The sequence below is a fragment of the Megalobrama amblycephala genome, linkage group LG15 (genome assembly GCF_018812025.1).
Source record: "Megalobrama amblycephala isolate DHTTF-2021 linkage group LG15, ASM1881202v1, whole genome shotgun sequence".
Classification (NCBI taxonomy): Eukaryota; Metazoa; Chordata; class Actinopteri; order Cypriniformes; family Xenocyprididae; genus Megalobrama; species Megalobrama amblycephala.
Window position 1 is genome coordinate 26,682,251 of NC_063058.1, and position 71,764 is coordinate 26,754,014.

The window sequence follows — 71,764 nt, forward strand, 5'->3', positions numbered from 1 at the left end:
CCCAGCTTACAAGCTGTAATTACGAGCTCTACGAGGACGTGAGCGCTTTTTTACAAGCTAGAATGTCGTAACTACAGGAATTACGAGGCCGCGTGAACGCACCTAAATATGATCTCTGCGTGAACAGCTCCGAATATAACGTCACGTGTTGTCATCTCAAGATACCGGTAAATACGAGGTGCCGTGAACGCAGCATAATTCCACAAACCCGGAAGACCTTCAGAACGTATACAAGCAATAGACACAGACTGCAAGCAAGCATGTGCAAATAAAGTGCTCACACAGCCGCGTTTGATTTCATTTTCCGGGTTGCGTCCGTTGCTGGAGCGGCTGAGAAGAGTGCGCTGTCATTATACAGTACAAGAGCGAAATAAAAACTATCACTGATGCCTTGTATAGTTTGTTTTGACACGTGACATGAGGCTGCGCACTACACAGAACGGGACACTTCAAAAACGGATTTTCTCAACACATAGACATAGACACATAGAAAACATAGACAACAAAACGGTGTGTTATACAGTGTACACTACAGTACATGTTTTCATATCATTATAAAGTAATTAGTTTGTTGAGTAGATGCTGCATTAGTGGAAAACAGTAGTATATTTGCCGTAGAGGCTGAGAGGATGCTAACATTAGTAATACCTCAAGCGGCTAAACATTGTGACAAAAACACCAAATGTTTAATGTCACGATTGTTACCATTCATTTGCATTAGTTTATATCCATTTATTCACTGTTATGCATTCGTTATCCATTGAAGTTACATATTTAAACTGTAGGCTATCCTCATCATGCAGCGACAGAAACATAAATCAGAAATGTAGTCAATTTCAGTTCTTTTTTTTTATTGGCACTGTAACATTTTCATTAGATAATCATCAAGTTTTCTAAAATGGCAAATAATATAAGTATTGTTCATTGCTCATTTCAACATTTACATTTTAAAATTTTAAATAATGCATTACGAATTAACATGAATGCACCAGCACCTTTACAAGGCATTGAATCCACAGATGACTTCAGGACAAAAATGCCCAACAAAGCGCAGTTAAAGTCCATTTTATTGATAGTGCCATAAAGATTTATATCTGATAAAGATATATCTGATAAAGATATATCTGATCAGATTAGAGTATACAATAAGGAATTTATTGATACACTGAAAAAAATAATTATGGCCCTGATTAAATTAAACATTTACATTTTACTTGTTTAAATCATTTAAATTTAGTTTTTGATTTTAATGAAAAAAATATTTAATTGGTTTTATGGGAATTACATGTGTTTTGAACCAAGCTGTGTAAATTAATTAAAGTCAGTTAAAAAAAAAAAAAAGTTGGTTCTCTGCGCATGCGCAGTTGCGCATACAGTTGCTTTGGTGCCTTTCCGGTCAGCTTCACGCAGTGAGTTGAAGGGTTTCGATCCAGGGCTGGACTGGGGCTAAAATTCGGCCCTGGACAAACCCATCCCATGCAGCCCACGAGTTCCCCTGTGAATGTTTTTGCTGGGGTTAGGGCCTTAAATTGGAGTAAGTAAATGAATAAATAAAACAATGACAGCGACAAATAATGGTGGATATTATTGAATTTACTACAAATGGCGTTAACAAATTTAATATTGCACTTGTGTCATATAGAAATACACTTTGTCAGTAAAGCACTGATTTTCATGCCGTTAAGTAAATTTAATGCTATTAAATCCTGTCATCACTTACTCACTCTCATGTCGTTCCAAACCAGTATGACTTTATCTCTTCTGTAAAACACAAAAGAAGATATTCTGAAGAATGTTGTCAACCAAACCATTTTGGTTAGGCTACCCTTGAGTCCAGTTATTTTATTTTTTTATGTTACATAGAAAGAAAGTAATTCATGTTTGTAATGACATTGAGTAAATTATGACATTTTGGGTTGAATGTATTTTGGGTTAAAATGTATTTTAAAATAAATTAAAACTACTAATAAATTAAGTCCATTATTTGACACATTTTATAGTGTATTAAACATAAGTCATATCAAAAAACCATATGTCTATTAAGGTTAAAGTCCACCCGAAACAAACAAACCGTATATTATGTTGGGTGGGGTGACAGGGATGTGTTTTAGAGAAGCTCAAACATCTGTTTAAATACAAATTGAATTATTGTGGATCAAACTTTCAAAGTCAACATAATTTTATGGGCTCATCTCTTTTCCATATTTATGATTAACATTGGGTTACTAGCTATTCCTACTGTTGTAAATGAAACTGTACTTTACACATGTCTTAGTATGCAAATAAAGCAGCAATATTCACACGCAAATGGACTTGGGGTCATTGCCAGTGATACAGTACTCACAGTACCAATTCAAACAACTGATATTATTATTAGGCTATTTTTTCTGCCCTAAAAATGTCTGTCCAGCCAAGCCTAAACTGTAAAAACCACTCAAATTTATTCAATGAAACATTTCACTCAAATATTACTGAACGCTCATTACACTTAAGGCAAGACACTACAGGCAAAAATAAAAATAAAATAAACGTTTTCACGCATTGGTCAAGTTTGAGGATTTGGGTTATAAGGGTTATATACTGCACTTTATCAATTTGTGTCTTGTAGATTTCAATTACAATGGCTTCAACACTTGACTATCAAACCTCAAGAACATGGCAATCAACAAATGTAAAAAGATGAGCTCTTCCCATCACATCACAACAAATAACTAACAATAATGACATTTTTTTTTTTAAATGATGTCAGAAAATAGTAAAACAATAATCCTATAACAGTAAACACATAATTTATTCAAGCTGCAATGCATGCTGGGAACTCACGAACTCTTAACATTTCAGCAATATGAGTTGGGACAACATTTGGAGAAATTCTGTTGGGGAAAATTGCATTTCTTAGTTTTTGAGACTCAAAAGGTTTGGTAAACGTGAAAACATGTAGTTGTTTTTTAAAAGCCATTTTCTCAAAATTAGTTTTTTTCTTCACTGAGTCATAAATCTCCACTTCAGCAGCACTTACAAAGCAGCACATACACCAAACTTGTATACAGTTTTGTTCCAAAATATTTCCTCTGATATATCAACAAAATTGGCTTTATCCAATATTCAGATTTCTGTTCTGGAAATTTATGCAAATAATTAGTGCAAATGAATGTCTCATATGCACATTTAAACATAACATTTCAGAAAACGTATATATATATATATATATATATATATATATATATATATATATATATATATATATATATATTGCAAAATGAAGAAAAAAAGGCGACTTAAATAGCTCTATTTGAAAAGAATTATTCATAGGTGAGTGGATACACATAGAAAATAATGAACAAATTACTGTCACGGCTTGCTCCAAGGAACACGGAAACATCAGATAAAAGTAGGACAACAGAGTTTTAATCTCAAAAAGGTAGAACAGGAAACAGCAAACACGACAGGCAGGCAGGAACTTAAATACACAATATACAAATGACAAACAGCTGGGAAGGTAATCAGTGTCCATGGTGGGCGATGAGTGGCGGAAACAGGGAAGCACATGGCAAACAAGGTGGTGACTGTGACAATTACAAGCATAGACAAATATAAATTAATAGTGCTTTATATTTTTCAGTTAAGTCCAACAGTATTCAGGTCAGTAATTGAATAATCAAATGTAAAATAACACTGCATAGTCTTCACTGCATAAATGAATATTATCTGTGTTATAACTACAAAAGGGATTTTTCTTTTTGTATTTTGTTATTTGATAACATTCATGACACAGAATCAGCAAAAATATTAGGCTGCTGTCACTTTAAGACCGAATGTGCGGATCCAAAATACTGTAACACATCGGGTTTTTTTCTCAGTTGTGTAGTTCGCCTATAGCCATAAGTATTGTATGACGGTCAAACTTTGCAATTAATCCGAGAATCACATACGTTTTGAATGTGATGAATGAATCTCAACAACGGTGACAAGCAACATATTCTGATAAACGGATCAACTCTGAACACTATAAAACAAGCTACTAAAAAATCACATAAAAGTAGCAAAAAATAAAATAGTGAGAATAAAGGAAATTACTAAGACAATTAAGATCATAATTCGTTCATGCAGCAATGCATGATGGGAGCCATGGATGAATTTTGATTGGTGGCACCCAGAATGCACTGCAACATGCTTTATTATTCTCACCACTGTTGAGATTCACAGGATGATTCTTCATGTCTGTGTCTAAATTAAAGACTTTTTTTTAAATTCAGAACAACTGTTGAGAAATCCTTTGGATTATATTGATAAAGCTGATCTTCTGCTGTAGAATCACAGTGCTGCTGTAATCACTAAAGTAAATCTAACTCAGAGATTGGGCTCTAAATGAGTTCAATGATTCAGATCAAATAATGATTACGTGAAAATATAACCAACACCACCTGATCATCTTTTCTCTTTGCTTGTCTGACTGTTATAACTCAGTTATAACAGCCCAAACAAAATCTAATATTAAAGAGTCAAGAGCTCAACTAAATCAAACCCTGATCTCAATGATGGTGACTTAAATTGTGATTTTCTCCTTTGGTGATTCTGCTTGTTAGCATCAGGTGTCTTCAATAATGCTCAATCATCACTCAATTAATCACTTAATTATCTCATTAACTTTTACACTGCTTCAGCGGGTGGAATAAAAATATGGCAGGACTTTTACTTTCTGACCCCTGGACTTTCCATCTCTGCGTAAAGCAGGAGACAAATTATTATAAAATTGAGTAGAGTTTATTGAATAAGCTTAGTTGCGCATGTTTTAATGCTCAGACTTTGTCTTGCTATTTTTAATAACCTTTTGGCTTTCAGTAGGTCACCTAAATAGTGGTGTAATAAATTAGTTATTAAAGGTACAAATAAATAATGTGGAAAATGAATGAAGTCATAAAACCTGCATGTCTGATAATTTTTTTTTTTAAACTGGTGTTTGAATGTTTGAAATTTCATGTCAGCTGCTTACATTCTCATATATAAACATTTATTTAGGTAATGTACACAACATGTGTGTACACAAAAATTGGGACAGAACTAAAAAGTTATTAAAGTTATGGCCCAGTTTGATATCTATAACCTACAGGAGTCTTTAAAGGGATAGTTCACACAAAAATTAAAATTCTGTCATCATTTACTCCCCCTCAGGTTGTTCCAAACCTGTATTAATTTATTTGTTCTGTTGAGCAAAAATGAAGATATTTTGAAGAATGTGAGAAACTGAACAGTTTTGAGGTACCATTGACTGCCATAGTATTTTTTCCCTACTATGGAAGTCAATGTTGCCCCAAAGCAGCCTGGTTACAAACTTTCATCAAAGTATCTTCCTTTATACTGAGCAGAACAAAGAAATTTATACAGGTTTGGAACAACTTGTGGGTGGGTAAGTGATGACAGAATTTTCATTTTTGGGTGAACTATCTCTTTAATATCCCTGAAATAATAGCTTGTTGAAAATAGCAAAAATATACTGTACATAAAATAACTTATATATTTATAACATTTTTATTAATTATAAAAAGATCAGAAAGTTTGATAAACACAATTTATTTGAAATAGATTTTTTTGCATCAATTTATTGCATCCTTGCTGAAAGTATCAGTTTCTTTAAAACAAATCTTAATGACCCCAAACTTTTGAAAAGTAGGATATACATGCACACATGCATAAACTGAATCACACCTTAAACATTACAGATTAATTTTAGCTGTGTCCTTCCTGATGTCCTCGGACTAGCAAAAATGTAACAGATAGTTAATGGAAAACTCCTGTTGCACAACACTTTCCTTGATGACATTGAAATGAGGACATTTCCCTTTCATACAGAAGAAGATTAAACAAACCATAAAATGAGTAAATGAGTATTGCATAGGAATAAATGGTAAATAAACAGAGAGAGAGAGAGATCAATTGAAGACATAAACTGGAACACAGTTGTGTTTTTGTTAACAGACACGCACAGGTGTTTTATTGAAATTAGATCTGATGTCATGTTATCACAGCGACACAAACTGACTGTTTAAAACAGAAACGTTCTAAAAATGAGCCCTGTCAATGCGATTCTGGTGCACCTGTGACGTGCTCTTTTTCTCCAGTGTCAGAATGTACTCGGCAAACTCCCGAATGGCTCCGTGGCCACCGGGTCTCTGGCAGATGTATTTAGCTGCAATGAGATCAGCCACAGGTGCGTCACATGGGACGCCGTTCAGCCCCACCTGAGACAGGACATCTACATCTTCAGCTTCTGAACCTGTGAGGGAAAACATCTCAGACTGCTCAATAAACCTTTGATTATTTTGCATGTGGTTCCAGGTTTATTTATACCATTCGTTTGGACCTTTGCATCTCTCATATCAACATGACACTCTTACCCATGAAGGCCACCTCGTCCCACCGCAGATTTTTCTCTCTCATCAGCCGCTCCACCTCAAGCCCTTTCTGCTGCTCTCCAATCCTGAGGCCACATCTGGCCTGCTGGGCCACTTTCTCCAGGAGACCCCTGGACAGTGGCTCATTCACGCTGGATATGAGGATCACCTAATGAAAGTTATGAAACATGGAAATCAATTTAACTTAATACATGTTCTTCTGATCTTAATGTTGCATGCTACTGAAAATAATAGATGTATGAATAAATAAAATGGATTGTGAATGTGTGTTCATAGGTGTTCCTACACAATAGAAAAAGTGAAATTAACTGCAGCTGTGGTTACCAGAACTTGACTTTATGGGACTTAAAGGCACAATATATAATTTTTCGCCGCTAGAGGTCATTATTTAAAACAAAGGTGTAGCTTGATGACGTGGAGATTGAGCGCTGAATCATGGGAGAATTTTCCCACGGAATTGGGCTATTTTAACACTGTTGCTGCAGGTTGTTTTTCATGTCCGCAAGTAGAAGTGACCCCAAATAATATGATATTTAGCCCTTGGAATGTGAATTTTACCAGGGGAATCCCGCCAAAAACGCAGATTTTACCCCCAGAACACGATTTTTACTGGGGGACCCTTCCGTGAAACGTGATTGGGCTAGTTTTGAGTAGCAATTGGGTGGGTTTTGTTGTGGAAACCTGGTACTGGTATGACGTCACTAGGCGATGCACGGACATGGTCCCTGTCTTGGTTCAAATGGCTTATTTTCTCTGGATTTCTCCGAAGCAGTGGTTAGGAGCTTCGTTATGTGATAAGTGTTTCAAAATTTCAATGGTTCACCACTGGGGGGCGTGACTTTGGCAGTTTGATACACGCTCCGAACCACTGATTCAAAACAAAAGCTTCGTAAAGCAGTGTTTTGAAATCGCCCATCACTAGATATTGTATTCAAAAAGTATTCTTGTCGCTTCATAACATTAAGGTTGAACCACTGTAGTCACATGATCTGTTTTAAATATGTCTTTAGTAGCTTTCTGGGCAATGAAAGTGTTAATTGTCTTGCTGGCTATGGAGGCCTCACTGAGCCATCGGATTTTATTTATCATCTTAATTTGTGTTCCGAAGATGAACGAAGGTGTGGAACGACGTGAGGGTGAGTAATTAATGACAGCATTTTCATTTTTGGGTGTAACTAACCCTTTAAACATTCTTGGAAACATCTGAGATAATGTAACTACACAAGTCAACAAAATGTTTAACACTGTTCTAGTGGTTTCTGGATATTTTAATCCAAAAATCTTACATATTGTGCCATTAAATGTTACCGTTAAAATTAGCATTTTTTAAATTTATTTTTTATTACAGAGTATAGGTACTATGCCCCATTATTTGTGCCAGCCTACATGACTGCACCTCTATATCTTCTCTCTGCAGCATCTGTATGCCTGCCACGTCTCGAGCATTGATGGCCACAAGGTCCTCTCCAGAAACCGATGTGTAAATCTGACAATTCGTCAAACAGCCAGACACATTACACAGAAACAGCCTGATCGCCGCTTTCTCCTCTTGGCCGAAGTAGCCAAACCTGCAGAAAAGAGCTGCATTTATTTCTTCATTATTGTGTTTTGTCCAGCAGCCACAGAGTTTGTTGAAATATCCCACCTCAGAACCCTCTGCTCAGCGACAGGCCAGTCGATGTCCACGTCGATATCAACGCTGTGCTCAGGCAGCATCTCATAGTAAGCGATCCTTGTCCAACTAAAACAAACAGAACAGATCAAAATATCTGAAGCAGAGCATTTGAGGTCATGAGCTCTCATGGGTCATGTTGATTTCTTAGTTTACAAAATGCTTTTTGTCCCAATTAAAAGCTGATGGGAAGTATTTGTGAGCATCTTGACATTTGACTTTTGTACTTTATTTTAGTTTGTTTCAAACACAAAGGACTAGTCGTGATATCGATTATTAAATCTTTTTTTAAGATGGTGTCAAAATCATCTCAGTAAACTATCAAATCAATAAATTATAATGTCTAATAATTTTTTTCAAAGAAAATGTTTCATGTGAAAATTTCAACGTAACGTAACACAATAAATATATTAAACGCAAAATTTTCCGGTGCCTCTTCTTACTCTGCACATTTACCTCAGAAGTAATTTTCCATGAATTTTTGTATTTTCAAAATTTATGAAATTTTTCCACTTTTTTTGTACTTTCTGCAAAAAAATGTCTAACTTTTTGTTAGAAAAAACAAGCATTCTTTTCAAAGTGTTTATATTATTCATGAATTATTTTCATTTATTTATTTATTTATTTATTTTCATTTTCATTTTGGATTCATGCTTAGCCTCAGAAAGAAGGCAATCAAAATTAAAGAAATAAGTAACTGTAAATGTCATATAATTGGTGTACAGGAAAGGGGCTTTTCAGGCACTTGAAAAATAATTTAAAAATGTAAATGTGTATTATAAAATAGTGTAAAATGTTAAATAAAATTTACATTATGCCTTTAGGTGGTGTTTCTAGGCTAATTTAAATTTGATTATATTAAATTATTCTAATTTCCATGACTGAGAAGTGAAGGAACAGGTTTGTCACCATAGTTTGATAATGACTCACCTGTTCAAGGCCGTTTTCCAGGGCTTTTCTCGTATAAAAATAGAAAGAGCCATTTTCATAGAGTTCCCCACACCAGTCTTGGCGTCGAGGTCTGTGCGCCACATCGATGTTCAGAGGAGTCGGATTCTTACTCCCTAATTACAGTGAAAAACGTTCGGATGTAGTTCCTGCTATTATCATAGCCACAGGGTTAGGTGCCACAGATCCAAGATATGAGATCAAAGCATATTAATGTGACCTACTTTTGTTTTTTACAATATGATTTTAAGTGAGTGTCATAAACATCAATTGAAAAGTCCTTAGATGACAAATTTATACAAAGCAAAAATCTGCAGTTGTTTTCTTTATGGGGTTTGTGAGATGTTTGTACCTTTCTCGTTCACCTCCTCCCACCGAAACTGGTGTCTGCGCACCACTGAAAACACGTAGTCACAACCCTGTTCGGTGATCATCTGCAGGGCTTCTCTGATGTGATGAGGGTGCAGGCATGGAGACGTAGCCTGAATATGACAGACGATGTCCACCTCTGAAACACAGAGAAAATAAATGATAAACACAATAAAGCTGCAGGCCTTTCTGGGTCTTAAATGGTTTTTAATAAAGGCTTAAATATTTGACTTCTTTTAATTGTTTGTAATTGCTCTATATTCCAGTTCTCCCTCTTTAATTAACACAAATTCATACTGCTTACTGATAAAAACATCTCAACATTTCGACAATATGTTAAATATAATTTTCTCTTATAATTAATAATTTTTGCTTCCTAAAAAATTTAAAGTTACATATATTTACATAGAAAATTACATTCAAAAAATTAATTTCATTGTTAAATATACTATACAAGTTAACAGGTTTTTAAGCACTGTAATATTCTTTTTCTGTTTAAATTATAAAAAATATATAGTTTCCATGTCAATTCATATATATATATATATACACACACATATATCCTATATCCTACACATGCAGAAAAATTCTAGCATCACATGAAAACATACTATAGTAATTTATAGTAAATATAGAGTTTTTGAACCATACTGAAGAACTTTAATTATTTTTTTATTCTATAGTTGTGGTAATATAACTATAGTAATATAAACAAATTACTTTACCCAATACTGTACTAAGTTTTCACCAACTATAGGGCATATTATACTACAATATACACTACAGTTTATTGCAGTAAAAACTAAAGTAGCCTATACTATTTATTACAGTTGATCAGTTCACTATAGTTAATACTATGCTGTAGCATTCATTACCAAAGTGTTGTAAATACTTCAATATATACAATTTACTATATTTTACTAGTAAATAGTATTTTTAATTGAAATACAAAATCTCATCTACACTGTTAAAAATAAATATAAATTTACAGGTAGGCCTAATGGTCTGTATTTATTTTAATTTTTTACAGATTTTTCCTGTTTTGTTATTATACACTGAAATGCCTGTTGTTTTACTGATATTTATGGTAATTTAATTTCCACTATAAAATTTACAGGGAATTGCATGTATTTTAGTATTACATTAAATTTCTATTTTTTTTAAAGACATTTTCTGTATTTTTACAGAATAATGTGTAATTTTACATAAAATGTTGATAGATATTTTACAGATTTTTTTCTGTATTTTGAATATTCTGTAAAATCACAGAAATATAATGTACATTTACATATCCGCTGTAAAATAATGTGGAATTACGGGATTTTTTTTTTTTTTTTTTTTTTTTTTTTTTTTTTACAGTGTAAGCTATAGTATAGGCCTAAGTCAGATCTTTTTGTTTTGTTTTGTTTTGTTTGCGAAGCATAAATGATGAAGGTCTGTCTCACCGGGTCTCAGTCGGATGAACTCCTGGATAGTCTCCAGAGAGCTGGAAGAATCTTTGGAAACTTCAGGACTGCGGCGATGAACTTTCGCGCCCCAGACTTTTGCGACCCGCTCAATTTCATCGTGATCCGTGGAAACCCACACGCTGCCACACATAACACCAGTCATTAAAGACAAGAATTAAGACTAAAAGGCTATTTTAATCTTAGCTAGAAGATGGAAGCTCGCCGCGGAATAAAAAACATAAAAATGCATCCTATTTGCGACATTGAAAAAATGTGCTTTTTTCCCCCGACTTAGGCTACAAGTAAAAATGTAACTGTGAGAAATAAACTTGCAATTGCTGGTGGAAGTAGTTAGAATTTTGAGATTTAAAAAAAAAAAAAAAAAAAAAATCTCTATTAGCCTTTTATATTGTTTATTCCGTGGAGGAAACAAGCTTCCATATTAAAAAGAATAAATTCAGGAACAAGCATAAAATTCTGTCCTTGGAAAAAACAGCCTATATGTAGGCTATAGCTTTAAATATGACCACAAACTTATATCCACCACAAACATTTCAGTTCCCAGTTTAAGTTTGTTTCATACACATATATTGAACAACAAAAAACATATTAAAGTCATATTAAACAATTAAGAAAATATAAAGCGTAGTTGCCTGTCAGCGACTCCTGAATCCAAAGCAGCTCTCAGGACCCATCCGATGAGAGGAACACCGGCCAGATTCTTGATGTTCTTCAAAGGGATTCCTTTACTGCCACCCCGGGCCAGAATCAGAGCCGCCCGGTGAGGGTGTCCAGAGGACGAACAACACGAACTCACCTGTGAGCACCTGTTGCTCTCCATCGCCGCAGTGAGGGAACAGAGAAGAGGAAGCGGATTGGACACACCTTTATGAGAATAATTTAATTTATTCCTTATATTATTAGTTTGATATAGATTTAAAAGCATATGTCTAACGATCAGAGGCGTTTTACGGGGATTCCTCTATAACAAATAGAAAGTCCTTATCTGTCAGATAATCATCATGAGCCGAGTACTACTTTTAAGTCTCTCGTATCACTCCGCGATCTCTGGCTCCTTTAGGTTATATCAGAGACGTACGTAAGTGTTTCTTCTGTTTTAAAACACTCACAGACAGTGAGCATAAAAATCTTGATAGTAGGCTATAAAAGCTGAAGAGTAGCATATCAAGTTATAATTAAATAAAAAACATATCGAGGAAGAACAACAAACCTGCAAGTGACACAAAATGAGAGCGAACTTAAAATAGAAGATAAGTAACTTGAATTGTTGTATAATCATTATGGTTTAGTTCATTAATAATAATATATATCGTATAATCTAATATTGTAATTGCAGCCGTGTTCATTTTAATTTATAGTAAGCTACGTTGTAATGGACTATTTTTCTTAGCGGAATCTTTAAGATATTTTTGTTAAACATCATCATCATTTATATTTCACTCACTCACCACATGAGAGCAGTAGTATGTCACAGGTTTTGCTTAATCATTATGTGCTTTATGTAAAATTAATAAATTAACTTTGCTTTTGCTCTATTATTTTACTGTATTTCTTTAAGTTTTGTGTAACATCACAATTTTGACTTTTCCATGAAACACCTGCAGTTTTCGGTGGGTTATTATAGGGTTAGATTAAGACTTGCATGCAATGCGTTTTTGCTTTGCATGTTCAAAATGTTTACAAAGTCCCCTAATAGATGCATGCTCAAATAACATACAAATGTTTAATTATGAATCTCATCAAACATATTTTGAACAATTGTGTTCATCATCTAAATCTAACAACAGATTTAAGGAAAATGTTATATGTTCTGTCAAAAGATGTTATGGTTATTTTTTACTGGCCTATCAGTCAAGACATTTTGTATAACACTGTAAAAAAAAAAACAAACAAACAGAAAATTAGCCAAGACGTTATTCCTTCACAGACATGTCTGTTAACCCTAAAGCACAACATAATGCGTAATTCAAAATACAGGCAAAACACCACAAACCAGAAAAAAAAAAAAAAAAAAACAATACGGAAAATTCCTTCATAATTATACGGTGCATTGTTCCCTATTTTTACATACTTTTATTCTGGAAAAACTAGCTGGATCAGCTCAAGCTGTGTTTTGAAACATGATAGCCTATATTCTGATAAACCAAACCCTGTGCACACAGTCACACAGATATACACATTCAAGAGGAGAATTCAAATGTGAATATCATTCTAATATGTTCATTACAAGCACAAAAAGCTTTGTTTTTTTTAATCAGAAACTCGTTTGGGGGAACATGGCCCACAATTCACCCCCTCCTCCCCCCTTGCCACTGGCACAGTCATTATCTTAATTTCATAATGTCCTAAACAAAATGCTGGTTACAGGTGTAACCATATTTCTATGAACAGACATAACAAACATAGTGGAAAAGGGCTCGCGTATGCTTGAACATTTGCTTGAACATAAATTACACACACCCATATCAAAAATATTTAGAAAATTTTTGAAGCTGTTATGTTTATAATAAGTAACTAGATAAGACAGTTGGGGTGTGAGTGTGTGCAGTTTACTGTAGCTCTCAAGGGAGCAGAATTTTCTCACAATTTATGTTATAACAAACATGCTTTAGAAAGACAGTTATAACACCTGGAGAAAAACTGAAATTAAAATGTCAAGGATCAAGAGCCCAACTAAAGCAAGCGCTTACCTCCATAATGGTGACTTCACTTTATTATTTTCAATAAAACATCAACAACTCATTAAGACATTTTGAATGAAAGAAATAAAGTCAGAGTGGTTTGTAATAAGTGAAGATGCTGAGATCTAGAGAGATCTGTTAGTGTTTAATGTTCTGTTCAGTGGTGGAATGTCCTGCCATATTTTTATTCCATCCCTCTGAAGCGGTGTTAAAGTTAATGAGATAATTAAGTGATTAATTGAATGATGATAGACCATTATTGAAGACACCTGATGTTAGCAGAATCACCAAAAGAGAAAATCACAATTTTAAGTCACCATCATGGAGATCAGGGTTTGCTTTAGTTGAGCTCTTGACCCTTGACTTTTTAATATTACATGTTGTTTGGCTGCTGTAACTGAGTTATAACAACCAGACAAGCAAAGAGAAAAGATAATCAGGTGGTGTTGGTTACGTTTTCACATAATCATTATTTGACCTGAATCACCAAACTCATTTAGAGCCCAATCTCTGAGTTAGATTTACTTTTCTGATTACAGCAGCACTGTGATTCAACATCAGTTTCTGTTACCTGAGTTTTGTGAGGTTACCATTGTGCTGAAGAGTAGAGCCTGCTTCAGTCAGTGATGAGATAGAAACATTGATATGATGCTGCATGTTGCTTTATTTAAAGGCATTAACTGTGTAGTTGTTAATGCAGTGATATAGTAGTTACATTAGCTCATGCATGTGTTATTATTAGCTAGTGGCTTTCTGTAAAAGATTTCATGACAATAATAATCTGGGAAATACATATAAGGTGCTTTTTTTTTGTAAGACATTAAAGAAAGGTTAGGATTTTTTGTTTGAACAGCTTCTTTTGTTAGTCAATTTAGCTTTAATTTTTAATTAAATTTTTTGACAAGGGCAACAGGCAAACAAACCCTGTTTTACTGAAACATAAAAAGCTACTAAAAGACACCAAAAACCATAGCAAAAAATAAAAGCAAATAGTTAAAATTAAGTAAAATAATAGGACAATTCAGCTGCATAATTTATTCATGCTGTGATGTATGCTGGGTGTTTTGTACTATTGTTCCCAGCAGGCATTGCAGCATGACACATTTGATTGTCACCACTGTTGAGATTCATGTGCTGATTTTTGATGTCTTTGTGTGTCATTTTGGAGTAATAACATGATCTCATGTTGTAGTAATAGATTTTGTAATGTAAATGCTTTCTTGTTCTCTGGGGGAAAAAAATCTAAATAAAACAAGCAAAATTATCTGCCAGTGGGGTAAGTAAAAAAAACATGCAAAATATCACATGTCCTTAGGGCACGTTAGATGATTTTCAAATCTTTTCTGATTTTAAAACTGTGGGAGACCACAGACATAATGACAGTTTCAACCGTTTTTTTTTTTTGCATTATAATCCTCCAGATCGTTCAGGGGTGCAAATCGGGCTTAAAATCTTTAAGTGTGTGGCCAGCCTAAGGAGGCATGCATGAGGTGAGTGCTCTGTAAAAGAATGGGTATATGCGCAGGCGCATAGTCTATCTTTACAAAGTGACATCCCCAACTACTTGTCTGGAATGCGTAATACAATGTTTTTAGTCATTTGTGCCGATCCATGTGAATGGGGATTTTTGATAACATCATCTGTATACAAAGAAAAAACTTTTCTGTTTTTAGTACATCGTTGTCGTGTAAACACCTTTAGTGTTAGTTTTTCTCTTGCTGATGAAATTGTGTTAGCTGTGGCAAAAATAGCATGGGAAAATGTGGTCAGGTGATGTTGATGATGAAGAGGTTCTCATCATCTAGTGGTCTAATCTTACACAGAGTGTTTTTTTGATCATGTAGATGTAATGCAGTTAATTTCAACTTAATAATAGTCTGTTATAGAATGGATTGCGGCATGAAGCATATCACCATTGTTGAGATTTATATTTCTACAAAAGAGGGTCTATAGTTAGAAAGATGCTTAAGTAGTCCTTCAGCAGTCAACTTGAAGCTTTCACCTGAACACCCACTGAAGCTAAGCAGAGTTGAGCCCAGTCTATATCTGGATTGGAGATCTCTTGGTAGACTGGGTAGCTGTGGGAAAAGGTGTTAGAGAGGCTGGGTCTGATCAACCTGTGGTCTGAGTGGGTCCTAACGCCCAGTACAGTCACAATAAGCTGTACTGTATAAATGGTGTCACCCTGGAGTAAAATAGTCCATACATCACATACTGCCCAATGCCCCAGTACAGTCGTCATAAACTGTACTGAATAAAGGGTTAAAATAAACCCCAGAAACAAAACCAACCGTCACTGCAATCTAGAAGGGGAACAGAACCAACCATCAAATCTTGTAACTAAACCAAACCAAATGTCTTTGAAATCTCGTAAAAGCACAAAGAAACAAAACTGACCATCATTGAAATCTCATCACAAAACAAAACCAACAGTTTGAAGCGTTTCAAACTTGACTATCATTGAAATCTCATAACGGAATAAAACTGACCATCATTGAAAACTCATAATGAAACAAAAATGATAGTCATCGAAGACTCGTAAAGGAACAAAACTGACTGCTATTGAGATCTACTAAAAAAACGACCATCATTGAAATCTTGTAACGAAACAAAACCAATTATCTTTGAAATATTGTAAAAGAACAAAGAGACAAAACCGACCATCATTGAAATCTCATAACCAAATAAAATTGACCATCATTGAAAACTTGCAATGGAACAAAACCAACTGTCATTAAAATCTCATAAAAGAACAAAACATACTGTATTGAGATCTTGTAACTGAAAAAAACTGACTGACAATGAAAACCGACTGTTTTCATTGAAAACTGACCGTCATGGAGATTTCATAAATGAATAAAACAGACATCATTGATATCTTGAAACCGAATAAAACTGACTGTCATTGAAATCTCATAATGGAAAAAAATTGCTATTATTTAAATTTATTTAAGGAACAGAATTTGACTGTCAGTTTTGTTTCATTATGAGATTTCAATGACAGACTGTTTTGTTCCTTTGTGAGACTGAACAAAAACCGACCATCATTGAATCTCAAAAAGGAAAAACACAGACTATCATTGAAATCTCAAAGTGAAACAGAACCAACCGTCATTGAGATCTCATAACAATAAAAAGCCGTAAACCATTGAGATCTTGTAAAGGAACAAAACTGACTGTCATTGAGATCTAATAAAAAAACAAAACCAACCATCATTAAACTCTTGTAACGAAACAAAACTGACTGTCATTTAAATCTCATAATGGAACAAAGCTGACCATCTTTGAAATCTTGCAAAGGAACAAAACCGACCGTCACTGAAATCTTATAACGAAACAAAACCAACCGTCGTTGAAATCTCATAATAGAGCAAAGCTGATCGTCATTGAAATCTCGTACAGGAAAAAATCACTGAAATCTTGTAACCAATGAAACTGACACTGAAAACCAACCGTCATTAAAATCTTGTAACAAAACAAAATTAACTATTATTGAAATGTCATAATGGAACAAAACAGACCTTTATTGAAATCTCGTAAAGGAACATAACCGACCGTCATTGAAATCTCATAACCAAATAAAAACGATCGTCATTGAAATATTGTAACGGAACAAATCTGACCATCATTGAAATCTCATAATGGAACAAAACCAACTGTAATTAAAATCTCATAAAAGACCAAAACATACTGTATTGAGGTCTTGTAACTGAACAAAACTGACTGACAATGAAAACCGACTGTCATTGAAATCTCGTAAAGGAACGAAACTGACTGCTATTAAGATCTCCTAAAAAACTAATCTCCTAATAAAACTCTTAACAAAGCAAAACTGACTGTCTTTAAAATCTCTTAAAGGAACAAAACCAACTGTCTTTGAAATCTTGTAAAAGGAAAAAGAAACAAAACAGACCGTCATTGACATCTTGTAATGCAGGGGTGTCCAACCCTGCTCCAAAACCGACCATTATTGAAAACGAAAACAACGTAACGAAAAAAAACTGACTGTCACTAAAATCTTATAAAGGAACAAAACTGACCGTAGATCCTGTAAAGAAACAAAACTAACCGTCATTGAGATCTCTACTAATACCTACTAATAACCCAGTAGGTACACTTCCACTGTTGAAACACACACTCACTGAAATATTATGCTCTAACGGAGCATTCACGGCTGTTAGGGCCACTCTGATGCCCCTAAATAGCAACCTGATCCAATACCACCTCTGTGCCCCCATACCACCTCATTATTTTTTCTTTTTTTTTTTAACTTATGTAAAGTCAAAGTTGTGCTCAAATTGATTGAGAGAAATATATTTTAATTGACAAAGTGTTCATTCATCACAATTTCAAAGACAATCATAGTCTGCAAGGTTACAACATGGAGCAAACATATAGCAAGACATTAGGCAAAATCAATACAAGACGTCATATTTCTGATTTATTAAAAGTATAAGATCCCTTCATTGCTCCTTTAGTTTTGGAGTGTCTGATCATCAGTCTTGTATTATGGCATCAGTAATGGTGGCATCTTTCTCCAGGTCCACAGTGATTTTCTTGCCAACCAGTTTGAAGATGTTCTCTGGTCTCATGCCGTGCGGTTCGGCCACTTTTACTGTCAGCATGTCGAAAGTTAATGTCTGACCCTTCTGCAATGGTTTCCGGGCCACCACTGACTTCCCCAACTGCAAGAAAGAACATAAACATTGATATAATGACTTTTAATCATTTTTGGGTATTAAGATCTGTCAGAATGACCGTTATATCTGACCTTGCTGTGACAGGAAGCCTCACAGGGCAGCATCTGTTTGATTGGCGAGCCCATTGCCATCTCAACCGTCCTGATGGCTTTCACCAGCTCCGCCAGCTCCGCCGGCTCCAGTGATGCTGAATGGTCACTGCCTTTCCAGCTCTTATCCAGGGTCACATGACGCTCCAGGACCTTTGCCCCAAGTGCCACAGCAGCCACAGACACATGGATGCCCGTCTCATGTCCAGAGTAGCCTATGGGAATGTCCGGAAACTCCTTCTGGAACTCCTGCGTAGGAAAAGGGAAAGAAATATTTCAAACTACTCTGCTACTACTAAAAAAATTAAACATTTTTTTCAGTATTTTATGAATATCATAAAAATGAGATAAAAGATATTTATGTCTTACAGGGATCAGGCTGAGGTTGACGTGCTCTAGTGGCAGTGGATAAGTGCTGGTGCACTGCAGGAACGTGAAATTGGGATTGTGTTTCTTGACGGTTTGGTAAACACAGCGCATGGTCTCCATAGACTGCATTCCACCAGAAATCACCATGGGACGACCTACACAAATACACCAAAAGATATGGCTTCTTCTGGGGAGAACATAAAGTAATTGTTTCAGTCATTAACACATTAAGATATGTTCACACTTGTCAATTTCTCTGCAGACTTAAATCCAGCCCAACGTGAAACTCCAGAAAATCCACACCAGGATTTCTAGGTTTCATTCGCTCTGCTCTCTGGCCAATCAGCACTGTCAATATGTAATTGCCCAGGTGCTCCAGAATAACTGATTTCAAATGCACAAGAGAAGCTACTCAGATTCAGTTCTCATTTGTGAGTCTCTGTGGATAGTGTCTGAAATGTTATAAATAGAGGAACAATGTGACCTTGGGAGTGAAGATGACAGATCTCAGTCAAAGGAGAACAAGTTTACAGCAACAACTCTCTTAAATTTGTTGGAACAGCTTCTGGTTATTTGAAATGGGTTTTACCTTTTTTGGCGGTTTTCTCCAGGTAAGGGATATTGTTGGTGTCAGCTGAGGCAACTTTGAAAAATGGCACATTGATTTCATGAAGAAATTCTACAGCCATCTGATTGAGGTAGGGAGCGGAAAAGTTATGAGATGCATATCAAACTTGGTCTCTAAGGGATATTTGCATGTTAACATGCATATATTCTCTTGCTATATATAATAAACATTGGGACCCTCTTTCATTTGTTCACCTCGTCCATCCCTGATGCAGTAAAGAAGATGCCAACTTCACTGGCGTACTGTTGCAGCTCTCTGTACTGCTGGTGACTGAACTCCAGATGGTGCTTATGTGCCCCGTAGGTCGGGCCCCAGGCGTGAGGGGACGTATAGGGACGCTCCAGAGCCTGCTTGGTGAATCTGTTTCGATCTCGCTCTTTTGAAACTTGGCACAGTCGGCTCCACAGTCCTGAATGGAGATAAAGGGGGAAGAAGAAGTGGATTTGGTTGACAACAAACAGCATTTTTGAATGAAAAATGAGTTTCACCATATAAGAAATCTAAAAGTTAATTTGATGTGATATAATCTGTGAGTTATAGCTCAGGAGCTGTTTTAAAGAAACTTCCTCTTTAATTATTGACTTAAGATTTGTGAAAGTTCCTTAGGTGAAAAAAAAAGTACATTTCTATACTGTACTTAAAGTGCTCTATTTTCGTGCACTAATTTTGTACTTAATATACTAAAAATTCTTCTTTAGTACTTCTTAAGATAATCTTACGAACATCTAAGTGTACTCAACTGTGCTATTTTGAGACACCATGAAATATGAACTAAAATGTGCTTTTAATATATTATCTCTGTATTTAAAAAATGTATTTAGATACCACTTATAGTATATTTGAACCCATAGTGTACTACAAGTGGTAACTACATATATTTTTTAAATACAAAGATAGTATATTAAAAGCACATTTTAGTTCATATTTCATGATGTCTCAAAATAGCACAGTTGAGTACACTTAGATGTTCGTAAGATTATCTTAAGAAGTACTAAAGAAGAATTTTTAGTATATTAAGTTCAAAATTAGTGCCTGAAAATAGAGCACTTTAAGTACATTATTGAAATGTACTTTTTTTCACCTGGGTCTTCCTTTTTTTTAAGTGGTTACTAAACAGGTGGGATAGACAGGATGCTAAATTTAGGCCGGTTCACACAGAACACGTTCTTGTGGTTAAAAATATGAGACAAATGTTAGTCGAACAGAGGGAAAAATTCCAAGGTCTAGAGACGTGTTCTGAAAAATGATCATCACGTTTTTTAGAACGCTGCAAATGACTCGAGCAAAGCAGTTAAAGACTTCAGCCTTGCGCATGTTTACATTGAAAAACAATGGAAAGTAGCTCAGTGAAATGGAAAAACACATTCTGTGTGAACAGCCCTGTTTCTGGATCCTGTTTCAAGGCCATTTCTTCTAAGTAGAAAATACATGTAAAATCATTGATATATATAAAAAATAATTTAACTTCACTTAAATTAGTCTTTTAAATTGTAATTTTTTATATGCAAACTGGTTTTGGGGTTCCCCTGGTCGTGCTAACATTGACATCTATATATCTCACTGCTCCCCCCTCCCCCGTGGTTTGAAACATGAAAAGAACCGGCATCATCACGGTATCAGTCTTCACATCTGATAAAGCAGTACTTTACCTTGGCCATTCGGATCATTTTTTTGGCGATTTCTATGTCTCCTTGATGGTTCTGTCCAATCTCAGCGATGATAAAACAGGGGTTGGAGCCCCCGATTTTTCTTCCTGGACAAAGTTCAAACTCAGCAGACATTTTATCAGACTATTTTTTTTTTNATTAAGAGGCTGGAGATGTGATCACAGGTGTGCTGGCATCAAGCAAAGGGGCTGGGAAGAAGGGCAGACTATAATTTAAAGAGTGACAAGTGCTCCACCCTAACCATTGCCAACCTCCTCGCACACACCCAGGGCATATATCAAATACAGTTAGTTCACGAGCAAGGACCACGCCACAACCATAAATGTTGGAGAATTATTTATTAAAGAAAGTTAGGGATGAATAGGGAGAGGATGAAGAGGAAGGGAAAAGGGAAGGTAATAAGTTAGGGATGAATAGGGAGAGAACGAGACAAGGTAGGGGGCGGCCCGATATAAGAAGGTTTTGGGAAGTCAGTGATTGGTTGAGGCGTGGCCCCACTCCCGAACCTCAGTTAACCATTTAACTCCATTAATTGTAAAAAAAAAAATTGTAGTTAGTAATGTGATCTAGATTACTTATTTTAGGTATTGTATTCCGAATACTTTTTCATTACTTTTTAGATTACTTTTGACCTGACTCATTTATCACATTGATTGAAATAGGATAATCTTAAAAAAAAATAAAAAGAGAAAGAATATATATATTCCATTCTTTGTCATCATCAACATGAAGTGCATTAAATATTACATTATGTCAGGGTTTCCCAGACTGGAACTGCAGTGGTATGTGAGTTTAATGAAAAGTAATAAAGTAATTAAATCATAAATAATAAATATAATCAATTAATATTTTAAAAATAAAAACAACCAAAATAAAACATTTACTAAAAAAAGATTTAAAAATATTTGTGACCATTAAGTGTCATCAGAGAACTGTGAACTTTTTATTATTATTTATTATTGGCTTAATTTTATTGTTGATCTAACTTGTTAACTTGTGAAATGATTTCTGTAAATGCAGCATACTCTCAGTTTTCAGTCACATTTCAATTCAATTTATTTGTAAAGCGCTTTTCACGATACATATCGTTCAAAGCAGCTTTACAGAGAATGCATGTCAACATTACAATTTAGAGAATGCACTTAGCTAATAATGTAATAATTTAGGCAAATTAATTTACAATCACTGTTAGCAGATTAATTGAAGGTAGAAGCAATGAGCTCCTGGAAATAATGAATTACATATTAACAATAATTAGGATATATAGAAATTTGGGTATGTGCATGCTGATCCAGATATTGTGTCATCTGAGTCCTCGCAGGAGTTGGCTCCGTCTCTTCATAGGTGTTGGTCATCTGAGGTCTTCTTAAGAGGCTGGATCCAAACTGAAGCTCATGTACTCTCTAGTCAGGTAAAACAGAAAAGCAAATGGAGAATAATTAGCGTAGCTGCTGTTCATAACATTAAGCAAAGATAGTCATGTGCAATTGATCTGATATGAGATGCATTATGTGAATGCTTGGCTAAAGAGATGCATCTTTAATCTAGATTTAAACTGGGTGAGCGAGTCTGAGCCCCGAACATTATCAGGAAGGCAATTCCAGAGTTTCGGAGCCAAATGTGAAAACGCTCTCCCTCCTTTAGTGGACTTAGATATCCTAGGTACAACCAGAAGCCCAGAGTTTTGTGATCTTAAAGAGCATGAAGGATTGTAGGGCAATAGAAGATCGGTTAAGTACACGGAGCCAAGTCATTTAGAGCCTTATAGGTCAGTATAACTGATAAGGAACTTAATAGGTAACCAGTGTAGAGATGATAAAAACTGGTGTTATATGAACATATTTTCTTGACCTGTTAAGAACTCTAGCAGCTGCATTTTAGACTAATTGTAGCTTGTTTATTGAGGAAGCAGGACAACCAGCTAATAATGCATTACAGTAATCTAGTTGAGACGTCATGAATGCATGAACTAATTTTTCTGTATCAGAAACAGATAACATATTCCATATCTTAGCAATGTTTGAGGTGGAAGAAGGCTGTTTTTATAACATATGAAATATGATTTTTGAAGGACATTGCTCTCTAATATAACACCCAGGTCTTTAACTGTCGAGGATGGAGTAACAGTACATCTGTTACAGTTGGTAGCAAACACCAGGCGAAACGAAGGAGAGTTGAAAAATACAGGCTTTAATGATAACACGTAGAACGAACACAACCTTACACAGACGAGAACGGACGAGGAATGAGGGTGAACACAGGGCGTATATACATGTAGCAAACAAAGGGAGCTTAACAAGGTGATGGGATAATTGGACACAGGTGAAACAGATGTACTAATGAACAGAACGGGGAAACTAGGTCACAGGGGAAAACGGAAACATGAGGCTTTGTAACAACATCCTTCTAAATGCAGATTGTAGTCTGAGAGATTCTGTGTACAGGTTTTTGGCCCAATAAGTAATACTTCAATCTTATCTGAATTTAATAGAAGAAATAAATAGACGGTCTGATAGATACGACCTAAACCACCGTAATGCCTGGCCTTGTATACCAGTGTAATTTTGTAGTCGATCTAGGAGTATTTTATGATCTAGTGTCGAACCCAGCACTGAGATCAAGCAACACTAGTATTGAGATACAGCCTTGGTCAGAAGCTAGAAGTAAGTCATTTGTAATTTTAACAAGCGCAGTTTCTGTGCTATGATGAGGCCTGAATCCATAGATTTTTTTGCAAGGAGCACAATTTGACCGACACAATTTTTTCTAGTATTTTAGACATAAATGGAAGATTTGAAATGGGTCTGTAATTTGCTAATACAGTGGTTACGGAAAGTATTCAGACCCCCTTAAATTTTCACTCTTTGTTATATTGCAGCCATTTGCTAAAATCATTTAAGTTAATTTTTTGTCCTCATTAATGTACACACAACTCCCCATATTGACAGAAAGACACAGAATTGTTGACATTTTTGCAGATTTATTAAAAAAGAAAAAACTGAAATATCACATGGTCCTAAGTATTCAGACCCTTTGCTCAGTATTTAGTAGAAGCACCCTTTTGATCTAATACAGCCATGAGTCTTTTTGGGAAAGATGCAACAAGTTTTTCACACCTGGATTTGGGGATCCTCTGCCATTCCTCCTTGCAGATCCTCTCCAGTTCTGTCAGGTTGGATGGTAAACATTGGTGGACAGCCATTTTTAGGTCTCTCCAGAGATGCTCAATTGGGTTTAAGTCAGGGCTCTGGCTGGGCCATTCAAGAACAGTCACGGAGTTGTTGTGAAGCCACTCCTTCGTTATTTTAGCTGTGTGCTTAGGGTCATTGTCTTGTTGGAAGGTAAACCTTCGGCCCAGTATAAGGTCCTGAGAACTCTGGAGAAGGTTTTCATCCAGGATATCCCTGTACTTGGCCGCATTCATCTTTCCCTCGATTGCAACCAGTCGTCCTGTCCCTGCAGCTGAAAAACACCCCCACAGCATGATGCTGCCACCACCATGCTTCATTGTTGGGACTGTATTGGACAGGTGATGAGCAGTGCCTGGTTTTCTCCACACATACCGCTTAGAATTAAGGCCAAAAAGTTCTATCTTGGTCTCATCAGACCAGAGAATCTTATTTCTCACCATCTTGGCAAACTCCATGCGGGCTTTCATGTGTCTTGCACTGAGGAGAGGCTTCCGTCGGGCCACTCTGCCATAAAGCCCCGACTGGTGGAGGGCTGCAGTGATGGTTGACTTTCTACAACTTTCTCCCATCTCCCGACTGCATCTCTGGAGCTCAGCCACAGTGATCTTTGGGTTCTTCTTTACCTCTCTCACCAAGGCTCTTCTCCCCCGATAGCTCAGTTTGGCTGGATGGCCAGCTCTAGGAAGGGTTCTGGTCGTCCCAAACGTCTTCCATTTAAGGATTATGGAGGCCACTGTGCTCTTAGGAACCTTAAGTGCAGCAGAAATTTTTTTGTAAACTTGGCCAGATCTGTGCCTCGCCACAAATCTGTCTCTGAGCTCTTCAGGCAGTTCCTTTGACCTCATGATTCTCATTTGCTCTGACATGCACTGTGAGCTGTAAGGTCTTATATAGACAGGTGTGTGGCTTTCCTAATCAAGTCCAATCAGTATAATCAAACACAGCTGGACTCAAATGAAGGTGTAGAACCATCTCAAGGATGATCAGAAGAAATGGACAGCACTTGAGTTAAATATATGAGTGTCACAGCAAAGGGTCTGAATACTTAGGACCATGTGATATTTCAGTTTTTCTTTTTTAATAAATCTGCAAAAATGTCAACAATTCTGTGTTTTTCTGTCAATATGGGGTGCTGTGTGTACATTAATGAGGAAAAAAAAAGAACTTAAATGATTTTAGCAAATGGCTGCAATATAACAAAGAGTGAAAAATTTAAGGGGGTCTGAATACTTTCCGTACCCACTGTATATTTGGATCTAATTGTGGTGCAAATCTGTGTGTGCAATTCCACACCTTCTGAACGTATATAAGCAGTATAGGCTTTTATAGAAAAGAAAATTTAAAATATAGCAAAGAAGTTGAATCAAGGAATCATGAACAAATTACTGCCATCGTGAGAATTACATGTAATCATGTAATCAATAGAAAAGTAACTGTAGTCTGATTAAAAGTATTTTAAAATGCAATACAATCTAATTACAAGTACTTAATTTTTGGAATCTAATCTATTTAAGATTACATGTAATCAGATACTACACTGTAAAATTTATTTTTATGATTTATCACAACACGTTTTATTTTGTCAAAACAACTTCCATGATTAATGTGGTTCAGATAACATAATATTTTGAGTTTCTGTTGATTAAACTAATTGCCTTCACTGTATTAGCCTAACTCAAATTTTTAATTTCAATGAATTCAAATTTTTAAGGCAACCAGGTAACTTTTTTTTAAGTTAAACCAACAGTTTTACAGTGTACAGAGCACTGCCTCTTATTGAATTTTGAACACATAAGGCTATTAGCCTATATATTATCAGCAAACTATTAAAGTACACATGAAATCAAAATTGACCTTTATTTAGTTTGTTAGCTCAAATTGCTAGTTTTGTGGTGAACAATTCATCCGTGCAAGTCAATCCACACAAAAAAATAGTTTGGCTTCGTAATCTTTAATCAAAATCTGAAAATGCTCCTCCCCTCTGCAACGGTGCCCCTTCTCTAATGACATCAGTTTGACGGCTTGGGTTGAAATCGCTTAAACCACTCCCCTCCAACGGTTAGTCTGCTGTGAGCGAGAGATGGAGAGGAGGAGCGCTAAAGTAAAACCCTGCCCTCTATTCAATATTCCATTTCACGTGGAAATACGTCACAGCACTGGAGAAAAGACGTTTGCAACTTACGGTTCACGCGGACTTTAAGCAGTGCCACATCAACGCCATTACAGAAATGCCAATAAAGTACCTTCAAAGTCCATTTTATCGATAGAGCCATAAATTATTTATTACTTTACAATGGAAGTTATCAGGTCAGATTAGAGTATACGAGAAGGAACTTAATATATAAAACATTAGACCATTTTGTGAGAAATGAAGTTGTGAGAAGCCACATTTCTGAAATAGCCTACAAAAGGCACACTTATTAGAAATAAATTTACCATTGTGAGATCAAAATGGCTTTTTTATTATGAAAAAAGGGATCCAATGGAAACTGGCCTAAAACTTGCTACACTGCAAAAAAAAAATCAAAACAAAAAACTTTTTTTTATGTTAAACTTTTATTTTGAAAGCTTTTCACACTTCTGTCAGACAAAAAAACGTGCTGTCCTGATTCAGTATCTGTGGTCAGATAAGATGTTGTCAGGGTATGTAAGTGTCATTATTCTAATGTTAATTTCGTAACTTAATAATCTCACCTCAGAAAAAGACTTTCCTGTCCTGTCAGCTGTTATGCTGTGCTCATAGCGTGCACACAATTGCGCACGCAAATGCGGCAGCGTGCGCTGAGTATTAGCTACTTCATTATAAATAAAGTGCAAAAGAAGCTACTAGCATGCAATATCGTGAAATTACCAAAAAGTACCAATAAATTACATTACTACTGGTACTTCGTGTGTTAGCTGGGAAGGATTTGCCTGCAGGTATGTTCATTCTATTCATCAGGGGCAGTTTCCGTAGCTTATGTTAGAATTGTTTATTTACCATGGGAACTGTAGTTTCCATAACCCCAAAATGCCACTTTATTTTCTCTGTGTTATTTTTTATATTTGTATATACCAACTTTATTTTATTAACAAATTAATCTAGTTTGGGACAGCTATTTAATAGCCTGATTTTATTTAACATTTATATTTAACCTAACATTTTGTTTTAGGTAAAATCCCTAAAAAAAAAAAAAAAAAAAGGGTCATGGCTTATTGGCCATGGTAAAATGTAGGTGGAAAATGTGGTGGAATTAGACCCTATACAACTAATATTTTCTTCTCAAGTATGTTGATTTAAAATGTTTAGATATTTATACTGAAACAAACAAACAAAAACAAGTAGACAAAAAAGACACGTATATTTTCTTACTTTATATTTATTTTGTAGTGTAGTGCCATAAGTCTACTATTTGACACATTTTATAGTGTATTAAACATAAATCATATCAAAAACCATATGCCTATTGAGGTTAAGGTCCACTCAAAACAAACAAACCTTATTTTACGTTGGGTGGGGTGACAGGGATGTGTTTTAGAGAAGCTCAAACATCTGTTTAAATACAAATTAAATTATTGTGGATCAAACTTTCAAAGTCAGCATAATTTTATGGGCTCATCTCTTCTATAATTACCATAATTACGATTAACATTAGGTTATAGCTAGTATTCCTACTGTTGTAAATGAAACTGTACTTTACACGTCTTAGTAGGCAAATAAAGCAGCAACATTTGCATGCAAATAACTGCCAGTGACAGTACTCACAGTACCAATTCAAACACTGGAACTGATATTATTATTATTAGGCTATTTTTCTGCCCTAAAAATGTCAGCTCACATTGGGAAAAATATGGGAGGGCATCTGCCCCCCATTGGCCCCCTTGCAACATTATAGTCCAACATTCCCAATTTTTCTGATGCATGTCCTTAATTTAATTTCATATGTTGGTAATAATTCAGTGTTTATAAGCCTTTTAAAAAATTTTAACCCAAACTGACTTGGGTTTCTAGAGAGCAAAGGTTTTGTGAAAAAAGTGGAAGACTTAAACACAAAGTGTGTAAAAACTGTTAAAAAGATTTGATGATCACTGATAGTATTTAATTCTGTGTTTCAGCTTTAATGTCCTTTTTTTCTTTTTTTTTTTTACAAAGCAGCTGATATTGCCATAGAAACTAGTGGACTGCCGACTCGCTTTCACCCCAAAATGACTGAAACGCAGGGCCGGTGTTCCAATGGAACGTTCTATTGAGTGTCACTTCTTGTTAGTGTATATTCTTTGGTTGAGCTCTTGACCCTTGACTTTTTAATATTACATTTTATTTGGCTGTTGTAACTGAGTTATAACAGTCAGACAAGCAAAGAGAAAAGATGGTCAGGTGGTGTTGGTTGGTCTCTAAATTAAAGACTTTTTTTTTTTAATCAGAACAACTTTTAAGAAATCCTTCAGATTATATTGAAAAAGCTGATCTTCTGCTGTAGAATCACAGTGCTGCTGTAATCAATAATGTAAATCTAACTCAGAGATTGGGCTCTAAATGAGTTCAGTGATTCAGATCAAACAATGATTATGTGAAAATATAACCAACACCACCTGATTTATTAATTATAAAAAGATCAGAAAGTTTAATAAACACCTTTTATTTGAAAAAGATTTTTTTTGCATCAATTCAATGCATCCTTGCTGAAAGTATCAGTTTCTTTAAAACAAATCTTAATGACCCCAAACTTTTGAAAAGTAGAATATACATGCACACATACATAAACAGAATCACACCTTAAACATTACAGATTAATTTTAGCTGTGTCCTTCCTGATGTCCTCTGACTAGCAAAAATGTGTAGTTATTGGAAAACTCCTGATGCACAACACTGTCCTTGATGACACTGATATGAAGACATCTCCCTTTCATACAGAAGAAGATTAAACAAACCATAAAATGGTGTGCAACAAGTAAATGTGTATTGCATAGGAATAAATGGTAAATAAACAGAGAGAGAGAGAGATCAAGTGAAGAGATAAACTGGAATGCAGTTGTGTTTTTGTTAAAAGACACGCACAGGTGTTTTATTCAAATTAGATCTGATGTCATGTTATCACAGCGACACAAACTGACTGTTTAAAACAGAAACGTTCTAAAAATGAGCCCTGTCAATGCGATTCTGGTGCACCTGTGACGTGCTCTTTTTCTCCAGCGTCAGAATGTACTCGGCAAACTCCCGAATGGCTCCGTGGCCACTGGGTCTCTGGCAGATGTATTTAGCTGCAATGAGATCAGCCACAGGTGCGTCACATGGGACGCCGTTCAGCCCCACCTGAGACAGGACATCTACATCTTCAGCTTCTGAACCTGTGAGGGAAAAAACATCTCAGACTGCTCAATAAACCTTTGATTATTTTGCATGTGGTTCCAGGTTTATTTACACCATTCATTTGGACCTTTGCATCTCTCATATCAACATGACACTCTTACCCATGAAGGCCACCTCGTCCCACCGCAGATTTTTCTCTCTCATCAGCCGCTCCACCTCAAGCCCTTTCTGCTGCTCTCCAATCCTGAGGCCACATCTGGCCTGCTGGGCCACTTTCTCCAGGAGACCCCTGGACAGTGGCTCATTCACGCTGGATATGAGGATCACCTAATGAAAATTATGAAACATGGAAATCAAAATGACCCCGTTTAACTTTCTTAATACATGTTCTTCTGATCTTAATGTTGCATGCTACTGAAAATAATAGATGTATGAATAAATAAAATGGATTGTGAATGTGTGTTCATAGGTGTTCCTACACAATAGAAAAAAAGTGAAATTAACTGCAGCTGTAGTTACCAGAACTTGACTTTATGGGACTTAAAGGCACAATATGTAATTTTTCGCCGCTAGAGGTCGCCTATTTAAAACAAAGGTGTAGCTTGATGACGTGGAGATTGAGTGCTGAATCGTGGGAGGATTTTCCCACGGAATTGGGCTATTTTAACACTGTTAAACACTGATTTTTATGTCCGCAAGTAGAAGTGACCCCAAATAATATGATATTTAGCCCTTGGAATGTGAATTTTACCAGGGGAATCCCGCCAAAAACGCAGATTTTACCCCCAGAACACGATTTTTACTGGGGGACCCTTCCGTGAAACGTGATTGGGCTAGTTTTGAGTAGCAATTGGGTGGGTTTTGTTGTGGAAACCTGGTACTGGTATGACGTCACTAGGCGATGCACGGACATGGTCCCTGTCTTGGTTCAAATGGCTTATTTTCTCTGGATTTCTCCGAAGCAGTGGTTAGGAGCTTCGTTATGTGATAAGTGTTTCAAAATTTCAATGGTTCACCACTGGGGGGCGTGACTTTGGCAGTTTGATACACGCTCCGAACCACTGATTCAAAACAAAAGCTTCGTAAAGCAGTGTTTTGAAATCGCCCATCACTAGATATTGTATTCAAAAAGTATTCTTGTCGCTTCATAACATTAAGGTTGAACCACTGTAGTCACATGATCTGTTTTAAATATGTCTTTAGTAGCTTTCTGGGCAATGAAAGTGTTAATTGTCTTGCTGGCTATGGAGGCCTCACTGAGCCATCGGATTTTATTTATCATCTTAATTTGTGTTCCGAAGATGAACGAAGGTGTGGAACGACGTGAGGGTGAGTAATTAATGACAGCATTTTCATTTTTGGGTGAACTAACCCTTTAAACATTCTTGGAAACATCTGAGATAATGTAACTACACAAGTCAACAAAATGTTTAACACTGTTCTAGTGGTTTCTGGATATTTTAATCCAAAAATCTTACATATTGTGCCATTAAATGTTACCGTTAAAATTAGCATTTTTTAAATTTATTTTTTATTACAGAGTATAGGTACTATGCCCCATTATTTGTGCCAGCCTACATGACTGCACCTCTATATCTTCTCTCTGCAGCATCTGTATGCCTGCCACGTCTCGAGCATTGATGGCCACAAGGTCCTCTCCAGAAACCGATGTGTAAATCTGACAATTCGTCAAACAGCCAGACACATTACACAGAAACAGCCTGATCGCCGCTTTCTCCTCTTGGCCGAAGTAGCCAAACCTGCAGAAAAGAGCTGCATTTATATTCTTCATTATTGTGTTTTGTCCAGCAGCCACAGAGTTTGTTGAAATATCCCACCTCAGAACCCTCTGCTCAGCGACAGGCCAGTCGATGTCCACGTCGATATCAACGCTGTGCTCAGGCAGCATCTCATAGTAAGCGACCTTGTCCAACTAAAACAAACAGAACAGATCAAAATATCTGAAGCAGAGCATTTGAGGTCATGAGCTCTCATGGGTCATGTTGATTTCTTAGTTTACAAAATGCTTTTTTCCCAATAAAAGCTGATGGGAAGTATTTGTGAGCATCTTGACATTTGACTTTTGTACTTTATTTTAGTTTGTTTCAAACACAAAGGACTAGTCGTGATATCGATTATTAAATCTTTTTTTAAGATGGTGTCAAAATCATCTCAGTAAACTATCAAATCAATAAATTATAATGTCTAATAATTTTTTTCAAAGAAAATGTTTCATGTGAAAATTTCAACGTAACGTAACACAATAAATATATTAAACGCAAAATTTTCCGGTGCCTCTTCTTACTCTGCACATTTACCTCAGAAGTAATTTTCCATGAATTTTTGTATTTTCAAAATTTATGAAATTTTTCCACTTTTTTTGTACTTTCTGCAAAAAAATGTCTAACTTTTTGTTAGAAAAAACAAGCATTCTTTTCAAAGTGTTTATATTATTCATGAATTATTTTCATTTATTTATTTATTTATTTATTTTCATTTTCATTTTGGATTCATGCTTAGCCTCAGAAAGAAGGCAATCAAAATTAAAGAAATAAGTAACTGTAAATGTCATATAATTGGTGTACAGGAAAGGGGCTTTTCAGGCACTTGAAAAATAATTTAAAAATGTAAATGTGTATTATAAAATAGTGTAAAATGTTAAATAAAATTTACATTATGCCTTTAGGTGGTGTTTCTAGGCTAATTTAAATTTGATTATATTAAATTATTCTAATTTCCATGACTGAGAAGTGAAGGAACAGGTTTGTCACCATAGTTTGATAATGACTCACCTGTTCAAGGCCGTTTTCCAGGGCTTTTCTCGTATAAAAATAGAAAGAGCCATTTTCATAGAGTTCCCCACACCAGTCTTGGCGTCGAGGTCTGTGCGCCACATCGATGTTCAGAGGAGTCGGATTCTTACTCCCTAATTACAGTGAAAAACGTTCGGATGTAGTTCCTGCTATTATCATAGCCACAGGGTTAGGTGCCACAGATCCAAGATATGAGATCAAAGCATATTAATGTGACCTACTTTTGTTTTTTACAATATGATTTTAAGTGAGTGTCATAAACATCAATTGAAAAGTCCTTAGATGACAAATTTATACAAAGCAAAAATCTGCAGTTGTTTTCTTTATGGGGTTTGTGAGATGTTTGTACCTTTCTCGTTCACCTCCTCCCACCGAAACTGGTGTCTGCGCACCACTGAAAACACGTAGTCACAACCCTGTTCGGTGATCATCTGCAGGGCTTCTCTGATGTGATGAGGGTGCAGGCATGGAGACGTAGCCTGAATATGACAGACGATGTCCACCTCTGAAACACAGAGAAAATAAATGATAAACACAATAAAGCTGCAGGCCTTTCTGGGTCTTAAATGGTTTTTAATAAAGGCTTAAATATTTGACTTCTTTTAATTGTTTGTAATTGCTCTATATTCCAGTTCTCCCTCTTTAATTAACACAAATTCATACTGCTTACTGATAAAAACATCTCAACATTTCGACAATATGTTAAATATAATTTTCTCTTATAATTAATAATTTTTGCTTCCTAAAAAATTTAAAGTTACATATATTTACATAGAAAATTACATTCAAAAAATTAATTTCATTGTTAAATATACTATACAAGTTAACAGGTTTTTAAGCACTGTAATATTCTTTTTCTGTTTAAATTATAAAAAATATATAGTTTCCATGTCAATTCATATATATATATATATACACACACATATATCCTATATCCTACACATGCAGAAAAATTCTAGCATCACATGAAAACATACTATAGTAATTTATAGTAAATATAGAGTTTTTGAACCATACTGAAGAACTTTAATTATTTTTTTATTCTATAGTTGTGGTAATATAACTATAGTAATATAAACAAATTACTTTACCCAATACTGTACTAAGTTTTCACCAACTATAGGGCATATTATACTACAATATACACTACAGTTTATTGCAGTAAAAACTAAAGTAGCCTATACTATTTATTACAGTTGATCAGTTCACTATAGTTAATACTATGCTGTAGCATTCATTACCAAAGTGTTGTAAATACTTCAATATATACAATTTACTATATTTTACTAGTAAATAGTATTTTTAATTGAAATACAAAATCTCATCTACACTGTTAAAAATAAATATAAATTTACAGGTAGGCCTAATGGTCTGTATTTATTTTAATTTTTTACAGATTTTTCCTGTTTTGTTATTATACACTGAAATGCCTGTTGTTTTACTGATATTTATGGTAATTTAATTTCCACTATAAAATTTACAGGGAATTGCATGTATTTTAGTATTACATTAAATTTCTATTTTTTTTAAAGACATTTTCTGTATTTTTACAGAATAATGTGTAATTTTACATAAAATGTTGATAGATATTTTACAGATTTTTTTCTGTATTTTGAATATTCTGTAAAATCACAGAAATATAATGTACATTTACATATCCGCTGTAAAATAATGTGGAATTACGGGATTTTTTTTTTTTTTTTTTTTTTTTTTTTTTTTTTACAGTGTAAGCTATAGTATAGGCCTAAGTCAGATCTTTTTGTTTTGTTTTGTTTTGTTTGCGAAGCATAAATGATGAAGGTCTGTCTCACCGGGTCTCAGTCGGATGAACTCCTGGATAGTCTCCAGAGAGCTGGAAGAATCTTTGGAAACTTCAGGACTGCGGCGATGAACTTTCGCGCCCCAGACTTTTGCGACCCGCTCAATTTCATCGTGATCCGTGGAAACCCACACGCTGCCACACATAACACCAGTCATTAAAGACAAGAATTAAGACTAAAAGGCTATTTTAATCTTAGCTAGAAGATGGAAGCTCGCCGCGGAATAAAAAACATAAAAATGCATCCTATTTGCGACATTGAAAAAATGTGCTTTTTTCCCCCGACTTAGGCTACAAGTAAAAATGTAACTGTGAGAAATAAACTTGCAATTGCTGGTGGAAGTAGTTAGAATTTTGAGATTTAAAAAAAAAAAAAAAAAAAAAATCTCTATTAGCCTTTTATATTGTTTATTCCGTGGAGGAAACAAGCTTCCATATTAAAAAGAATAAATTCAGGAACAAGCATAAAATTCTGTCCTTGGAAAAAACAGCCTATATGTAGGCTATAGCTTTAAATATGACCACAAACTTATATCCACCACAAACATTTCAGTTCCCAGTTTAAGTTTGTTTCATACACATATATTGAACAACAAAAAACATATTAAAGTCATATTAAACAATTAAGAAAATATAAAGCGTAGTTGCCTGTCAGCGACTCCTGAATCCAAAGCAGCTCTCAGGACCCATCCGATGAGAGGAACACCGGCCAGATTCTTGATGTTCTTCAAAGGGATTCCTTTACTGCCACCCCGGGCCAGAATCAGAGCCGCCCGGTGAGGGTGTCCAGAGGACGAACAACACGAACTCACCTGTGAGCACCTGTTGCTCTCCATCGCCGCAGTGAGGGAACAGAGAAGAGGAAGCGGATTGGACACACCTTTATGAGAATAATTTAATTTATTCCTTATATTATTAGTTTGATATAGATTTAAAAGCATATGTCTAACGATCAGAGGCGTTTTACGGGGATTCCTCTATAACAAATAGAAAGTCCTTATCTGTCAGATAATCATCATGAGCCGAGTACTACTTTTAAGTCTCTCGTATCACTCCGCGATCTCTGGCTCCTTTAGGTTATATCAGAGACGTACGTAAGTGTTTCTTCTGTTTTAAAACACTCACAGACAGTGAGCATAAAAATCTTGATAGTAGGCTATAAAAGCTGAAGAGTAGCATATCAAGTTATAATTAAATAAAAAACATATCGAGGAAGAACAACAAACCTGCAAGTGACACAAAATGAGAGCGAACTTAAAATAGAAGATAAGTAACTTGAATTGTTGTATAATCATTATGGTTTAGTTCATTAATAATAATATATATCGTATAATCTAATATTGTAATTGCAGCCGTGTTCATTTTAATTTATAGTAAGCTACGTTGTAATGGACTATTTTTCTTAGCGGAATCTTTAAGATATTTTTGTTAAACATCATCATCATTTATATTTCACTCACTCACCACATGAGAGCAGTAGTATGTCACAGGTTTTGCTTAATCATTATGTGCTTTATGTAAAATTAATAAATTAACTTTGCTTTTGCTCTATTATTTTACTGTATTTCTTTAAGTTTTGTGTAACATCACAATTTTGACTTTTCCATGAAACACCTGCAGTTTTCGGTGGGTTATTATAGGGTTAGATTAAGACTTGCATGCAATGCGTTTTTGCTTTGCATGTTCAAAATGTTTACAAAGTCCCCTAATAGATGCATGCTCAAATAACATACAAATGTTTAATTATGAATCTCATCAAACATATTTTGAACAATTGTGTTCATCATCTAAATCTAACAACAGATTTAAGGAAAATGTTATATGTTCTGTCAAAAGATGTTATGGTTATTTTTTACTGGCCTATCAGTCAAGACATTTTGTATAACACTGTAAAAAAAAAAACAAACAAACAGAAAATTAGCCAAGACGTTATTCCTTCACAGACATGTCTGTTAACCCTAAAGCACAACATAATGCGTAATTCAAAATACAGGCAAAACACCACAAACCAGAAAAAAAAAAAAAAAAAAACAATACGGAAAATTCCTTCATAATTATACGGTGCATTGTTCCCTATTTTTACATACTTTTATTCTGGAAAAACTAGCTGGATCAGCTCAAGCTGTGTTTTGAAACATGATAGCCTATATTCTGATAAACCAAACCCTGTGCACACAGTCACACAGATATACACATTCAAGAGGAGAATTCAAATGTGAATATCATTCTAATATGTTCATTACAAGCACAAAAAGCTTTGTTTTTTTTAATCAGAAACTCGTTTGGGGGAACATGGCCCACAATTCACCCCCTCCTCCCCCCTTGCCACTGGCACAGTCATTATCTTAATTTCATAATGTCCTAAACAAAATGCTGGTTACAGGTGTAACCATATTTCTATGAACAGACATAACAAACATAGTGGAAAAGGGCTCGCGTATGCTTGAACATTTGCTTGAACATAAATTACACACACCCATATCAAAAATATTTAGAAAATTTTTGAAGCTGTTATGTTTATAATAAGTAACTAGATAAGACAGTTGGGGTGTGAGTGTGTGCAGTTTACTGTAGCTCTCAAGGGAGCAGAATTTTCTCACAATTTATGTTATAACAAACATGCTTTAGAAAGACAGTTATAACACCTGGAGAAAAACTGAAATTAAAATGTCAAGGATCAAGAGCCCAACTAAAGCAAGCGCTTACCTCCATAATGGTGACTTCACTTTATTATTTTCAATAAAACATCAACAACTCATTAAGACATTTTGAATGAAAGAAATAAAGTCAGAGTGGTTTGTAATAAGTGAAGATGCTGAGATCTAGAGAGATCTGTTAGTGTTTAATGTTCTGTTCAGTGGTGGAATGTCCTGCCATATTTTTATTCCATCCCTCTGAAGCGGTGTTAAAGTTAATGAGATAATTAAGTGATTAATTGAATGATGATAGACCATTATTGAAGACACCTGATGTTAGCAGAATCACCAAAAGAGAAAATCACAATTTTAAGTCACCATCATGGAGATCAGGGTTTGCTTTAGTTGAGCTCTTGACCCTTGACTTTTTAATATTACATGTTGTTTGGCTGCTGTAACTGAGTTATAACAACCAGACAAGCAAAGAGAAAAGATAATCAGGTGGTGTTGGTTACGTTTTCACATAATCATTATTTGACCTGAATCACCAAACTCATTTAGAGCCCAATCTCTGAGTTAGATTTACTTTTCTGATTACAGCAGCACTGTGATTCAACATCAGTTTCTGTTACCTGAGTTTTGTGAGGTTACCATTGTGCTGAAGAGTAGAGCCTGCTTCAGTCAGTGATGAGATAGAAACATTGATATGATGCTGCATGTTGCTTTATTTAAAGGCATTAACTGTGTAGTTGTTAATGCAGTGATATAGTAGTTACATTAGCTCATGCATGTGTTATTATTAGCTAGTGGCTTTCTGTAAAAGATTTCATGACAATAATAATCTGGGAAATACATATAAGGTGCTTTTTTTTTGTAAGACATTAAAGAAAGGTTAGGATTTTTTGTTTGAACAGCTTCTTTTGTTAGTCAATTTAGCTTTAATTTTTAATTAAATTTTTTGACAAGGGCAACAGGCAAACAAACCCTGTTTTACTGAAACATAAAAAGCTACTAAAAGACACCAAAAACCATAGCAAAAAATAAAAGCAAATAGTTAAAATTAAGTAAAATAATAGGACAATTCAGCTGCATAATTTATTCATGCTGTGATGTATGCTGGGTGTTTTGTACTATTGTTCCCAGCAGGCATTGCAGCATGACACATTTGATTGTCACCACTGTTGAGATTCATGTGCTGATTTTTGATGTCTTTGTGTGTCATTTTGGAGTAATAACATGATCTCATGTTGTAGTAATAGATTTTGTAATGTAAATGCTTTCTTGTTCTCTGGGGGAAAAAAATCTAAATAAAACAAGCAAAATTATCTGCCAGTGGGGTAAGTAAAAAAAACATGCAAAATATCACATGTCCTTAGGGCACGTTAGATGATTTTCAAATCTTTTCTGATTTTAAAACTGTGGGAGACCACAGACATAATGACAGTTTCAACCGTTTTTTTTTTTTGCATTATAATCCTCCAGATCGTTCAGGGGTGCAAATCGGGCTTAAAATCTTTAAGTGTGTGGCCAGCCTAAGGAGGCATGCATGAGGTGAGTGCTCTGTAAAAGAATGGGTATATGCGCAGGCGCATAGTCTATCTTTACAAAGTGACATCCCCAACTACTTGTCTGGAATGCGTAATACAATGTTTTTAGTCATTTGTGCCGATCCATGTGAATGGGGATTTTTGATAACATCATCTGTATACAAAGAAAAAACTTTTCTGTTTTTAGTACATCGTTGTCGTGTAAACACCTTTAGTGTTAGTTTTTCTCTTGCTGATGAAATTGTGTTAGCTGTGGCAAAAATAGCATGGGAAAATGTGGTCAGGTGATGTTGATGATGAAGAGGTTCTCATCATCTAGTGGTCTAATCTTACACAGAGTGTTTTTTTGATCATGTAGATGTAATGCAGTTAATTTCAACTTAATAATAGTCTGTTATAGAATGGATTGCGGCATGAAGCATATCACCATTGTTGAGATTTATATTTCTACAAAAGAGGGTCTATAGTTAGAAAGATGCTTAAGTAGTCCTTCAGCAGTCAACTTGAAGCTTTCACCTGAACACCCACTGAAGCTAAGCAGAGTTGAGCCCAGTCTATATCTGGATTGGAGATCTCTTGGTAGACTGGGTAGCTGTGGGAAAAGGTGTTAGAGAGGCTGGGTCTGATCAACCTGTGGTCTGAGTGGGTCCTAACGCCCAGTACAGTCACAATAAGCTGTACTGTATAAATGGTGTCACCCTGGAGTAAAATAGTCCATACATCACATACTGCCCAATGCCCCAGTACAGTCGTCATAAACTGTACTGAATAAAGGGTTAAAATAAACCCCAGAAACAAAACCAACCGTCACTGCAATCTAGAAGGGGAACAGAACCAACCATCAAATCTTGTAACTAAACCAAACCAAATGTCTTTGAAATCTCGTAAAAGCACAAAGAAACAAAACTGACCATCATTGAAATCTCATCACAAAACAAAACCAACAGTTTGAAGCGTTTCAAACTTGACTATCATTGAAATCTCATAACGGAATAAAACTGACCATCATTGAAAACTCATAATGAAACAAAAATGATAGTCATCGAAGACTCGTAAAGGAACAAAACTGACTGCTATTGAGATCTACTAAAAAAACGACCATCATTGAAATCTTGTAACGAAACAAAACCAATTATCTTTGAAATATTGTAAAAGAACAAAGAGACAAAACCGACCATCATTGAAATCTCATAACCAAATAAAATTGACCATCATTGAAAACTTGCAATGGAACAAAACCAACTGTCATTAAAATCTCATAAAAGAACAAAACATACTGTATTGAGATCTTGTAACTGAAAAAAACTGACTGACAATGAAAACCGACTGTTTTCATTGAAAACTGACCGTCATGGAGATTTCATAAATGAATAAAACAGACATCATTGATATCTTGAAACCGAATAAAACTGACTGTCATTGAAATCTCATAATGGAAAAAAATTGCTATTATTTAAATTTATTTAAGGAACAGAATTTGACTGTCAGTTTTGTTTCATTATGAGATTTCAATGACAGACTGTTTTGTTCCTTTGTGAGACTGAACAAAAACCGACCATCATTGAATCTCAAAAAGGAAAAACACAGACTATCATTGAAATCTCAAAGTGAAACAGAACCAACCGTCATTGAGATCTCATAACAATAAAAAGCCGTAAACCATTGAGATCTTGTAAAGGAACAAAACTGACTGTCATTGAGATCTAATAAAAAAACAAAACCAACCATCATTAAACTCTTGTAACGAAACAAAACTGACTGTCATTTAAATCTCATAATGGAACAAAGCTGACCATCTTTGAAATCTTGCAAAGGAACAAAACCGACCGTCACTGAAATCTTATAACGAAACAAAACCAACCGTCGTTGAAATCTCATAATAGAGCAAAGCTGATCGTCATTGAAATCTCGTACAGGAAAAAATCACTGAAATCTTGTAACCAATGAAACTGACACTGAAAACCAACCGTCATTAAAATCTTGTAACAAAACAAAATTAACTATTATTGAAATGTCATAATGGAACAAAACAGACCTTTATTGAAATCTCGTAAAGGAACATAACCGACCGTCATTGAAATCTCATAACCAAATAAAAACGATCGTCATTGAAATATTGTAACGGAACAAATCTGACCATCATTGAAATCTCATAATGGAACAAAACCAACTGTAATTAAAATCTCATAAAAGACCAAAACATACTGTATTGAGGTCTTGTAACTGAACAAAACTGACTGACAATGAAAACCGACTGTCATTGAAATCTCGTAAAGGAACGAAACTGACTGCTATTAAGATCTCCTAAAAAACTAATCTCCTAATAAAACTCTTAACAAAGCAAAACTGACTGTCTTTAAAATCTCTTAAAGGAACAAAACCAACTGTCTTTGAAATCTTGTAAAAGGAAAAAGAAACAAAACAGACCGTCATTGACATCTTGTAATGCAGGGGTGTCCAACCCTGCTCCAAAACCGACCATTATTGAAAACGAAAACAACGTAACGAAAAAAAACTGACTGTCACTAAAATCTTATAAAGGAACAAAACTGACCGTAGATCCTGTAAAGAAACAAAACTAACCGTCATTGAGATCTCTACTAATACCTACTAATAACCCAGTAGGTACACTTCCACTGTTGAAACACACACTCACTGAAATATTATGCTCTAACGGAGCATTCACGGCTGTTAGGGCCACTCTGATGCCCCTAAATAGCAACCTGATCCAATACCACCTCTGTGCCCCCATACCACCTCATTATTTTTTCTTTTTTTTTTTTAACTTATGTAAAGTCAAAGTTGTGCTCAAATTGATTGAGAGAAATATATTTTAATTGACAAAGTGTTCATTCATCACAATTTCAAAGACAATCATAGTCTGCAAGGTTACAACATGGAGCAAACATATAGCAAGACATTAGGCAAAATCAATACAAGACGTCATATTTCTGATTTATTAAAAGTATAAGATCCCTTCATTGCTCCTTTAGTTTTGGAGTGTCTGATCATCAGTCTTGTATTATGGCATCAGTAATGGTGGCATCTTTCTCCAGGTCCACAGTGATTTTCTTGCCAACCAGTTTGAAGATGTTCTCTGGTCTCATGCCGTGCGGTTCGGCCACTTTTACTGTCAGCATGTCGAAAGTTAATGTCTGACCCTTCTGCAATGGTTTCCGGGCCACCACTGACTTCCCCAACTGCAAGAAAGAACATAAACATTGATATAATGACTTTTAATCATTTTTGGGTATTAAGATCTGTCAGAATGACCGTTATATCTGACCTTGCTGTGACAGGAAGCCTCACAGGGCAGCATCTGTTTGATTGGCGAGCCCATTGCCATCTCAACCGTCCTGATGGCTTTCACCAGCTCCGCCAGCTCCGCCGGCTCCAGTGATGCTGAATGGTCACTGCCTTTCCAGCTCTTATCCAGGGTCACATGACGCTCCAGGACCTTTGCCCCAAGTGCCACAGCAGCCACAGACACATGGATGCCCGTCTCATGTCCAGAGTAGCCTATGGGAATGTCCGGAAACTCCTTCTGGAACTCCTGCGTAGGAAAAGGGAAAGAAATATTTCAAACTACTCTGCTACTACTAAAAAAATTAAACATTTTTTTCAGTATTTTATGAATATCATAAAAATGAGATAAAAGATATTTATGTCTTACAGGGATCAGGCTGAGGTTGACGTGCTCTAGTGGCAGTGGATAAGTGCTGGTGCACTGCAGGAACGTGAAATTGGGATTGTGTTTCTTGACGGTTTGGTAAACACAGCGCATGGTCTCCATAGACTGCATTCCACCAGAAATCACCATGGGACGACCTACACAAATACACCAAAAGATATGGCTTCTTCTGGGGAGAACATAAAGTAATTGTTTCAGTCATTAACACATTAAGATATGTTCACACTTGTCAATTTCTCTGCAGACTTAAATCCAGCCCAACGTGAAACTCCAGAAAATCCACACCAGGATTTCTAGGTTTCATTCGCTCTGCTCTCTGGCCAATCAGCACTGTCAATATGTAATTGCCCAGGTGCTCCAGAATAACTGATTTCAAATGCACAAGAGAAGCTACTCAGATTCAGTTCTCATTTGTGAGTCTCTGTGGATAGTGTCTGAAATGTTATAAATAGAGGAACAATGTGACCTTGGGAGTGAAGATGACAGATCTCAGTCAAAGGAGAACAAGTTTACAGCAACAACTCTCTTAAATTTGTTGGAACAGCTTCTGGTTATTTGAAATGGGTTTTACCTTTTTTGGCGGTTTTCTCCAGGTAAGGGATATTGTTGGTGTCAGCTGAGGCAACTTTGAAAAATGGCACATTGATTTCATGAAGAAATTCTACAGCCATCTGATTGAGGTAGGGAGCGGAAAAGTTATGAGATGCATATCAAACTTGGTCTCTAAGGGATATTTGCATGTTAACATGCATATATTCTCTTGCTATATATAATAAACATTGGGACCCTCTTTCATTTGTTCACCTCGTCCATCCCTGATGCAGTAAAGAAGATGCCAACTTCACTGGCGTACTGTTGCAGCTCTCTGTACTGCTGGTGACTGAACTCCAGATGGTGCTTATGTGCCCCGTAGGTCGGGCCCCAGGCGTGAGGGGACGTATAGGGACGCTCCAGAGCCTGCTTGGTGAATCTGTTTTCGATCTCGCTCTTTTGAAACTTGGCACAGTCGGCTCCACAGTCCTGAATGGAGATAAAGGGGGAAGAAGAAGTGGATTTGGTTGACAACAAACAGCATTTTTGAATGAAAAATGAGTTTCACCATATAAGAAATCTAAAAGTTAATTTGATGTGATATAATCTGTGAGTTATAGCTCAGGAGCTGTTTTAAAGAAACTTCCTCTTTAATTATTGACTTAAGATTTGTGAAAGTTCCTTAGGTGAAAAAAAAAGTACATTTCTATACTGTACTTAAAGTGCTCTATTTTCGTGCACTAATTTTGTACTTAATATACTAAAAATTCTTCTTTAGTACTTCTTAAGATAATCTTACGAACATCTAAGTGTACTCAACTGTGCTATTTTGAGACACCATGAAATATGAACTAAAATGTGCTTTTAATATATTATCTCTGTATTTAAAAAATGTATTTAGATACCACTTATAGTATATTTGAACCCATAGTGTACTACAAGTGGTAACTACATATATTTTTTAAATACAAAGATAGTATATTAAAAGCACATTTTAGTTCATATTTCATGATGTCTCAAAATAGCACAGTTGAGTACACTTAGATGTTCGTAAGATTATCTTAAGAAGTACTAAAGAAGAATTTTTAGTATATTAAGTTCAAAATTAGTGCCTGAAAATAGAGCACTTTAAGTACATTATTGAAATGTACTTTTTTTCACCTGGGTCTTCCTTTTTTTTAAGTGGTTACTAAACAGGTGGGATAGACAGGATGCTAAATTTAGGCCGGTTCACACAGAACACGTTCTTGTGGTTAAAAATATGAGACAAATGTTAGTCGAACAGAGGGAAAAATTCCAAGGTCTAGAGACGTGTTCTGAAAATGATCATCACGTTTTTTAGAACGCTGCAAATGACTCGAGCAAAGCAGTTAAAGACTTCAGCCTTGCGCATGTTTACATTGAAAAACAATGGAAAGTAGCTCAGTGAAATGGAAAAACACATTCTGTGTGAACAGCCCTGTTTCTGGATCCTGTTTCAAGGCCATTTCTTCTAAGTAGAAAATACATGTAAAATCATTGATATATATAAAAAATAATTTAACTTCACTTAAATTAGTCTTTTAAATTGTAATTTTTTATATGCAAACTGGTTTTGGGGTTCCCCTGGTCGTGCTAACATTGACATCTATATATCTCACTGCTCCCCCTCCCCCGTGGTTTGAAACATGAAAAGAACCGGCATCATCACGGTATCAGTCTTCACATCTGATAAAGCAGTACTTTACCTTGGCCATTCGGATCATTTTTTTGGCGATTTCTATGTCTCCTTGATGGTTCTGTCCAATCTCAGCGATGATAAAACAGGGGTTGGAGCCCCCGATTTTTCTTCCTGGACAAAGTTCAAACTCAGCAGACATTTTATCAGACTATTTTTTTTTTTGATTAAGAGGCTGGAGATGTGATCACAGGTGTGCTGGCATCAAGCAAAGGGGCTGGGAAGAAGGGCAGACTATAATTTAAAGAGTGACAAGTGCTCCACCCTAACCATTGCCAACCTCCTCGCACACACCCAGGGCATATATCAAATACAGTTAGTTCACGAGCAAGGACCACGCCACAACCATAAATGTTGGAGAATTATTTATTAAAGAAAGTTAGGGATGAATAGGGAGAGGATGAAGAGGAAGGGAAAAGGGAAGGTAATAAGTTAGGGATGAATAGGGAGAGAACGAGACAAGGTAGGGGGCGGCCCGATATAAGAAGGTTTTGGGAAGTCAGGTGATTGGTTGAGGCGTGGCCCCACTCCCGAACCTCAGTTAACCATTTAACTCCATTAATTGTAAAAAAAAAAATTGTAGTTAGTAATGTGATCTAGATTACTTATTTTAGGTATTGTATTCCGAATACTTTTTCATTACTTTTTAGATTACTTTTGACCTGACTCATTTATCACATTGATTGAAATAGGATAATCTTAAAAAAAATAAAAAGAGAAAGAATATATATATTCCATTCTTTGTCATCATCAACATGAAGTGCATTAAATATTACATTATGTCAGGGTTTCCCAGACTGGAACTGCAGTGGTATGTGAGTTTAATGAAAAGTAATAAAGTAATTAAATCATAAATAATAAATATAATCAATTAATATTTTAAAAATAAAAACAACCAAAATAAAACATTTACTAAAAAAAGATTTAAAAATATTTGTGACCATTAAGTGTCATCAGAGAACTGTGAACTTTTTATTATTATTTATTATTGGCTTAATTTTATTGTTGATCTAACTTGTTAACTTGTGAAATGATTTCTGTAAATGCAGCATACTCTCAGTTTTCAGTCACATTTCAATTCAATTTATTTGTAAAGCGCTTTTCACGATACATATCGTTCAAAGCAGCTTTACAGAGAATGCATGTCAACATTACAATTTAGAGAATGCACTTAGCTAATAATGTAATAATTTAGGCAAATTAATTTACAATCACTGTTAGCAGATTAATTGAAGGTAGAAGCAATGAGCTCCTGGAAATAATGAATTACATATTAACAATAATTAGGATATATAGAAATTTGGGTATGTGCATGCTGATCCAGATATTGTGTCATCTGAGTCCTCGCAGGAGTTGGCTCCGTCTCTTCATAGGTGTTGGTCATCTGAGGTCTTCTTAAGAGGCTGGATCCAAACTGAAGCTCATGTACTCTCTAGTCAGGTAAAACAGAAAAGCAAATGGAGAATAATTAGCGTAGCTGCTGTTCATAACATTAAGCAAAGATAGTCATGTGCAATTGATCTGATATGAGATGCATTATGTGAATGCTTGGCTAAAGAGATGCATCTTTAATCTAGATTTAAACTGGGTGAGCGAGTCTGAGCCCCGAACATTATCAGGAAGGCAATTCCAGAGTTTCGGAGCCAAATGTGAAAACGCTCTCCCTCCTTTAGTGGACTTAGATATCCTAGGTACAACCAGAAGCCCAGAGTTTTGTGATCTTAAAGAGCATGAAGGATTGTAGGGCAATAGAAGATCGGTTAAGTACACGGAGCCAAGTCATTTAGAGCCTTATAGGTCAGTATAACTGATAAGGAACTTAATAGGTAACCAGTGTAGAGATGATAAAAACTGGTGTTATATGAACATATTTTCTTGACCTGTTAAGAACTCTAGCAGCTGCATTTTAGACTAATTGTAGCTTGTTTATTGAGGAAGCAGGACAACCAGCTAATAATGCATTACAGTAATCTAGTTGAGACGTCATGAATGCATGAACTAATTTTTCTGTATCAGAAACAGATAACATATTCCATATCTTAGCAATGTTTGAGGTGGAAGAAGGCTGTTTTTATAACATATGAAATATGATTTTTGAAGGACATTGCTCTCTAATATAACACCCAGGTCTTTAACTGTCGAGGATGGAGTAACAGTACATCTGTTACAGTTGGTAGCAAACACCAGGCGAAACGAAGGAGAGTTGAAAAATACAGGCTTTAATGATAACACGTAGAACGAACACAACCTTACACAGACGAGAACGGACGAGGAATGAGGGTGAACACAGGGCGTATATACATGTAGCAAACAAAGGGAGCTTAACAAGGTGATGGGATAATTGGACACAGGTGAAACAGATGTACTAATGAACAGAACGGGGAAACTAGGTCACAGGGGAAAACGGAAACATGAGGCTTTGTAACAACATCCTTCTAAATGCAGATTGTAGTCTGAGAGATTCTGTGTACAGGTTTTTGGCCCAATAAGTAATACTTCAATCTTATCTGAATTTAATAGAAGAAATAAATAGACGGTCTGATAGATACGACCTAAACCACCGTAATGCCTGGCCTTGTATACCAGTGTAATTTTGTAGTCGATCTAGGAGTATTTTATGATCTAGTGTCGAACCCAGCACTGAGATCAAGCAACACTAGTATTGAGATACAGCCTTGGTCAGAAGCTAGAAGTAAGTCATTTGTAATTTTAACAAGCGCAGTTTCTGTGCTATGATGAGGCCTGAATCCATAGATTTTTTTGCAAGGAGCACAATTTGACCGACACAATTTTTTCTAGTATTTTAGACATAAATGGAAGATTTGAAATGGGTCTGTAATTTGCTAATACAGTGGTTACGGAAAGTATTCAGACCCCCTTAAATTTTCACTCTTTGTTATATTGCAGCCATTTGCTAAAATCATTTAAGTTAATTTTTTGTCCTCATTAATGTACACACAACTCCCCATATTGACAGAAAGACACAGAATTGTTGACATTTTTGCAGATTTATTAAAAAAGAAAAAACTGAAATATCACATGGTCCTAAGTATTCAGACCCTTTGCTCAGTATTTAGTAGAAGCACCCTTTTGATCTAATACAGCCATGAGTCTTTTTGGGAAAGATGCAACAAGTTTTTCACACCTGGATTTGGGGATCCTCTGCCATTCCTCCTTGCAGATCCTCTCCAGTTCTGTCAGGTTGGATGGTAAACATTGGTGGACAGCCATTTTTAGGTCTCTCCAGAGATGCTCAATTGGGTTTAAGTCAGGGCTCTGGCTGGGCCATTCAAGAACAGTCACGGAGTTGTTGTGAAGCCACTCCTTCGTTATTTTAGCTGTGTGCTTAGGGTCATTGTCTTGTTGGAAGGTAAACCTTCGGCCCAGTATGAGGTCCTGAGAACTCTGGAGAAGGTTTTCATCCAGGATATCCCTGTACTTGGCCGCATTCATCTTTCCCTCGATTGCAACCAGTCGTCCTGTCCCTGCAGCTGAAAAACACCCCCACAGCATGATGCTGCCACCACCATGCTTCATTGTTGGGACTGTATTGGACAGGTGATGAGCAGTGCCTGGTTTTCTCCACACATACCGCTTAGAATTAAGGCCAAAAAGTTCTATCTTGGTCTCATCAGACCAGAGAATCTTATTTCTCACCATCTTGGCAAACTCCATGCGGGCTTTCATGTGTCTTGCACTGAGGAGAGGCTTCCGTCGGGCCACTCTGCCATAAAGCCCCGACTGGTGGAGGGCTGCAGTGATGGTTGACTTTCTACAACTTTCTCCCATCTCCCGACTGCATCTCTGGAGCTCAGCCACAGTGATCTTTGGGTTCTTCTTTACCTCTCTCACCAAGGCTCTTCTCCCCCGATAGCTCAGTTTGGCTGGATGGCCAGCTCTAGGAAGGGTTCTGGTCGTCCCAAACGTCTTCCATTTAAGGATTATGGAGGCCACTGTGCTCTTAGGAACCTTAAGTGCAGCAGAAATTTTTTTGTAAACTTGGCCAGATCTGTGCCTCGCCACAAATCTGTCTCTGAGCTCTTCAGGCAGTTCCTTTGACCTCATGATTCTCATTTGCTCTGACATGCACTGTGAGCTGTAAGGTCTTATATAGACAGGTGTGTGGCTTTCCTAATCAAGTCCAATCAGTATAATCAAACACAGCTGGACTCAAATGAAGGTGTAGAACCATCTCAAGGATGATCAGAAGAAATGGACAGCACTTGAGTTAAATATATGAGTGTCACAGCAAAGGGTCTGAATACTTAGGACCATGTGATATTTCAGTTTTTCTTTTTTAATAAATCTGCAAAAATGTCAACAATTCTGTGTTTTTCTGTCAATATGGGGTGCTGTGTGTACATTAATGAGGAAAAAAAAAGAACTTAAATGATTTTAGCAAATGGCTGCAATATAACAAAGAGTGAAAAATTTAAGGGGGTCTGAATACTTTCCGTACCCACTGTATATTTGGATCTAATTGTGGTGCAAATCTGTGTGTGCAATTCCACACCTTCTGAACGTATATAAGCAGTATAGGCTTTTATAGAAAAGAAAATTTAAAATATAGCAAAGAAGTTGAATCAAGGAATCATGAACAAATTACTGCCATCGTGAGAATTACATGTAATCATGTAATCAATAGAAAAGTAACTGTAGTCTGATTAAAAGTATTTTAAAATGCAATACAATCTAATTACAAGTACTTAATTTTTGGAATCTAATCTATTTAAGATTACATGTAATCAGATACTACACTGTAAAATTTATTTTTATGATTTATCACAACACGTTTTATTTTGTCAAAACAACTTCCATGATTAATGTGGTTCAGATAACATAATATTTTGAGTTTCTGTTGATTAAACTAATTGCCTTCACTGTATTAGCCTAACTCAAATTTTTAATTTCAATGAATTCAAATTTTTAAGGCAACCAGGTAACTTTTTTTTAAGTTAAACCAACAGTTTTACAGTGTACAGAGCACTGCCTCTTATTGAATTTTGAACACATAAGGCTATTAGCCTATATATTATCAGCAAACTATTAAAGTACACATGAAATCAAAATTGACCTTTATTTAGTTTGTTAGCTCAAATTGCTAGTTTTGTGGTGAACAATTCATCCGTGCAAGTCAATCCACACAAAAAAATAGTTTGGCTTCGTAATCTTTAATCAAAATCTGAAAATGCTCCTCCCCTCTGCAACGGTGCCCCTTCTCTAATGACATCAGTTTGACGGCTTGGGTTGAAATCGCTTAAACCACTCCCCTCCAACGGTTAGTCTGCTGTGAGCGAGAGATGGAGAGGAGGAGCGCTAAAGTAAAACCCTGCCCTCTATTCAATATTCCATTTCACGTGGAAATACGTCACAGCACTGGAGAAAAGACGTTTGCAACTTACGGTTCACGCGGACTTTAAGCAGTGCCACATCAACGCCATTACAGAAATGCCAATAAAGTACCTTCAAAGTCCATTTTATCGATAGAGCCATAAATTATTTATTACTTTACAATGGAAGTTATCAGGTCAGATTAGAGTATACGAGAAGGAACTTAATATATAAAACATTAGACCATTTTGTGAGAAATGAAGTTGTGAGAAGCCACATTTCTGAAATAGCCTACAAAAGGCACACTTATTAGAAATAAATTTACCATTGTGAGATCAAAATGGCTTTTTTATTATGAAAAAAGGGATCCAATGGAAACTGGCCTAAAACTTGCTACACTGCAAAAAAAAAATCAAAACAAAAAACTTTTTTTTATGTGAAACTTTTATTTTGAAAGCTTTTCACACTTCTGTCAGACAAAAAAACGTGCTGTCCTGATTCAGTATCTGTGGTCAGATAAGATGTTGTCAGGGTATGTAAGTGTCATTATTCTAATGTTAATTTCGTAACTTAATAATCTCACCTCAGAAAAAGACTTTCCTGTCCTGTCAGCTGTTATGCTGTGCTCATAGCGTGCACACAATTGCGCACGCAAATGCGGCAGCGTGCGCTGAGTATTAGCTACTTCATTATAAATAAAGTGCAAAAGAAGCTACTAGCATGCAATATCGTGAAATTACCAAAAAGTACCAATAAATTACATTACTACTGGTACTTCGTGTGTTAGCTGGGAAGGATTTGCCTGCAGGTATGTTCATTCTATTCATCAGGGGCAGTTTCCGTAGCTTATGTTAGAATTGTTTATTTACCATGGGAACTGTAGTTTCCATAACCCCAAAATGCCACTTTATTTTCTCTGTGTTATTTTTTATATTTGTATATACCAACTTTATTTTATTAACAAATTAATCTAGTTTGGGACAGCTATTTAATAGCCTGATTTTATTTAACATTTATATTTAACCTAACATTTTGTTTTAGGTAAAATCCCTAAAAAAAAAAAAAAAAAAGGGTCATGGCTTATTGGCCATGGTAAAATGTAGGTGGAAAATGTGGTGGAATTAGACCCTATACAACTAATATTTTCTTCTCAAGTATGTTGATTTAAAATGTTTAGATATTTATACTGAAACAAACAAACAAAAACAAGTAGACAAAAAAGACACGTATATTTTCTTACTTTATATTTATTTTGTAGTGTAGTGCCATAAGTCTACTATTTGACACATTTTATAGTGTATTAAACATAAATCATATCAAAAACCATATGCCTATTGAGGTTAAGGTCCACTCAAAACAAACAAACCTTATTTTACGTTGGGTGGGGTGACAGGGATGTGTTTTAGAGAAGCTCAAACATCTGTTTAAATACAAATTAAATTATTGTGGATCAAACTTTCAAAGTCAGCATAATTTTATGGGCTCATCTCTTCTATAATTACCATAATTACGATTAACATTAGGTTATAGCTAGTATTCCTACTGTTGTAAATGAAACTGTACTTTACACGTCTTAGTAGGCAAATAAAGCAGCAACATTTGCATGCAAATAACTGCCAGTGACAGTACTCACAGTACCAATTCAAACACTGGAACTGATATTATTATTATTAGGCTATTTTTCTGCCCTAAAAATGTCAGCTCACATTGGGAAAAATATGGGAGGGCATCTGCCCCCCATTGGCCCCCTTGCAACATTATAGTCCAACATTCCCAATTTTTCTGATGCATGTCCTTAATTTAATTTCATATGTTGGTAATAATTCAGTGTTTATAAGCCTTTTAAAAAATTTTAACCCAAACTGACTTGGGTTTCTAGAGAGCAAAGGTTTTGTGAAAAAAGTGGAAGACTTAAACACAAAGTGTGTAAAAACTGTTAAAAAGATTTGATGATCACTGATAGTATTTAATTCTGTGTTTCAGCTTTAATGTCCTTTTTTTTTTTTTTTTTTTTTTACAAAGCAGCTGATATTGCCATAGAAACTAGTGGACTGCCGACTCGCTTTCACCCCAAAATGACTGAAACGCAGGGCCGGTGTTCCAATGGAACGTTCTATTGAGTGTCACTTCTTGTTAGTGTATATTCTTTGGTTGAGCTCTTGACCCTTGACTTTTTAATATTACATTTTATTTGGCTGTTGTAACTGAGTTATAACAGTCAGACAAGCAAAGAGAAAAGATGGTCAGGTGGTGTTGGTTGGTCTCTAAATTAAAGACTTTTTTTTTTTAATCAGAACAACTTTTAAGAAATCCTTCAGATTATATTGAAAAAGCTGATCTTCTGCTGTAGAATCACAGTGCTGCTGTAATCAATAATGTAAATCTAACTCAGAGATTGGGCTCTAAATGAGTTCAGTGATTCAGATCAAACAATGATTATGTGAAAATATAACCAACACCACCTGATTTATTAATTATAAAAAGATCAGAAAGTTTAATAAACACCTTTTATTTGAAAAAGATTTTTTTTGCATCAATTCAATGCATCCTTGCTGAAAGTATCAGTTTCTTTAAAACAAATCTTAATGACCCCAAACTTTTGAAAAGTAGAATATACATGCACACATACATAAACAGAATCACACCTTAAACATTACAGATTAATTTTAGCTGTGTCCTTCCTGATGTCCTCTGACTAGCAAAAATGTGTAGTTATTGGAAAACTCCTGATGCACAACACTGTCCTTGATGACACTGATATGAAGACATCTCCCTTTCATACAGAAGAAGATTAAACAAACCATAAAATGGTGTGCAACAAGTAAATGTGTATTGCATAGGAATAAATGGTAAATAAACAGAGAGAGAGAGAGATCAAGTGAAGAGATAAACTGGAATGCAGTTGTGTTTTTGTTAAAAGACACGCACAGGTGTTTTATTCAAATTAGATCTGATGTCATGTTATCACAGCGACACAAACTGACTGTTTAAAACAGAAACGTTCTAAAAATGAGCCCTGTCAATGCGATTCTGGTGCACCTGTGACGTGCTCTTTTTCTCCAGCGTCAGAATGTACTCGGCAAACTCCCGAATGGCTCCGTGGCCACTGGGTCTCTGGCAGATGTATTTAGCTGCAATGAGATCAGCCACAGGTGCGTCACATGGGACGCCGTTCAGCCCCACCTGAGACAGGACATCTACATCTTCAGCTTCTGAACCTGTGAGGGAAAACATCTCAGACTGCTCAATAAACCTTTGATTATTTTGCATGTGGTTCCAGGTTTATTTACACCATTCATTTGGACCTTTGCATCTCTCATATCAACATGACACACTTACCCATGAAGGCCACCTCGTCCCACCGCAGATTTTTCTCTCTCATCAGCCGCTCCACCTCAAGCCCTTTCTGCTGCTCTCCAATCCTGAGGCCACATCTGGCCTGCTGGGCCACTTTCTCCAGGAGACCCCTGGACAGTGGCTCATTCACGCTGGATATGAGGATCACCTAATGAAAATTATGAAACATGGAAATCAAAATGACCCCGTTTATTTTCTTAATACATGTTCTTCTGATCTTAATGTTGCATGCTACTGAAAATAATAGATGTATGAATAAATAAAATGGATTGTGAATGTGTGTTCATAGGTGTTCCTACACAATAGAAAAAAAGTGAAATTAACTGCAGCTGTAGTTACCAGAACTTGACTTTATGGGACTTAAAGGCACAATATGTAATTTTTCGCCGCTAGAGGTCGCCTATTTAAAACAAAGGTGTAGCTTGATGACGTGGAGATTGAGTGCTGAATCATGGGAGGATTTTCCCACGGAATTGGGCTATTTTAACACTGTTGCTACAGGTTGATTTTTATGTCCGCAAGTAGAAGTGACCCCAAATAATATGATATTTAGCCCTTGGAATGTGAATTTTACCAGGGGAATCCCGCCAAAAACGCAGATTTTACCCCCAGAACACGATTTTTACTGGGGGACCCTTCCGTGAAACGTGATTGGGCTAGTTTTGAGTAGCAATTGGGTGGGTTTTGTTGTGGAAACCTGGTACTGGTATGACGTCACTAGGCGATGCACGGACATGGTCCCTGTCTTGGTTCAAATGGCTTATTTTCTCTGGATTTCTCCGAAGCAGTGGTTAGGAGCTTCGTTATGTGATAAGTGTTTCAAAATTTCAATGGTTCACCACTGGGGGGCGTGACTTTGGCAGTTTGATACACGCTCCGAACCACTGATTCAAAACAAAAGCTTCGTAAAGCAGTGTTTTGAAATCGCCCATCACTAGATATTGTATTCAAAAAGTATTCTTGTCGCTTCATAACATTAAGGTTGAACCACTGTAGTCACATGATCTGTTTTAAATATGTCTTTAGTAGCTTTCTGGGCAATGAAAGTGTTAATTGTCTTGCTGGCTATGGAGGCCTCACTGAGCCATCGGATTTTATTTATCATCTTAATTTGTGTTCCGAAGATGAACGAAGGTGTGGAACGACGTGAGGGTGAGTAATTAATGACAGCATTTTCATTTTTGGGTGTAACTAACCCTTTAAACATTCTTGGAAACATCTGAGATAATGTAACTACACAAGTCAACAAAATGTTTAACACTGTTCTAGTGGTTTCTGGATATTTTAATCCAAAAATCTTACATATTGTGCCATTAAATGTTACCGTTAAAATTAGCATTTTTTAAATTTATTTTTTATTACAGTGTATAGGTACTATGCCCCATTATTTGTGCCAGCCTACATGACTGCACCTCTATATCTTCTCTCTGCAGCATCTGTATGCCTGCCACGTCTCGAGCATTGATGGCCACAAGGTCCTCTCCCGAAACCGATGTGTAAATCTGACAATTCGTCAAACAGCCAGACACATTACACAGAAACAGCCTGATCGCCGCTTTCTCCTCTTGGCCGAAGTAGCCAAACCTGCAGAAAAGAGCTGCATTTATTTCTTCATTATTGTGTTTTGTCCAGCAGCCACAGAGTTTGTTGAAATATCCCACCTCAGAACCCTCTGCTCAGCGACAGGCCAGTCGATGTCCACGTCGATATCAACGCTGTGCTCAGGCAGCATCTCATAGTAAGCGATCTTGTCCAACTAAAACAAACAGAACAGATCAAAATATCTGAAGCAGAGCATTTGAGGTCATGAGCTCTCATGGGTCATGTTGATTTCTCAATTTACAAAATGTTTTTGTCCCATTAAAGCTGATGGGAAGTATTTGTGAACATCTTGACATTTGACTTTTGTACTTTATTTTAGTTTGTTTCACACACAAAGAAATAATTTAAATTTGATTATATTAAATTATTCTAATTTCCATGACTGAGAAGTGAAGGAACAGGTTTGTCACCATAGTTTGATAATGACTCACCTGTTCAAGGCCGTTTTCCAGGGCTTTTCTCGTATAAAAATAGAAAGAGCCATTTTCATAGAGTTCCCCACACCAGTCTTGGCGTCGAGGTCTGTGCGCCACATCGATGTTCAGAGGAGTCGGATTCTTACTCCCTAATTACAGTGAAAAACGTTCGGATGTAGTTCCTGCTATTATCATAGCCACAGGGTTAGGTGCCACAGATCCAAGATATGAGATCAAAGCATATTAATGTGACCTACTTTTGTTTTTTACAATATGATTTTAAGTGAGTGTCATAAACATCAATTGAAAAGTCCTTAGATGACAAATTTATACAAAGCAAAAATCTGCAGTTGTTTTCTTTATGGGGTTTGTGAGATGTTTGTACCTTTCTCGTTCACCTCCTCCCACCGAAACTGGTGTCTGCGCACCACTGAAAACACGTAGTCACAACCCTGTTCGGTGATCATCTGCAGGGCTTCTCTGATGTGATGAGGGTGCAGGCATGGAGACGTAGCCTGAATATGACAGACGATGTCCACCTCTGAAATACAGAGAAAATAAATGATAAACACAATAAAGCTGCAGGCCTTTCTGGGTCTTAAATTGTTTTTAATAAAGGCTTAAATATTTGACTTCTTTTAATTGTTTGTAATTGCTCTATATTCCAGTTCTCCCTCTTTAATTTACACAAATTCATACTGCTTACTAATAAAACATCTCAACATTTCGACAATATGTTAAATATAATTTTCTGTTATAATTAATAATTTTTGCTTCCTAAAATATTTAACGTTACATATATTTACATATAAAACTACATTCAAAGGAATGTACATGAATTTCATTGTTAAATATACTATAAAAGTTAGCAGGTTTTTAAGCACTGTAATATTCTTTTTCTGTTCAAATTATAAAAAATATATAGTTTCCATGTCAATTCATATATATATATATATATATATATATATATATACACACACATATAGGATATATATCCTACACATACATCACATGAAAAAAATACTATAGTAATTTATTGTAAATATAGAGTTTTTGAACCATACTATAGTAAAGTACTTTAATTAATTTGTTGTGCTAATTCTATAGTTGTTGTGGTAATATAACAAATAGTAATATAAACAAATTACATTACCCAATACTGTACTAAGTTTTCAACAACTATAGGGCATATTATACTACAATATACACTACAGTTTATTGCAGTAAAAACTAAAGTAGCCTATACTATTTATTACAGTTGATCAGTTCACTATAGTTAATGCTGTAGCATTCATTAATAAAGTGTTGTAAATACTCTAATATATACAGTAGCTTATATTTACTATATTTTACTATAGTATTTTTAACTGAAATACAAAATCTCATCTATATGTTAGCAAGTCAGATCTTTTTTTTTGTTTGTTTGTTTTGTTTGCGAGGCATAAATGATGAAGGTCTGTCTCACCGGGTCTCAGTCGGATGAACTCCTGGATAGTCTCCAGAGAGCTGGAAGAATCTTTGGAAACTTCAGGACTGCGGCGATGAACTTTCGCGCCCCAGACTTTTGCGACCCGCTCAATTTCATCGTGATCCGTGGAAACCCACACGCTGCCACACATAACACCAGTCATTAAAGACAAGAATTAAGACTAAAAGGCTATTTTAATCTTAGCTAGAAGATGGAAGCTCGCCGCGGAATAAAAAACATAAAAATGCATCCTATTTGCGACATTGAAAAAATTTGCTTTTTTCCCCCGACTTATTTTTGTATTTTTTTTTTTTTGTATTTTTTTTTTTTCGCTGAAATAGGCTACAATTAAAAATGTAAGAATTGTGAGAAATAAACTCGTAATTGCTGGAAGTAGTTAGAATTTTGAGATTAGCGTTTTATATCGTTTATTCCGTGGAGGAAACAAGATTCCATATTAAAAAGAATAAATTCAGGATCAAATTCTGTCCTTGCTAAAAACAGCCTAATTGTAGCCTAATTTTGAGCTTTAAATACGACCACAAACTTATATCCACCACAAACGTTTCAGTTTGTTTCATACACATATATTGAACAACAAAAAACATATTAAAGTCATATTAAACAATTAAGAAAATATAAAGCGTAGTTGCCTGTCAGCGACTCCTGAATCCAAGGCAGCTCTCAGGACCCATCCGATGAGAGGAACACCGGCCAGATTCTTGATGTTCTTCAAAGGGATTCCTTTACTGCCACCCCGGGCCAGAATCAGAGCCGCCCGGTGAGGGTGTCCAGAGGACGAACAACACGAACCCACCTGTGAGCACCTGTTGCTCTCCATCGCCGCAGTGAGGGAACAGAGAAGAGGAAGCGGATTGGACACACCTTTATGAGAATAATTTCATTTATTCGTTATATTATTAGTCTGATAGATTTAAAAGCATATGTCTAACGATCAGAGGCGTTTTACGGGGCTTCCTCTATAACAAATAGAAAGTCCTTATCTGTCAGATAATCATCATGAGCCGAGTACTACTTTTAAGTCTCTCGTATCACTCCGCGATCTCTGACTCCTTTAGGTTATATCAGAGACGTACGTTACAATGTTTCTTCTGTTTTAAAACACTCACAGACAGTGGACATAAAACTTTTGATAGATGTATAGAAGCTGAAGAGTAGCATATCAAGTTATAATCAAATAAAACATATCGAGGAAGAACAATAAACCTGTAGTAAGTGACTCAAGGAGTGGAATGAGAACTTAAAAAATTAAGACATGAAGTAACTTGAATTGTTGTATAATCATAGGTCTACTAATAATCGATTTTAATGGTTTAGTTAATTAATAATACTATATATAAACTAATTTTGTAATTGCTGCCGTGTTCATTCTAATAATGTATTATTAATGACTATTTTTCTTAGCGGAATCTTTAAGATATTTTTGTTACACATCATCATTTATGTTTACAAAGTCCCCTAATAGATGCATGCTCAAATAACATACAAATGTTTAATTATAAATCTCATCATTTTGAACAATTGTGTTCATCATATAAATCTAAGTAACAACAGATTTAAGGAAAATGTTATATGTTCTGTTAAAAGATGTTATGGTTATTTTCTTTTCTGTCAAGACATTTTGTATAACACTGTACAAAAAATAATGGAAAATGTAGTGTTACGAACCTCCCAGTTTGTCTAGGGTAGGAGGATGTAAGAATTATTGTTAATAAATTAAAAATTATAAATGAAATAAAAATGACTGATGGTCACTTAAATCCCCTGATCCAGAAAATCCACAAACACCAAATTAAGCAAAAATTACTTAATTTATTTAATAACAATTCAAAAATAACCTCAACAAATAGAAAGAAAGAAACAAAGGAAGCAAATCTTTAGGAGAGGGCCAGGCCAACGTAAAACTTGACAAGGGAAGCATTAAATAACCCAAAAGAAAACAAATAAAACAACAAATTCTTACCTTGCTCCCTGTTTAACATAAACATAAGCAAAATTCAAGTTTAAAGAAAATGGCACATTCTGCCTACGGCTTCCGAATTCAAAACAAAGTATTTACGCGCAAAGTAAGAATTGTTGGTGAATATAACCTATTAAAAACAAATATACACTTTTGGTCAGGAGTACAATTAGTGATGGCGAGATGAAGCATTGAAGCTTTTCAGCCAAGTGGTTCACAAAAGGGTTCTCAGGCTTCATTTGCTCACAATACCACCTGGTGGTCAAAGAGTGTAAAACAAGCAGATTCATTACAGATGACCTGATGCAATCTGTGATACACTTTATTTTGCGCCACTTAAGGCTTAGAAATAACGTTGATGAAAAAATCAATTTCCACATAGACTAATACATTTATTTGGATGGAATGTGTATTTTCTGGTTTGTATATGATTGTTTAACATAACTGTGTAATAAACATATTGGCTTCAAATGAATGGGGCTATCAAATGTGTGTAAATAAATTATTTGGTCATAATAGGCAGGAGGGGCGATATTATTATTCTAAAACCACACAAATCACCTCTCCCCAAATCGCACATATATTACAAATATGCCCACTGGATATAACAGCTACTGGAAATTTTCCATTATCCTAAGGACATGTCTTTTAACCCTAAAACACAACACAATGTGCAATTCAAAATACAGGTAACACACCACAAGCCACACACACACGTACACACACACACACACATACAAACACAAAACACAATAGAGAAAATTCCTTCATTTTTATACAATATATTGTGCCCTATTTTTACATATTTCATATTGGTTCTGATAAACCAAACCCCTTGCTTTAAGAATGGAGCACACAGACACACAGACATTCAAGAGGAAAACTCAAATGTGAATATTATTCTAACATATCTTCATTAAAAGCACAAAAGCTGTTTTTGTTTATTTGTGTGAGATAAATCACGAATTATTTGAAAGTATTATTGATTAGTTTTTATTATTATAAATTAATTAAAAGTAGACCAATAATACACTGATGTACAACTATGTAACTTTTACTTATTTTACTTTTTATTATTTATTTATTTTGATATCTTGAATTTGTTTTGTTAAATAGTGCCAAAGTGTCCCTGCTCTGGACCTTTACAAAAATTACTGACTATATGAAAATTCACAAAGCTACAGAAAACTGTTTGTTTTTAATATTTTAGTAGTATAAAAGCAATCTTATTGTACATATTTTATTATTATTATTATTATTTATTTTAGGTAATCAGTGGCCTCAGAGTTCACAATTACTTGGCAGATATTAGACTGATATTCGCATAAATAAACTGAGGAATGTATAAATAGTAAACTGACAATTTGCAGTATAAAACTACTAAACTAGTTTTTTACTGAGAGTATTCTTCAAAGTATACTTTCATGAACTAAAAAAATATACTCTAAGTATTAATATAGTAAACAACTGGTATACTTAGTGCACTTGTAGAGTTAGTCAGCAGTTGTTAGACTGATATTCACATAAATAAATTGAATTCTCCACTTGAATGTGTATTTCTGTGTGCTCCATTGTTAAAGCGTAGGTTTGGTGTTATCAGAATAGACAGAGGGTAGGTGTTGTAACTGGCAGCTGTTATATATTAAATTAAATCAGTGACCAGCAACAAAAAATGCATCAAACCCTATCTAATAACAGTTTTAACAAAAAAAATGGGACAAAATCCAGTTACCAGCATACAATGTGGTCTAACCAGCTACCATGTATCAGCTATCACAGCTTGATTTGGTCGAGCTGGTTTTTAATTCATTCAGTTAACATACCCTCTTGGATAAAATGTTCAGTGATGTTAGCAACTATTGTAAATATTTTGTTGACCACAAACTGACAATAGAATGTGCGTGTCTGCGAAACAACTGAGCTGTCCTAGACAGATATGTAAACGCTCAACAGATATGTCTGTGATTGGCTTCAATGATCAACGCTTCAAAAACATTGTAAATAGTCAATGACGCTCTTCACCGAGCACTTATAGGTACACACTGCTTTCAAATTCAAACACTTCCATGTGCTTCCAAACACTCCTGTGCGTTGATGATTGTACTGTACTGTACTGTATAAATATGCTTTTTCAACTGAATTTCCCAAAGCTAATTTATTGTGGACTGTCATTAAATACATTGCTAGTTGATTTGTACATGTGATGATTACATCAACCTGCTGCTCTACCTGGGTTTTTAATACTAGTGTGATTATATAAAAATAATAAAATGTTACATTTGTATTGACTAACTTGTGTACTTCAGCATCTTCTTGGTTATTGATGCCCACATACTGTAAATTGGTCTACACATTTTTGAGGTTGTTATATTTGCCTAAAACAACTCATTTGTCTTTAGTGTCTTCATTCTATTTTTAAACAGGACAAACTAGAAAATTGTCCTCGGTTTACCCTCTCATTGCTTTCTGTTCAGCATTCTTTTAAGATATCTCATCAGGGCACACACAGGGTTTCAGACGTGGCTTGTAATTAGATCAAAATCAAGTGAACTTTAGTTGATAAAACCATCATATGCACAGCTCTCATGCAAATGAACAAAAAGGAAGATGGAAAAATTACTGACTATATGAAAATTCACAAAGCTTCAGAAAGTGTATTATTTTATATCATTGTTTTTTCACAGACTGTGAAAGTTAACATTGTACATTATACTGTTTGTTTTTAATATTTTAATAATAAAAAGGCAATCTTACTGTATATATTTTACTATTATCATTATTATTATTATTATTTGACTTGAATGGTTTTAGGTAATCTGTGGAGTGAATGACCTCAGAGTTAGTCAGCAGTTGTTAGACTGATATTCACGTAAATAAATTGAATTCTCCACTTGAATGTGTATTTCTGTGTGCTCCATTCTTAAAGCGTTTGGTGTTATCACAATAGACATAGGGTAGGTATTGTAACTGGTAGCAAATCAGTGACCAGGTACCTTGCTATGGCCAGAGAGGCTGCGCCGCCCTGGCACCCTGAACTGCCTGCACCGCCGTGGTCACCTGAGCTGCCTGCAAAGTCTGCCCATGCCCAATGCCCAGGCCCGTCTCTGCCATGCTCTAAGGCCCAGGCCTGTTTCTGCCATGCCCGCCTCTGCCAATGTATAAAGCAATTTGCTTTATACATTTTATATAACATGTATAAAGCCAATTTTATACATTTTATACAAAATGTAATTTTTGTTATAAATCTAATAACATGAAAACTGTGGACATTTTTTCATTTATGTCATTGTCACTAAAACTATGAGTTCACATCTGTACACATTTAAATTTAATGTGTTAAAAAATTACACAGGCCTTTAGGGGGGCATTTTCCCCAACCCTACCCTATTTCATTTTATGAGCTTGCCAACTTCATGAAGGTAGTAGACCGAGCCATTTTGCAAAAACCAGCATACTTTCTACATACGAGAACTTTGGTGCTGTCTGTTCCAAATAACCACACACTCAATCAAACTTTGACAATATTTATTGTGTTTAAAACAATCTAAAGTAACATTTGTGTCTTAGTGAAGTGTTGCCATTGCTGTAATACACAATAAACTTGCATTTACACATTAAATAATAATTCCACATTTCATTGTTCTCTGTGGTTTGAATTGATTCTGAAGCCAAAACATCTTGCTGTTGGGGAACACAGCTTGGTCTAATAGAGAGACCAATATGAACAAAGACCCAGAGTTGATTTGAAATTAATTGAGAGAAAGATATTTTAATGGACAAAGTGTTCATTCACCACAATTTAAAAGAAAATTATAGTCTGCGAGTTACAACATTGATATCAAGACATTAGGCATATGCAAAATTAATTCAAGACATTATATTTTTGATTTTATAAAAGTATATGACCCCTTCATTGCCCTATATTTTGGAGTGTCTGATCATCAGTCTTGTATTATGGCATCAGTAATGGTGGCATCTTTCTCCAGGTCCACAGTGATTTTCTTGCCAACCAGTTTGAAGATGTTCTCTGGTCTCATGCCGTGCGGTTCGGCCACTTTTACTGTCAGCATGTCGAGAGTTAATGTCTGACCCTTCTGCAATGGTTTCCGGGCCACCACTGACTTCCCCAACTAAAAGAAAGAACATAAACAATAATTTAATGACTTTTGATCATTTTTTGATTTCAAAGTCTGCCAGAACGACCGTTATATCTGACCTTGCTGTGACAGGAAGCCTCACAGGGCAGCATCTGTTTGATTGGCGAGCCCATTGCCATCTCAACCGTCCTGATGGCTTTCACCAGCTCCGCCAGCTCCGCCGGCTCCAGTGATGCTGAATGGTCACTGCCTTTCCAGCTCTTATCCAGGGTCACATGACGCTCCAGGACCTTTGCCCCAAGTGCCACAGCAGCCACAGACACATGGATGCCCGTCTCATGTCCAGAGTAGCCTATGGGAATGTCCGGAAACTCCTTCTGGAACTCCTGCGTAGGAAAAGGGAAAGAAAGACTTCAAACTACTCTGCTTCTACTAAAAAAAATTTCTTCAGTAATTTATGAACATTATGAAGATGAGATTAAAGCTATTTATGTCTTACAGGGATCAGGCTGAGGTTGACGTGCTCTAGTGGCAGTGGATAAGCGCTGGTGCACTGCAGGAGCGTGAAATTGGGATTGTGCTTCTTGACGGTTTGATAAACACAGCGCATGGTCTCCATAGACTGCATTCCACCAGAAATCACCATGGGACGACCTATAAAAATAGCCAAAACTTCAGCTTCAAGATATGGCTGCTTCTGGGAGAACATAAAGTAATTGTTTCAGTCATTAACACATTAAGATATGTTCACACATGTCGATTTCTCTGCAGACTTAAATCCAGCCCAACGTGAAATTCCAGAAAATCCATACCAGGATTTCTAGGTTTCATTCGCTCTGCTCTCTGGCCAATCAGCACTGTCAATACATAATTGCCCAGGGGCTCCAAAATAACTGACTTCAAATGCACAAGAGAAGCTACTCAGATTCAGTTCTCATTTGTGAGTCTCTGTGGATAGTGTCTGAAATGTTATATAAATAGAGGAACAATGTGACCTTGGGAGTGAAGATGACAGATCTCAGTCAAAGGAGAACAAGTTTACAGCAACAACTCTCCTAAATTTGTTGTAACAGCTTCTGGTTATTTGAAATGGGTTTTACCTTTTTTGGCGGTTTTCTCCAGGTAAGGGATATTGTTGGTGTCAGCTGAGGCAACTTTGAAAAACGGCACATTGATTTCATGAAGAAATTCTACAGCCATCTGATTGAGGTAGGGAGAGGAAAAGTTATGAGATGCATATCAAACTTGGTCTCTAAGGGATATTTGCATGTTAACATGCATATATTCTCTTGCTATATATAATAAACATTGGGACCCTCTTTCATTTGTTCACCTCGTCCATCCCTGATGCAGTAAAGAAGATGCCAACTTCACTGGCGTACTGTTGCAGCTCTCTGTACTGCTGGTGACTGAACTCCAGATGGTGCTTATGTGCCCCGTAGGTCGGGCCCCAGGCGTGAGGGGACGTATAGGGACGCTCCAGAGCCTGCTTGGTGAATCTGTGTTCGATCTCGCTCTTTTGAAATTTGGCACAGTCAGCTCCACAGTCCTGAATGGAGATAAATGTGGAAGAAGAAGTGGATTTAGTTGACAACAATCAGCATTTTTTTAATGAAAAATGAGTTTCACCATATAAGAAATCTAAGTTTATTTGATGTGATATAATCTGTGAGTTATAGCTCAGGAGCTGTTTTAAAGAAACTTCCTCTGTAATTATTGACTTAAGATTTGCGAAAGTTCTTCCTTTTTTTAAAGTGAATTTACCATGGTTACTAAACAGGTGGGATAGACAGAAACACGTTCTTGTGGTTAAAAACATGAGACAAATGTTAGTCAAACGGGGAAAAAATTCAAGGTCTTGAGATGAGTTTTTAAAAATGATGCACATGTTTACGTTGAAAAACAATGGAAAGTAGCTCAGTGAAATGGAAAAACACATTCTGTGTGAACAGCCCTGGTTCTGTATCCTGTTTCCTGTTTCCATGTCATTTCTTCTGTTAAGTAGAAAATACAGGTAAAATCATTGATATTAATAGTTTCTCACTTAAATTAGTCTTTTAATTGTAATTTTTTATATGAAAATTGTGGTTTTGGCGTTCCCCTGGTCGTGCTAACATTGACATCTATATATCTCATTGCTCCCCCCTCCCCTGTTGTTTCAAAATATGAAAAGAACCGGCATCAACATTGTATCAGACTTCACATCTGATAAAGCAGTACTTTACCTTGGCCATTCGGATCATTTTTTTGGCGATTTCTATGTCTCCTTGATGGTTCTGTCCAATCTCAGCGATGATAAAACAGGGGTTGGAGCCCCCGATTTTTCTTCCTGGACAAAGTTCAAACTCAGCAGACATTTTATCAGATTTCATAATTTTTTGATTAAGAGGCTGGAGATGTGATCACAGGTGTGCTCTCATCAAGCAAAGGGGCTGGGAAGAAGGGCACGCTATCATTTAAAGAGTGACAAGTGCTCCACCCTATTGCCAAAATCCTCGCACACGCCCACTTAGGGCATGTATCAAATATATACAGTTAGTAATTGTAAAAAAGATTGTAGTTAGTAATGTGATCTAGATTACTTATTTTAGGTAATGTATTTTGAGTACTTTTTCCTTACTTTTTATATTACTTTTGACCTGACTCGTTTATCACATTGATTTAAACATAAATCATATATAAAAAAAAAAAACAGTCAATATTTTACGTTGTGTGTGGTGACAGGGATATGCAAATCATTTTAGAGAATGCAAATTAAATTACTGTGGATCAAATTTTCAAAGTCAACATTACAGTCAACATCTCATGTCACAATTGTTGAGATTCATACACTGATTCTTGATGTCTGTGTGTAAGTAAATTTTGCAGGTGTTTTAAAGCATTTAATGTACATTGTAGTTTATAGATTTATTATTTTGGTCTGATTTTTGTAACTTTTTTTGTTATTCTGGAAAAGATCCAGCACAAAATTAATAAAAAAATTTTCATATAAAGCTCAGTCATTAGATCAGTGAACAAACCCACAACATGATGACAATTATAGTCTTATCATCAAACAGCTGACAGGTGTGGTTTCATTCGCTCTGCTCTCTGGCCAGTCAGCACTGTCATTACGTAATTGCCCAGGAGCAGAGGTGTATAGTCCAGGGGTCAGAAAGTAGAAGTCCTGCCATATTTTTCATTCCACCCACTGAAGCAGTGTTAAAGTTAATGAGATAATACTATACACCTCTGCCCGGGGCTTCAGAATAACTGATTTCAAATGCACAAGAGAAGCTACTCAGATTCAGTTCTCATTTGTGAGTCACTGTGGATAGTGTCTGAAATGTTATATAAATAGAGGAACGTTGTGACCTTGGGAGTGAAGATGACCGATCTCAGTCTGTGCACGGCCCTGTTTTCATATACAGAATAAACATTTATGTAATGTTTACAAAAGGTGTATACACAAAAATTGGGACAGAACTAAAAAGTAAATAGTAAATTCATGGTTATATGACTGAGCAAATATGGGTATAACTCTTTACTCCCCTAGTACTTCAGAAATCCCTTTGAAAGGTATACATGTGAATTAAACGTGGCACAATGGCCTTCATCATCACAGTATGCTAATGCCTGTCTAGTGCAAGGGATTCATCAATATGCTGATTGAGGACTGTTGGGACACAGGATGGTTCTGTCTGGAGAGTCATTTACACCTCAATACACCTCATCTGTACCATTTGCTTCACATGACATGTATGCTTTCAACTACATGCTATTTATCTACTAGTGTTTTTTAACTATCTATGTCATGTTTGGTCTTATCTGACAGCTTATAAACTGAAATGAATGGTCCTAATGTACAATCTGGGTATTGCTTGAACATGCACTGAGGAGACCAACCTGTCAGTTGGTTTTGGTGTTGGTATTCCACTCATGTATAACAATGCTTTGCTCAGGGTATAAGAAGGAAAGGTAACTGATGTTCGGGGAGAAAGGCTTTAACCCTGCCGCTCCCGCACACCGATGCGTAATACAAGCTTTTAAGCCTCTTCTGCACAGCAGCGCATTATTCGTTACAACTTAGTTTTCTATACAGTATGTTGATCCATTCTGCCGTCTGTATATTTAAACATGTAACTTAATAAATAACTTTGCCTGCTTTAAAGGTTTTAAGAATCTTTCCTTTTGTTACTGATAATGTTGAAAGCTAAACTGATTGTAACTTTTGTTATCTAAACGTTCAGGTTATATCCTACGTTTTCCTATCAATTCTAAGAAAGACTTTAATGAATAAGAGGTAAAAAATAACAACTTTAATGGAGTCGGATTAATTATATTGGAGTCAGATAAGTAACTGAATTATGCACGTCATCCTTCAACTGCTTTTTGTTTCTGATTATTGGTTCAAAATAGCAGCGTTAACTTCCAGCCTTACATGGTCATAATTTTATCATGACAAGTCTTTTTGTATTTGGTTCACATTTTGGTTAAATAAACTACACATGGGTTTTTACTGCAACTCGCCTCCAGTGGATTCCATTACAGGTGATTTCAAGTATGAAATTTAATTGTAAGCTTGGTGAACAGCTTAGAAATTGGAAAAGAAATAGCAGCTGTACTTGCATGACTGAAAAAGCTGCCTGAGAAGCGTTTCAAAGATGGGTGTGTGTGTGGAGGCGGAGGCATTGTCCTTTTGGGGTTATAGGGCAAGGCGTTGTCAATTGTCAAACTATTTCTTTGAGATCTTCTTCTCTAGGCGAGTTTTATTGCTTTATTGCAGGATGCTTGATCTCAGTTTTCGTTTAGCAGGAAAATCAAGCCTTACAGAGTAAAGCAGGAGTCAAATTATTATAAAATTGAGTTTATTGAATAAGATTAGTTGCGTGTTTTAATGCTCAGACTTCGTCTTGCTATTTTTAATAACCTTTTGGCTTTTAGTAGGTCACCTACATAGTGGTGTAACAAATGAATTATTAAATGTACGAACAAATCATGCGGAAATTAATGAAGTCATAAAACCTTGCATGTGTGTGTGTGTGTGTGTGTGTGTTTAAATTTTTAATTTGAATGTTTGAAATTTCATGTCAACTGCTTACATTCTCATATAAACATTTATTTAGGTAATGTACACAAAATGTGTGCACACAAAAATTGTAAATAGTAAGAGCAAATTCAGAGTAATTTTTCTCAAGAGTAATTAACCCATTTTAGCTCACCGGCAACTATAGTTGCCACAGTGTATGGTTGTCATTTATGGTTGGCAAATGACTTGTAAGTGCATATATCATGGGGAAATGGGGTATACTGTGTTTAATGGGTTAATAAATCAAGGTTATTGGTCTTGTTTAGTGCTTGTTTAGTGCTGTGTAGTGCTTGTGGTTTGCTTTCATAATATTTTATATTGTTATATATTATACATTGTTATTTGTTAATTGAATTTATTTTTTAATTAATTAATTAATTTTTTGTTTGTTTGTTATATGTGACCCTGGACTACAAAACCAGTCATAAAGGTCAATTTTTTTAAATTAACATTTATACATCATCTGAAAGCTGAATATATATAAGCTTTCCATTGATGTATGAATTGTTAGGATAGGACATTTGGTCGAGACTCAACTATTTGAAAATTTGGAATCTGAAAAAAAAAATCGAAATATTGAGAAAATTGCCTTAAAGTTGACTAAATGTATATATTTTTTATATATTTACGGTAGAAAATTTACAAAATATCTTAATTGAACATGATCTTTACTTAATATCCTAATGATTTTTGGCATTAATGAAAAAAAAAATCATTAATTTTGACCCATACAATGTATTGTTTGCTATTGCTACAAATATAACCGTGCAACTTATGACTGGGTTTGTGGTCCAGGGTCACATATAGATGTATTTTTTTCTAATGAACAATGTAATTTAACATTTTAATCCACAATGCTCTTTTGGAGCAACTTAATGGCTGCACTTTGTTCTGCATTATGTTCCACCACTTTAAGACTAATGGATTTGTTGTTTGTTGGGTTTTCATATTCAAGAAATGATATGCTAGATGCAACTTTTTTTGTGTTTGCATCGAATGTTCTTCAACTTTGATTGATCTGTTGATCTGTTGAAAGCAGTTATTTTGAATTAGATGCATAAATGTTCTCCTCCTATTCAAATTTTACATTGAGGGGTACATACAACATACACTCAAAAAAATATTTAACCCCAAATGTTAAAACGTATGTAATTCAATTAGATGTCAATTTTCCATCCAATTTAATCACATAAATCCAATGCAAAAGTTAACATTTATTTAAGCTTCACCCTTTCATGTTCAGTTAACGTGAATGAATTAAATACATCTTATGAAAACTGATGAACTGTGATTTAAGCTTGTATAATACATAAACTTTACTCATTTCCAATAACTTACTGTTACTTGCTTTATATAATTACATTTTCTTAATTCTATTAAATAAATGGACAAAACATGTTACATTTTCAAACATTTATTGTTGTAATTGGTCCATAAGTCGAAAGTAACATCCAATCTGACCAAAAAAAAAAAAAAAAAAGCATGAAAGCAACATACTGTAATGCAGTACTTAACAAATAAAAGCAGTTTCATGAATCCTTCTAAACTAAATCTTCCAGTGGTTATGACTCATGTTTGACTTTTTAGTGTGCCCACAACTAACAGGTATCAACAAGAAACCATATTTTTAACATCAAAAGATTAATGTCACATTTTCAAGGTAACACTATCATATTATTGCATAGTATGGCAAACAATGTGCTTTCTCCTGATCTATAACACAAAACAGAAATGTAAACGGTCCCTTCTCTTCCTAAATATTTGTTAAAACATGCTCTCTCTTTTTTACTATAACCGTGTTTTCAAAGTGACCTTCAGAATCTGTTAATTTCTCGTGATATTTGTTGAAACAATTGAATAACCAGGACCCTTTATACAATAAAATATAGTACAATAAAAATAATTAAAATAAAAGGGGAAAAAGAAAAGCAAATATTTGACTTCACATATATCAAGTTTTCACAACTTTTTTAACACATATAACAGGTTTTCACATTTCAGCATTTAGGTGATTGAAACGTGTCCAACTCACTGCAGAGGGGTATGCTGCATACCAAAAGATCTTCTCAGCCATGCCTTCAAGAATGTCAGACCTTTGTTTGGGTGGTGGAATAAGTACGAGTTAAAAAATAAGAGTTTACACATAACAATGAAAACAAGAAAGTACTACAACGAGGCTAAGAACTGGAACCGTAACCCGAGACAGCCTCAACACTACTGGAAAACAAGTTATCTGAAAAGTTGACTTCCTGGACTCAGTAGCAATATAAGTAACATCTTCTGTATCAAAAGTTTCAGAGCTACAGGAAGCAGAAAAGTGCAGTCTCTTGCATGCTGGAGTTAGTGTCATGCTTTGTAGAAATGTTTCTTTCAGGGCATTCATGTCTAAAAGTTTTCAATGTTCCTATGTAGGCAACCAGTGAATGTCCTGTTCACTGAAACATTTTAATTTTAAGTGCTTGAACCTTTGGGGAAAGCTTGCTGCCATCCAAATTCATAAGCACCTTCTGAAAGAATTCGAATGTGAACCTGAGACTTTGAGGGCAGCTTAAGTTGAGTGCGTAGAGCCCGAAGAGCATTACTAATCCAAAGGAAATACTCTTTAAGTGTTGGATCAGCTTTGCACCCTCTATCACAACTCCAACATCACCCGGGTCATCCTCAACAACAGCAGTGATGTCTAGCACTCATTGAAGTATAAGCGCGAGACATCACTGCTGTTGTCAGAGCGCGATCAGACCTCACTAACCGAACGCTGAACGCAGTTGGACATAGTGGTGTTTTAGAGGTAAAAAAAATGTTTGGTTTCTCGCACAAACCGATCGTTTTGTGTCTCAGGACATCAATGTGTCGTCTCGAGCCGCAGGGTTTAATTTGGATTTCACTTGCATTATTTGACTGACAGACGGCAACGGTTGCAGTTAAAAATAATCATTTGTGTTCTACTGAAGAAACAAAGTCACCTACATCTTGGATGCGCTGGGGGTAAGCAGATAAACATCAAATTTTCATTTTTGGGTGAACTATCCCTTTAAAAAAAGGGCATACGTATACAAACCTGGAATTCCTTGATGACTGTTGTTATATCCTCATTCAGGTACACACACAGACTCTGGATGACACAATCTCGTTTGATGTGTATGTCACCACACTGAAAATTTGACACAAAATTAAACAATATAGCACTATAATAAAAACTGATTTTGATATTTCTATTGCTTCTTAAGAAATTAAATGCAATTGAACACACCTTGTCTGCAACTGCCATAATGCGTGAAATCTTCTGTCCAGAAGCACCTCCTTTGCTGCTGAAAACCTTCTGTAGATTAGCAGTGTATTTGTCCAGCTGCGCCAAGAACTTTGAAATAAGAGGCACAGTCGTTATCCGCATGAATTCTGCATTTATCTACAAGAAAAAAGGGAAATGAAGAAGATGAAATACAGTATAGGCGTACTGTGGAGGAATTCACTGAAACTTACAAAATATTTATTGTGTTAATATCAATAACACTTAATTTACTGTGAACAGTGCAGGCCACCTGCTTTGTAAATCCGAAACCATTGACAAGTCCTCAACCAACTCTTGCCGCCTATAGGAAAAGGTCAAGTGCATTTTTTCCTTAACGACTGCCTCGTTATTTTTCTTTTTCACTTCAGTTCTTTCCTTCTCCATGCTTTCTGCTGTTTCTCCTTTCGGAAGGCAAGGAAGGAAATTCACCTCAGCTTTTTTTGTTTTTTTTGTTTGATGCTGCTTTACCCTGACCTTTACGCTTGTTCCTAAGAGAGTTCACAGTGATTTCGGGGTGTCCAATCTTGCTTAGTTTGGAGCGAAAATTAGCCATCTTAATCCTTAGGTAGTGTTTCCATCCTTCATGGCCAGTGCGAGTTCCTTTTTCCCTCAGGCAAGGGTGGGCATTTATCAAGGCTTCAGCTGCCTGATCAAGCTGACTATCAGAGGGGTATGCTGCATACCTAAAGATCTCCTCAGCCATGCCTTCAAGAATGTCAGATCTTAGTTTGGGTGGTGGAATAAGTAGCATTCCACTTTTGTTGAGCTCTGTGTCAGCTCTCTGAAGCTGAATTCCAGCAGAACATGAAAAACCAGGAACAACAAAAACCTGAGGCCAAGAACTGGTTCTCGACTCTGGAGACGTAATTAAGACAGTCTCGGCGCTGCTGGAAAATGAGTCATCAGACAAGTTGA

At 35.7% G+C, this 71,764-nt stretch overlaps 5 protein-coding genes and 1 pseudogene across 7 annotated transcripts; all 6 read right to left on the reverse strand.

Moving 5' to 3' along the window:
- Nucleotides 1-5,632: 5,632 nt before the first annotated feature.
- LOC125247715 (N-acylneuraminate cytidylyltransferase B-like) lies at nt 5,633-11,886 on the reverse strand. The gene is made up of 8 exons (XM_048159163.1): nt 11,504-11,886; nt 10,848-10,990; nt 9,386-9,541; nt 9,010-9,149; nt 8,059-8,147; nt 7,810-7,981; nt 6,396-6,561; nt 5,633-6,274 (listed from the first exon to the last, which is right to left on the reverse strand). The coding sequence occupies exons 1-8, from the start codon at nt 11,794-11,796 to the stop codon at nt 6,060-6,062; spliced, it is 1,374 nt and encodes a 457-aa protein (XP_048015120.1). The 5' UTR covers nt 11,797-11,886; the 3' UTR covers nt 5,633-6,059.
- A 5,968-nt stretch (nt 11,887-17,854) lies between these two features.
- Nucleotides 17,855-21,150, reverse strand: LOC125247712 (annotated as a pseudogene).
- A 7,630-nt stretch (nt 21,151-28,780) lies between these two features.
- LOC125247934 (N-acylneuraminate cytidylyltransferase B-like) lies at nt 28,781-35,149 on the reverse strand. Of its 2 annotated transcripts, XM_048159485.1 has the most exons (9): nt 34,767-35,149; nt 34,111-34,253; nt 32,649-32,804; nt 32,279-32,412; nt 31,325-31,419; nt 31,075-31,246; nt 29,648-29,813; nt 29,346-29,524; nt 28,781-29,079 (listed from the first exon to the last, which is right to left on the reverse strand). In XM_048159485.1, the coding sequence occupies exons 1-9, from the start codon at nt 35,057-35,059 to the stop codon at nt 29,002-29,004; spliced, it is 1,416 nt and encodes a 471-aa protein (XP_048015442.1). In that variant the 5' UTR covers nt 35,060-35,149; the 3' UTR covers nt 28,781-29,001. The 2 variants fall into 2 exon arrangements, with proteins under 2 accessions (XP_048015442.1, XP_048015443.1); XM_048159486.1 differs by lacking the exon at nt 28,781-29,079 and having other exon boundaries at nt 29,214-29,524; nt 34,767-35,148.
- A 5,969-nt stretch (nt 35,150-41,118) lies between these two features.
- On the reverse strand, nt 41,119-44,448 carry LOC125248041 (sialic acid synthase-like). The gene is made up of 6 exons (XM_048159619.1): nt 44,251-44,448; nt 42,797-43,012; nt 42,564-42,663; nt 41,975-42,129; nt 41,588-41,854; nt 41,119-41,501 (listed from the first exon to the last, which is right to left on the reverse strand). The coding sequence occupies exons 1-6, from the start codon at nt 44,380-44,382 to the stop codon at nt 41,313-41,315; spliced, it is 1,059 nt and encodes a 352-aa protein (XP_048015576.1). The 5' UTR covers nt 44,383-44,448; the 3' UTR covers nt 41,119-41,312.
- A 7,603-nt stretch (nt 44,449-52,051) lies between these two features.
- On the reverse strand, nt 52,052-58,585 carry LOC125247900 (N-acylneuraminate cytidylyltransferase B-like). Of its 2 annotated transcripts, XM_048159441.1 has the most exons (10): nt 58,399-58,585; nt 57,068-57,299; nt 56,412-56,554; nt 55,332-55,487; nt 54,962-55,095; nt 54,590-54,684; nt 54,341-54,512; nt 52,911-53,076; nt 52,611-52,789; nt 52,052-52,344 (listed from the first exon to the last, which is right to left on the reverse strand). In XM_048159441.1, the coding sequence occupies exons 1-10, from the start codon at nt 58,421-58,423 to the stop codon at nt 52,267-52,269; spliced, it is 1,380 nt and encodes a 459-aa protein (XP_048015398.1). In that variant the 5' UTR covers nt 58,424-58,585; the 3' UTR covers nt 52,052-52,266. The 2 variants fall into 2 exon arrangements, with proteins under 2 accessions (XP_048015398.1, XP_048015399.1); XM_048159442.1 differs by lacking the exon at nt 52,052-52,344 and having other exon boundaries at nt 52,479-52,789; nt 58,399-58,584.
- Nucleotides 58,586-61,903: 3,318 nt separating this feature from the next.
- LOC125247921 (sialic acid synthase-like) lies at nt 61,904-64,926 on the reverse strand. Its single transcript, XM_048159471.1, has 6 exons — nt 64,718-64,926; nt 63,826-64,041; nt 63,593-63,692; nt 62,992-63,146; nt 62,612-62,878; nt 61,904-62,525 (listed from the first exon to the last, which is right to left on the reverse strand). Exons 1-6 carry the CDS (start codon nt 64,862-64,864, stop codon nt 62,337-62,339), a joined length of 1,074 nt encoding a protein of 357 aa, XP_048015428.1. The 5' UTR covers nt 64,865-64,926; the 3' UTR covers nt 61,904-62,336.
- Between the last annotated feature and the right edge of the window lie 6,838 nt (nt 64,927-71,764).

Excerpts from the sequence above, each read along its gene's own strand:
- LOC125247934 (XM_048159485.1), bottom strand. The coding sequence starts at position 35,059 with ATGCTTTTAAATCTATATCAAACTAATAATATAAGGAATAAATTAAAT. Across the intron at positions 34,254-34,766 it reads GATTCAGGAGTCGCTGACAG|CGTGTGGGTTTCCACGGATC; the intron begins GCAACTACGCTT and ends TATGTGTGGCAG. Across the intron at positions 32,413-32,648 it reads GGAGGAGGTGAACGAGAAAG|GGAGTAAGAATCCGACTCCT; the intron begins GTACAAACATCT and ends CACTGTAATTAG.
- LOC125247900 (XM_048159441.1), bottom strand. The coding sequence starts at position 58,423 with ATGTTTATGTTAAACAGGGAGCAAG. Across the intron at positions 54,685-54,961 it reads TGGAAAACGGCCTTGAACAG|TTGGACAAGATCGCTTACTA; the intron begins GTGAGTCATTAT and ends TGTTTGTTTTAG. Across the intron at positions 52,790-52,910 it reads GGACGAGGTGGCCTTCATGG|GTTCAGAAGCTGAAGATGTA; the intron begins GTAAGTGTGTCA and ends TTTCCCTCACAG.
- LOC125247715 (XM_048159163.1), bottom strand. The coding sequence starts at position 11,796 with ATGCTTTTAAATCTATATCAAACTAATAATATAAGGAATAAATTAAAT. Across the intron at positions 7,982-8,058 it reads GCTGAGCAGAGGGTTCTGAG|GTTTGGCTACTTCGGCCAAG; the intron begins GTGGGATATTTC and ends TCTTTTCTGCAG. Across the intron at positions 6,275-6,395 it reads GGACGAGGTGGCCTTCATGG|GTTCAGAAGCTGAAGATGTA; the intron begins GTAAGAGTGTCA and ends TTTCCCTCACAG.
- LOC125248041 (XM_048159619.1), bottom strand. The coding sequence starts at position 44,382 with ATGTCTGCTGAGTTTGAACTTTGTCCAGGAAGAAAAATCGGGGGCTCC. Across the intron at positions 42,664-42,796 it reads CTGCATCAGGGATGGACGAG|ATGGCTGTAGAATTTCTTCA; the intron begins GTGAACAAATGA and ends TACCTCAATCAG. Across the intron at positions 41,855-41,974 it reads TCAACCTCAGCCTGATCCCT|GAGTTCCAGAAGGAGTTTCC; the intron begins GTAAGACATAAA and ends TTTCCTACGCAG.
- LOC125247921 (XM_048159471.1), bottom strand. The coding sequence starts at position 64,864 with ATGAAATCTGATAAAATGTCTGCTGAGTTTGAACTTTGTCCAGGAAGA. Across the intron at positions 63,147-63,592 it reads GGAGAAAACCGCCAAAAAAG|GTCGTCCCATGGTGATTTCT; the intron begins GTAAAACCCATT and ends CTATTTTTATAG. Across the intron at positions 62,526-62,611 it reads AGGCTTCCTGTCACAGCAAG|TTGGGGAAGTCAGTGGTGGC; the intron begins GTCAGATATAAC and ends TCTTTCTTTTAG.